At 33.3% G+C, this 72,089-nt stretch overlaps 4 protein-coding genes across 5 annotated transcripts; 2 read left to right on the forward strand and 2 right to left on the reverse strand.

Moving 5' to 3' along the window:
• The first annotated feature begins 3,074 nt into the window (after positions 1–3,074).
• LOC126692306 (uncharacterized) lies at positions 3,075–21,134 on the forward strand. 2 transcript variants are annotated; one of them, XM_050387868.1, is made up of 18 exons: positions 3,075–3,442; positions 3,867–4,064; positions 7,980–8,118; positions 10,014–10,168; positions 10,562–10,645; positions 10,793–10,855; positions 11,507–11,638; positions 11,872–12,078; positions 12,994–13,113; positions 13,552–13,601; positions 15,516–15,678; positions 15,808–15,945; positions 17,196–17,318; positions 17,448–17,546; positions 18,388–18,477; positions 18,570–18,651; positions 20,335–20,465; positions 20,559–21,134. In XM_050387868.1, the coding sequence occupies exons 2-18, from the start codon at positions 3,936–3,938 to the stop codon at positions 20,700–20,702; spliced, it is 2,049 nt and encodes a 682-aa protein (XP_050243825.1). In that variant the 5' UTR covers positions 3,075–3,442; positions 3,867–3,935; the 3' UTR covers positions 20,703–21,134. The 2 variants fall into 2 exon arrangements, with proteins under 2 accessions (XP_050243825.1, XP_050243824.1); XM_050387867.1 differs by having other exon boundaries at positions 3,886–4,064.
• Positions 21,135–24,317: 3,183 nt separating this feature from the next.
• On the forward strand, positions 24,318–34,955 carry LOC126692307 (protein DEFECTIVE IN EXINE FORMATION 1). Its single transcript, XM_050387869.1, has 13 exons — positions 24,318–24,780; positions 24,895–25,005; positions 26,794–26,876; positions 27,167–27,284; positions 27,371–27,525; positions 27,692–28,338; positions 28,452–28,522; positions 30,464–30,720; positions 31,136–31,317; positions 33,498–33,781; positions 33,872–33,989; positions 34,082–34,264; positions 34,375–34,955. Exons 1-13 carry the CDS (start codon positions 24,632–24,634, stop codon positions 34,690–34,692), a joined length of 2,676 nt encoding a protein of 891 aa, XP_050243826.1. The 5' UTR covers positions 24,318–24,631; the 3' UTR covers positions 34,693–34,955.
• A 3,708-nt stretch (positions 34,956–38,663) lies between these two features.
• LOC126692309 (uncharacterized) lies at positions 38,664–40,731 on the reverse strand. The gene is made up of 2 exons (XM_050387870.1): positions 39,941–40,731; positions 38,664–39,024 (listed from the first exon to the last, which is right to left on the reverse strand). Exon 1 carries the CDS (start codon positions 40,279–40,281, stop codon positions 39,943–39,945), a length of 339 nt encoding a protein of 112 aa, XP_050243827.1. The 5' UTR covers positions 40,282–40,731; the 3' UTR covers positions 38,664–39,024; positions 39,941–39,942.
• Positions 40,732–47,099: 6,368 nt separating this feature from the next.
• LOC126692310 (probable anion transporter 3, chloroplastic) lies at positions 47,100–53,405 on the reverse strand. Its single transcript, XM_050387871.1, has 8 exons — positions 52,787–53,405; positions 49,970–50,196; positions 49,234–49,579; positions 49,092–49,136; positions 48,802–48,948; positions 48,146–48,283; positions 47,978–48,011; positions 47,100–47,687 (listed from the first exon to the last, which is right to left on the reverse strand). Exons 1-8 carry the CDS (start codon positions 53,246–53,248, stop codon positions 47,518–47,520), a joined length of 1,569 nt encoding a protein of 522 aa, XP_050243828.1. The 5' UTR covers positions 53,249–53,405; the 3' UTR covers positions 47,100–47,517.
• Between the last annotated feature and the right edge of the window lie 18,684 nt (positions 53,406–72,089).

Here is a 72,089-nt window from a genome sequence, read left to right on the forward strand (position 1 = left end):
ACCTCAAAACCCTAGCAACCTTACCCCTCTCTCAAGTTAAGAAATATAAAGCCACAGTTTCTGCTTCCACGTCAGCACAATATTTAAAAAATATATATATAAAACCGAAGCCTCTGCTGGCACCACAATTTTCCACGTCAACACAATATTTAAAAAATAAAAAATAAAAATAAAAATATTATAACACCTCAAAACCCTAGCAACCTTACCCCTCTCTCAAGTTAAGAAATATAAAGCCACAGTTTCTGCTTCCACGTCAGCACAATATTTAAAAAATAAAAAATAAAAATAAAAACATTATAACACCTAAAAACCCTAGCAACCTTAACCCTCTCTCAAGTTAAGAAATATAAAGTCACAGTTTCTGCAAACTCTCTCTCTCCAAACATAAAAATTCAACCCCTTTAATTTCTCTTTATATTTTTTAGGCTTATATAGAGTAATAATGAGTTATGCTGATTTTGTTTTTTTTTTTTTTGTGTGTGTGTATAGATGGTCATAATACTTCGGTATTCCAAGAGAAATTTGTATTTTCGTTAATTGAAGGCCTTAGAGAGATAAGTGTTGCAATTTGAAATAGCAATACAAAAAACGATTTCATTGGCAGCGGAAAGTAATTACTTTGTCTCATATTTTTGTTTTTTGAATTGATTTTGTGTGCTTTTTAGACCCTTTTGGATCAATTTTGTTAATTGGGTGTTTTTTTTTTTTTTGATAGGGTCCAATTGGGGAAGGTTCTTTCAAAGGGTTACGATGACCGCACTTGGTGTCTGCATACTAATAGTGGGGGGTAAGTGCTATAAATTACTAACCCTTTTAAGTGTATAATCTGTTTCTAAAATTATCTATAATATTTTGTCCTCCAAAAATTTTATCTCTTTAATTTTAGTATATTGTATTTCTTAAGCTATGGACAGATTTTCTTTGTTTCTTATTTTCAATAATAAATCATTTTATTGCAATACCGGTAATTGTTTGAGAAATCCAATATGTTCATATCTCTATAGAATAGAGAATAGTAGAAACTAATTTTATTACAACTACTTAAATTGAGTTGACTTAATTCCGTACAATTACAAAATATAGCATGAAAAATAATGGAATTAATTGTTGTAATTTTTATTTTCTTTCCATGTTTTAAATTTCCATGTTTTTATTGTTGATGAGAAATTAAGAGTTAGTTGCACAATATGTGTAAATTCTTCAGAAGGCTACTTTAAATAGTAAGTTAATGTGTCTTTTACATTTGGGTATTAGTTAGAATTATTTTCAAATGATTGTACCAATAAAAGTGAATGTGTATAAATTTTGTTTAACTATCCCGTGTATCGCACGGGTTAGTGACTAGTTTGACTAATAATAGAGCCAATTCGAGGGCGAAAGGCTTATTGGCAAACTAAAAAATAATAAATATAATTAAGCTTTTGAGAATTAAAAAAAAAAACATGGTGAACCATGAAACCTGCCTTCCATTTAGAAGTCAATCACAATTGACAAAAAGAAAACAGAAAGAGACAAGAAGTAGGGCATGTCATGATCGAATGGCAAATAGCAATGATATACAAAACAAGAATAGTGTTATTATTGTTTTTTTATTTCTTATTTTTATAGAGAATACTGTTATTATTGCTATTATTTTTCACGAAGTGTTATTATTTGTTAAAACAAAAATATTGTTACTCTTCTTTGGAGACTTCTCACTAAAGAGGGCTCTGACTTCTGACCATTGAGGTTGGTTATAGTGCAAACTTCCATAAAACAATAAAATCATAGAGGGTTCTCATCATAAATGCACTTTGAAAGGTATCTACCACTCCTTAATTATTTTTTTCTTTGTTTTTATATATAAAAAAAAAATTCCCCTAAATTGGATGAAAATTTTGAGAGAGGGAGAGAGTCAACTTATATATATAAAAAGTAATGGTCAAATATGCCCTTTTAATGTCAATTCACATTATATATTTTTCTTTAAAATTAGCAAATGAAGGTCATAATTATCAATTATATGGCCACTCTCCTTTCCCCTCCCCCAACTTAATTTATAAAACATTAAAACAAACCCAGTTAAGAAAGAAAAAGAAAATTAAAAAATCCAAATAAATGGGAGGGATATTTATTCTCATTCTCTTACTTTTTTTTTTGAGAATCCTCTCATTCTCTTACTTAATTTTAAAATTTTTCATATAAGGGGAAGAGGTAGCCATACCCTTGCCCATTTCTTTTTTGAACATGACTTGTTAGGAAGGGCAATAAAAAGACGATTTGTCACTCAATCACATAACAACTTTAACATAGTATCAACATCTAATTTTGATATTGGCCAAGCTAGTCATGCACAACCACTAAACCCTTTGTACATTCACTCGAAAAAATTATAACTAGCAGCCACATTCTAAAAATGAGATATATTATTTTATTAAGAAAAAGTTGAGACTTTTAAATAAAAAAAAAATTATTTGAAAAAAGAAGAAGAGAATTAGAGATTAATTATTTGGCTAGGTTTATCTTCACCATATATGGAATATCTAGCACATGATGTCACCACCCCAAGTCAATCTTCCCCACTCAAATAACTTGGAGGTTAATTAAAATAAAAAAAGATTCAACTCCAATTTTTTACACTTCCACTTTTACTTCTTTTTTTTTTGGTCTAACTAATGAATGCCCTCAGTACATAAGTTAAAAATTTAATAAATGTTAAATTATAAATTGTAATGCACACTTTTCAAAAACTAAAAAACATACATATTAACGATTCATTGTACACTCTCAAAAAAGAAAAGAAAAAAAAAAAACGATTCATTGTAGTTGTGTATACTTTTTTTTTTATAGTTGTACACTACACTTTTGACTCTGTTTTTTTTTTTTTTTTTTTAAATATATAAAAATATTATTTAATAATAAAAATGTTAAATGCATCTTACCTGCGTTGCTAACAAAATCGTTTCTTTCCATTTTTAATTTTATGATAAATCTTTTGTTTTTGTCTTTTAATTTTTTTAATCCCATGGTTTATATATATATATAAAGTTAGTAACTCCAAAATTGTGTATTTCCTCTCCCCCTGATTATCAAAAAAATAATATTTCCTCTCCCCCCCCTCTCTCTGTCTCTGTCTGTTTCTCTCTCTCTCTCTCTAGGGATTGATTAGTTATAAAGAACCCTCTCTCTAATTCAACAAACCCTCTCTCGCTCTCTCTCTCAATTTCTCGCTCTCTCTGACTAGCTAGGGTTTCGGCTCTCACTGGCAACGAAGGACACCAAAGGTACTACAATTTCTAGGGTTTTTCCTTCTCTCCACGCCCACAATCAACAACCTTCCTTCATTTTTTTTCTCTGATCGTGGAAACCTCAATTTGAATTTTCTGCAACACCGCAACAAATTTCTGCTTCCGAGCTGGATCGTCGTTCCAGCCAGAATTTTGTCGTCGATTACATTCAGGTTTTTGCTTCTCTACTTTGATTGTTTCAAAGCAAACTTTTAAACTTTTTTCATTTTTTTTGGTTTTGGTTTGAAATTCGCTTAAGCTAGGGTTTAGCTGCATGTCTTTCTTAACTTTCGTGCTGTTTGGGTACTGAGAAAATGCGTGGAATGAAATACGAAAAATTACTTTTGAAATATTTTGGGTTTTTCTTTTTTTGGTTTGCTTGGAGTTTTGGAAAACTATAATTTGCATAGAATTAGTGTTACTGAATTGTGTTTTCCATTTTCGATTAAATAAATACTATTGTAACTATTTCATACTTAGTGCTTCAGCTGAACTTAATGGCTGCTATAAAGATTCCCTTAAGTTTTTTGTTTTTGTTTTTATTTCTCACTCTTAGTTGGTTCTTTTTTATTTTTGGGACGTGGGGTTTATGCAAAGTACAATGCAAATGATGCAGATAATGAGCTTGTAATTCCCGCGAGAGAATTGCGGGCATTTGGATGTTGAATGATTGTTTCCATGGATTTGAATGCCTCACCGGTACCTGAAGAAGATGAAGACACTTTTGGACAGCATATAGAAGAATATACAGCACCAGAAGAACGTATAGAGTCTGCAGTTGATATAGCACGCCGGGTACTGCTCTTTTTTATCTTTTGACTTAACTGCCCTTTTTTCCATAGAAGAATCTGTTTGCTGTCAGTCATGATAATTGGATGAATTTTCTCAGTTTACTTATTTTAGCTATTGATCAAAATCTAGCACTCCAGGAAGGTAGTTTGGTAATCCCATATGTATGAAGTCATTTCATGGAGATTTTGCATGGTTTAGATATGAGCTCTTTTCTAATGGAGTCATGTTGTTTCTAATACAAATATCTAGTACCACCACCCTATGTAGAGTGGTTACGCCATCTTTTGGTATCACCCTACAATATTTACAACATCCATTTTTTCCACTTTTTAAGTAAGGATAAAATTGTTGCCCCTCCCTCCCTTTTTTTTGGTGATAAATAAGTGCAATTCATAAAGGATGTACTCAGTGTACAAAGTCCCTGCTTTTGCGGGGTCTGGGAGAGGTCATGGTAGGCGGCCTTACCATATACAGAAAGTATACAATGAAAAAATGACAACACAAGTGAAAATAAAGAACGTAGAATGAAAAGAGCAAAGTTGTATCAACGGCAGGGGCTTAAAGAATCTTGGAACTTAATCATAGAAAACATGGATAGAGTAAATGACTGTAATTCCCATTTGAATAGTCTTCAAAAAGAGAAACTTGAGATTTGGCAAAGATAGCTCCCCCCCCTCAAATGTACAGTGATTTTGTTCCATCCAAATACACCACATAAGACACGTTGGAGTTGTCCTCCATACTTGTACTTGTCCACGAACTCCCCGAACTCCAGCCGAAGACTCCAACATAGCATCGACAAAAATTGGCATAACCCAAGCCAACCTGACTTGACAAATTAAGAAAGAAAGCACACAAATTAGAAACAAGAGGACAATGCAGCAACAGATGACTAATAAGAAAGCCCCTCTTACTAGGATTATTTTTGTGATCAATAATTTGCCTAGGGCTGCATCAGACTAATGTTGTCCCACCCTTGAAGGTACCTATACTTCGTTTGAGAGTTCATAAAGGAATGGAATGATTAAATCATAAAGGAATGAATGTATTTAAGTAATGGAAAGGAGTGGAGAATAAGTGAAGGGAATGGAATGAAATTAAGTAATCTTGTTTGAATGTTTTCAAATAAAGGAATGGAAGGTAAATAACATTGTTTGGAAGTAGCATAGAGGGAAAGGAATAAAGCATTTTATGACAATATTACTATTAGACCCTTATTTTAAAATAAAGGGCTAAATGTATAGGGGCATTTTGGGTGTTTTAGTGAAAAAATTATTAAACCTAATTTCATTCTGTTCAATTCCTCCCAATCTTGGGGAATAAAATTTGATATTTTGAGGGAATAGAGATGAATGATTGCTCTCTCCTACCATTCCAATCCCTCCATTAAAAATCCAAAACAAGGGAATGAAAGGGATATTCCAAAATAATTCATTTCCTTTCCTTTCCTTTCCCTCCTCCCAAATGGAGTGTCAAAGTGATTCCCTCATTTTAAACTGAGTATTCATTAATATTTTTTTTTTGATAAGTAAGAAAGATGTATATTCAAGAAGCTACCTCATGAAAAAACATAAGGCAGAACAAAGAGTACAGTGAAAGAAACAAACAGATAGAAAAAAACAACAAAACAAACAAAAACCAACAAAGAACTAATTACAAAGGAGAGAACTAAAGAACAAAGGAAGAGAATCACTAGAGGTGAGTTCCCAAGCCCTAGACCAATCAAAAAGAGAACCACTAAAAGAAGCAAGCAACTGGTCATCGGATTTGTCCATGTCCTCAAAAGTTCGCCAATTTTGCTCCCTCCAAATACACCACATTAGGCACAACGGAGCTAAATTCCAAATGCTAGAAGAGTGCTTTCCAAACCAATTCCACCAACCAAAAAGCGTATCTGCAACCGATCTTGGCAAGACCCAAGAAATCCCAAAAGATCTAAAAAACAAGCTCCACAACTGATAAGCTTTTTCGCAATGGAGTAGCAAATGATTCACCGTCTCCCCATTACAACGACACATAATACACCAGTCAACAAAATCAAAGCCTCTACCCTGCAAAATGTCCCCTGTAAGAATCTTCTCCCAAGTTGTAGTCCAAACAAAGAAAGAGACGCGCGGAGGAGTCTTAACCTTCCAAATACCTTTCCAAGGAAAGATAATAGAAAAGGGACTTCGAAACTTATTATAGAATGAGCGGATGTCAAAATCCCCCTTCTTTGACAACTTCCATCTCATACGATCAGATTGAGGTAAATTAGAACCCAAGGTATGAAGGAATTCATCCACATCACCCAACTCCCAATCATTTGGATCCCTAAATAAACGAACTTTCCAGCTTCTCCGAGCCTCAATCCCCAACCGTTCAAGAGACGAGGCCACAGATGCCTCTCTATTAGTAGCAATCCCATACACTGAACACCCCTACCCAGCTTGGAAGACCATCCCCCCACTCTTCCCCAAACTTCAAAGCTACAACCCTCCTCCAAAGACGAGTCTCCTCAACCCCAAACCGCCATAACCATTTTCCTAGTAAGGCTTTATTAAAAGTATTTAATTTCCTTACTCCCAAACCACCATTAGCCTTAGGAGCACACACCTTATCCCACCCCACCAAATGAGCCTTCGAATCCCCCCACAAGAAGTCCCTTTGCATCTTCTCAATCTTATTAGCCACATGCGAAGGGATGGTACTCTGGTGCAAAGTTTAGGATATAATCTCCTGGTTCATTCCATGCTCCTTATCGCAACCCTAAATAAACTCCTTTAAAACCCCCCACTATCTTTTCCGACATGAACATTCAAGTCTCCTCCAATAAAAATATTTTCCTCATTCGGTAACCCTTGAATCAATTCATCCATGTCCTCCCAAAATTTATGCTTAATGGATTCCTCCAATTTTATTTGAGGATTGTATGCACTAATTATGTTAATTGTCTCTTCTCCTAGGGCAAGTTTTATTAACATAATTATACCCCTAATCCTCCTAACCTGAAGAAATAGGCTCTCCTTATATCAAGTTATCAAAAAAAGATTATCTAGTAATGTATACCTTAATTTATATCATGTATGTTTAATTTTTATAGATTTCTCACCTACCCACTTAGTCTCCTGAAGACATAATATGTTTATTCTCCTCCTAATAATTGTATCTATTGCTTCTAGTTAGTTTCCTGGTTAAAGAACCTAAATTCCAAGTGCCTAAACAAATCCTACTCTATTGGACCTACTTTTTTACCCGCACTAGTCCACCAAAGTTATGCCTTTGTGGTGTGCCATTTACAGGGAACACCCTACCTAACCCTTGTCTACTTTTCACTGTATATGAGGTTTGATGCAGCGCATTGTTGACTCGCTAGTAGGGATGCTCCAACAAACATTTTGCTTACAGGGAATGCCCTAGCTAACCCTTGCCAACTTTTCACTGCATCCAGGGACTCATGTAGCGCATTGTTAGTAGGAGCCCAACAAGCATCTATAATGGATCCATCCATAAAATAGTGACTAAATTTTATTGGAATTATACCATTCATGGAATTAAACCCCTGGAAATGCTCAGTTCCAGTGGCTGAACCACAAGTTAAATTATGCACACCATAGGAATGCAGAAGATCCTATTTATGTTTTGGCCCCCTGTACATGGGGACTTAGAATAGGATGGTGGAGGAAATTTTCACTCTTTTTCATATGCATTGATAACAAGTATAAATTTAATATTTTAGTTGTTTTATGTTTTAACCTATCAAACTTTGTTTTTGATGAAATTGGATGCTATAACTCCTGGTTTAAGTAGTATTGTGCTCTCTCTCTCTCTCTCATACACACACACATGCATGCATGCACCAAGAGATAAGCATTGAAGTAGGTATCTGTGTGCCAGACTTTATTTATGATGGCTGATCTAGCGCGCTTCTCATGTTAGGAGCGTGATGAAAGACGCAAGCGATTGAAAAGAGAACGTCCAGATGACAGACCAGCCCATGTACCTCAACCAGTTGCATATGATCAGTTTTATTATACAAAAAACGTTAAAACTTATGACAAAAGCAGGCTTCCCCCTGGTAAGTTCTTCTTTTGTTTTGTTTTGTTTATTTTTTTAGGGTGGGGGGGATTTGCATATAGTTAATTGTCAATAGTGCAATTCTACTGTTTAGTTTGGTGGAATTGTGTTGTGTTCTACAGTAATTTTGCCATACTTTTGGGCAAAAGAGTTCCTTGGCAATTTGTATTCTCTCCCTCTCCCTCTTTATCTCTCTCTGTCTCTGATAGATGATAAAATTTTGAGAAGAGGGGATATGTTATGCACACAGTTCATATGGTTTTGGACCACTCAAACAACAATCTTAAGAATCTAGTTTTAAGTGCCTTAACATTTGACTCCACATTGTTGAATATTCAATTGGTATGAATTTCGTAAACACCCAATTACACCTGAAACTTTCTAATGTGGAATAAAAAATGAAAGTGCCAAGATCCTTGCAATTCAATTGGCATTTCCTTGTATTTTTTATGGAGATGTTTAGGATTGAAATCTCTCTTCTCCCATTATAACTATTGATTATTGAATTATCGAAAAAATAAAGAAGCAATTGATGCGTACGTGGACCAAACTTCAGCTATAATTGAATGAAATTCTAATATTTCCAACATATGATATATGATAATTATATTTTTATTTTTTGATGACAAACGTATATGATCATTATTTATCATGAAGTATGCATGAAATTTGTAATGTGAAATATGGGCACGGCCAGGGGGCAATTGCCCCCTTCTCCCTCCTGCAAAATATTTAGTTAATGGTTTTTGTTTAGATTTCCCCCCCTTCTCCCCAATTATAATTTGATTTTATTTATTTATTTATTTATTTATTTTTGGTTTTCATATTTTTATATGAATTTATTTTATATATTTCTTGTTGATATATATATATATATATATATTTTTTTTTTACCATACTTATAATCAATACATTATTATCTCTTCTATGAGTCAAAATTCATTCAGTAAAGAAAATCTTTCCTATTCTATCAATGTCTTTTATGCCATGATTGGTTGTGGTGGGGAGAGGATGGAAAAATGGGAGAAGGAAAAGGAAGAGGAAAATGTAATTTCCCATTGTTTGGTTGGAGTGAGGAGGAGGAAAGAAATTGGGGCGGATGAAGTTTTCCACCTGGGCCCACCATTTCTCCTTCCAAATTGGGAAGAAAAAAAGGAAAGAAAATGGCATTAAGAAGAAAAGTACAAAATTACCCCCAATTTTTTATCCTACTTTTGATAATAAGGATCCTCTTACTTTTGAATAAGTGTAATTTTGACTTTGAAAAAAACTAAAAAAAGGCTTATTCATGAAGATAATTTGTAACTTATAAACACAATGTAATGAATATGCTATCATTTTATGGGTTTTGACTTTTAACACTAAAATATCACTTAACATACTTGTGTGTGTGCGCGTACACGTGTACATATGTGTATAAATTTTGCCTTCCTAAAAGCCAAATCCTGGCTCCGCCACTGATATGAAAACTATATAGTGATCGCTTAGATTACTTGTATCGGGAGGGAAAAAGCATTGCTATGGGCAGCATCTTGTTTTGGTGGGATGTGTGCCAATTTTTCATTTAGTCATAATGTGAAATATGTATATTGGAAAAAAATTATTCCATTTCTCTTGGGAACTTGAGAGTTTTTGTAGCGTTCATATGATCTAAGTGATTGTTGTTGTTGAAAGTTGGTCTTATTTGGCCATTATCTTGTTTGTTTGTATTTCTCCTGACAATCTTAGGTTAGCCAAGAATCCAAAAAAGAAAAAGAAAAGGGTCCCATATACTAAAAATATATTTTACAGATGCAAGGAATGATTTGATTTTTATCATTTAGTTTATTTTAGAAGTTTTTTTTTTGCCTCCCATCTCCATTGCCTTTTTTAACTGTTTTGTTCTTCATATTGCAGGTTGGTTGGAATGCCCTGCCGCTGGTCAGGAAGTATGTGGTGTCATGATTCCTTCTAAGGTTCCACTTGGTGAATCCTACAATGACAATGTTCCTCCTGGTAAAAGATACTCATTTAAGCAAGTGATTCATCAACAAAGAGTTTTAGGAAGAAAAGTAAGTAATCCTAGGTTTTGAAGGTTTTTTTGCTCCCCCCCCCCCCCCCCCCCCCCCCCAAAAAAAAAGGGCATCTTCTATGAAATTTTCAAAGCTGAGAGAACTCTCTTCATTTAGGAAGGGAAGAATATTGTGTTTAACTTGGAAATAGCTCTTGAATTTGGAACTTCTTGTTGGATTGCTTTATATCTCTGTCAAAACATTTGAGCATATTACATCCAGGCTGTTTTTCTTTTAACAAAAAAGAAAGAGATAAATAAAACATGCACGTTCCTGTTAGAAAATAACATAAAAGAATCGTTTATTTTTTATTTTTTAACTTTTTCTAATAATTTTTTTTGGGTGGAGGGATTTGTTTGCATGGTATCTAAGTTTTGTTCACTTATTTTTCAGCTTGGTTTGGTGATTGATTTGACAAATACTGCACGTTACTATCCAGCAACGGATTTGAAGAAAGAGGGTATCAAGCATGTTAAGGTATCAGTGAATTGCAATATAGTTCCTGTTTTCTGTTTACGACTTCTAATTGAGTGATTGAATTCTTCTTCTTTTTTACCTTTGTTTTGGGTGATTTTATTATTGACTGGTTCTTATTTCTCCCCCTCAAATTGTTTTGTGGTCTAGATTCAATGCAAGGGGCGGGATTCTGTACCTGACAATGCATCTGTAAATAACTTTGTCTATGAGGTATTGTTTCTTCTTCTTCCTCCCTTTTTGTTTTTTTGGGTAATGTACCAAAGTATGAGGTATTGTTTCTTCTTTTAAACATCCCTGTCTGTATCTGACTGCTATGTAGTTTAATGTATCATATATAATTCTATTGGTTTATTTTTTCATAAATATTTTGCTCATGTATCATTTAATGAGTTGAAACACAAGTAGTATATACATATCTGGCATATAGCAGCAATAAGAAACAAAGGTGGTCCTTTGTTTTGCTTTTCAAATTTTATCTCAAGCATTAGTCATCTTTTTTTGGATGGGTGACTTTCTGGGGTGGTCCTTTGGTTTGTTTTTTTTGTGTGCATTTGTGCACCAAATTTTTTCTCAAGCATTAATCATCTTTCTTTGGATGGGTGACTTCATGGGTAGTTCTTGTTTGTTTTTCATGTGCACCCTTTTCTTTAAATACAATAAAAATCATCTTCTCTTGGATTGTCAAATTTTCCCAATTGGAATCACCATGGAAGACTGGCCAATGCCTTTGTCTGGAATTATTATTGTGTCCATATGGCTTAAAAATTAAGCAATTGCTTTTGAAAGCCTTATATGCGCTGTGTGTGTGTATTATATGTGTATGTATGAATTCTTTATCTGTAATGTACCTTTTCTTTTTAGGTCTCACAATTCGTTGCTCGCCAGAAACACTCAAAGAAGTATATTCTTGTCCATTGTACACATGGGCATAATCGCACTGGATATATGATTGTTCATTATATTATGCGCTCACTTCAAGCTTCTGTCACCCAGGTCTGTTGTTTATTGATCTTTGAAAGTTGGATAAGCATGTTAATTGAGTTTTAATATTTTCTAAATGGATTGTTCATTATATTATGTGCTCACTTCAAGCTTCTTTCACCCAGGTCTGTTGTTTATTGATCTTTGAAAGTTGGATAAGCATGTTAATTGCATTTTAGTATTTTCTAAATGTGTTTTCTTTTTTTTTTTGGGGGGGGGGGGGGGGTGCTTTGACTATTCTGCAGGCAATCAAAATGTTTGCTGACGCACGTCCTCCAGGAATTTACAAACCAGACTATATTGATGCACTGTATACATTTTATCATGAAAAGAAGCCTGAGATGGTTGTTTGCCCTTCAACTCCAGAGTGGAAAAGATCTTCTGATCTTGATCTTAATGGTGAAGCAGTGCCAGATGATGATGATGATGGAGTTTCGGCTACTCCCATGCATGTATGCATTGTTTTGAAAGTATAGTTTGGTGATAGTTTCTGAAATTATTTTCACTATATGATTGGTGTGATACCAATGAAAGCTGCTGTTTGTAGTGGTAAATGATAATTTTAGCTTTGAGAGTCATTAGCCTAGTTTTTTGAAAAAAAGCCGGTTTGTGCACATAAAATCAACTGCCCTAGATACACTGACAATTAGATTGTTTTCTCAAGTCAGGTCTATAATCTAGCTATACTTTACAGCTGGGGGTTAATATCCTCCTCCAACATCTTTAATTGGCCTCAGATATGATCAAGTGATCTGATTTAAGATTTGAAGAAAAGTTCAGTTTTGCACTTTGATAAGGTTCAGCATTTTTTTTAGGTCCCCTCTACACAGCATAAAAATCTAATTGTTATTTAGCTACTCCTATCTGGTATAATTTTGTTGGGTTGCTCTAATAGTCCTATGCCTTGAAACTAAACAGACCTCCAGAAATAGCACAATAATATGTATGTTTTGTTGAAGAATGAATTACTACTGACTACTGAGTATAAAGGGAAGTTTGGTTATTCCATGTAAAAATTTCGACAAGAAAATTGTTTCAAGTTAAAATGCTTTATTGATAAAAAAAAAAAAACTATGGCTAGAATTTTGATGTTAAGTGTGTACATGACTGTATAGTTACTGGTTTTCTTATTGCAAGCTGTCTTATTCTTTATTGGTACACCTGTGTGGAACTTTGTTAAGGTACCACCCCCCCCCCTCCCCAAATAGATTGTTATCTGAGATGATATATGTGGTAGCTACTCTTATTGATAATTTGATGGAACCAACAACAGTTTGCTTTTTTTCGTATCGGTTTTTGCATGCTCTTCATTTACCTTACATATGCTTCTTGTTTTTTGGTTTTAACAAACCTTTTATTTGTTTCAGGAGGCCCATGAGATAGATGTAGAGATGACCAATGATGATGTATTAGGAGATGAGATACCTAGGGACCAGCAAGATGCAATGCGTCATTTCTGCTATCAAACACTTAGGTTGGGTGTTGGGGTAGGCTCTTTAAACTCCTCTCTAATTTGTCATGTCTGCAGTATTACACCGTTGTATTTAAGATAGAGAAATCTGAGTTTGCATTGTTTCTCTAATTTTTATTGTAATCTTTAATACATAATTTGATTTGCAAGTCCTATGATATTTATGTTGCTAGAGGTTCTTCCAGCACACTCACTCCAATCTTTTAATAATTCTTTCAGATCACTCAGACATCTCTTATATAATATTTTGCTACTTTTTTTGTTGTCTTTGCTGCTTCGTTCATATTTGTTCGAGCTTCTACAAGCACATTTATTCCATAGTGTTGTTTTAATATTCTTTTCAGTCCATTAAGGTGTTTCTCATGTTCTTGCTTTCTTGTTGTGTTGTGTTTTTCCCAATTCATGTATTTAAATGTTTAATAGCCGTTCTGACTGATTTTTCCTTTAATTTCAGGCAAGAGGAAACTCACAATTTCCAGGGTCACACCCAGTTTCTCTTAACAAGTTCAGTTACCTGAATCTTTAGTAAAAGTTAATTTCTGTTGTTCTGTTCTGTTGTATTAATTAAGCATTTTACGGCTACTTGTTCCTCAATCATTGGTATGCTTTCTGTGTTCAACTGTCACATTTATGAAGTAGGCAGAAGTTTGTCTTGGAAAGAATGGTTTATTGTTATTTGTCTTTTGAGTTACAAGTTTTGGTATGCAAGAGTGTTGATATGTGAAGGAGAAAACTTAGAATTAATGATGTTGGGAACAAAATCTGAGTCCAAACCACTGTAGGACAAAGTATTTGAGGAGAAATTGATAAATTAGGGTGTCTTGGTTAGAATTTTGTGGTGGAAAAGGCTGGAAAAATACTAGGCACTCGGGGTTGGAATTAGGGTAAGGAAGGGATTTGATTTGAAGGCGAAATAAAGGGGAAAATTCAAGTTCACAGGTTGCTGTTCTGGGCTTTGAATAGTAGCTCAAGAAGAGTGTGTTTTTGATAAGTGTAGCTCAAGAACAGTGTGGGTCAGCCACATGTATTTTTTTCCATCTTCTATTCTATCTGAAGTCATATGCTCGGTCACTTAATTCATGTCCTTTATTACTATTACTATAAATGTTATTTTTGGTCTTTCTCCATCCTTTTTTGCCTCAACTTGTTCCTGTTGCATCAATTGCTCTCCTTTGAACTAAGGATCCTTTCATACTAGTGTGACTAAATTTTATGCCGGTTGTCAACCCATCACAACCATCCTTTTTGAGCTTAGGACTGGCTGTGAACAAAATATATGAAATTGATCCTTATTTGGCCAACTGAATCATTAAAAAAAAATGTTGCATCCAAATTCCTCTCCTTAATTCTTGTCTAATGTGTAGGACTGCAGTCATCTTTCCCTTTTTATTGGGGGTAGAGGTGAAGGTATGGGGGAAGGGAATTAACCTTGAAATTAAGTTTAATATGATTCCCTGAATGCAATTATAAAAAAAAATGATTGCCTGAATGTGACTTTGCTATTATCTTTTCATTATCCTTATATATGGTTGTTTTGATTTGCTGCTTTTATTTAAATAGCAAAACGGACAGTTATTGCAATGTTCAAAGAGAATTAGAGAGATAAGAAGAAAGGAATGGAACTTGGAGCTGATCCTTTGATAATGACTAAGCATATTGGGCCTTTATTGAATTACTAGGATTGAGACTCTGGACTCACTGTTTTAGAATAACCTAATAAAAATTTAATAGACTGTCAAAAAAATTTAGAGAATACTCCTAAAACTCATGAAAACTTTGAGTTTAAGCTTATTTTGGAAACACAGTGATAATACTAACATAAAATTTGCACAAATGTTGCAAAAGTTACATTTCTGTCACCAAGTTCAAATTGCTCATCACTACTGTACTATTTAATTAACTGGTTTTACCAAAGACTTCTTGTGGCATGACATTTGAAACCATGTGAACCTCCTCTCTATCAGATATCATGTGTTCCCTATGGATTTAGGATTTCAAATATGGTTAAAATCAGAAGTTACAATTAGCACAGCAGGCATTCCCTTTTTTCATGGCTGCTATCACTTTGCTTCAATAAGTTACTGTGCTAATTGTAATTTCTGATTTTAACCATGTACTAGTCACTGAATATTTGTGAAAAGCTGAACACTAGTCAAACACAAGTGTGCAGTGCATGTACTAGAGTCACTATGGTTGTTGGCATTACAGTGAATGTGGTACTAGAAACTGATTTTTACTGATTATCTGAAAGATTTTAAGAAAATGGTAGCTCTTGTTTTCTTGCATGGCATTGTAGTTTTACAGATCAGCAAGGCAACTTTCTATTGCAGTTGATTGTAGAAGTTCTTTTCCATTCAGTGCTCCCCTTGATTGTGGTTTCATAAAGTGTCTGACTGAGTTCCATTTTATGGCATTCAGGGACAATCTGCAACTGTTAAGGCAACGTTATTATTATGCCACATGGAAAGCTGACGGGACACGATATATGATGCTAATAACTGTGGATGGATGTTACTTAATTGATAGGAATTTTAATTTTCGACGGGTCCAGATGAGGTTTCCTTGCAGAAACACGACTGATGTATGCATGCATATACCTCTGCTGTTTGAATGCTCCTTGTGTTCAATGTTAATATATGTCTTCATTTTATTGATGAGATCCTGTCTGACATTTTCCTTTTTTTTTTCTTTTTTCTTTTTTGTGTTTAAGGGTTTAGCGGACAAGACTCATCACTATACGTTACTTGATGGGGAAATGATAATTGATAAAATTCCCGATACAAATAAGAAAGAGAGAAGATATCTCATCTATGATATGATGGCAATCAATCAAGTTTCTATAATAGAGGTTGGATTTACAGTACTTATATTAAAAAATCATACTAAATGTCTCATTCTCATTGTGCAGGAAAACCTTTATTTCAATATTTAGGTTTTCACTATATATGATATATTGCTTGCATAAATCCCTATGCGAATTACTACTTGGTTACCATGCTTTCTCACCCTTTGACATGATTGTTGTTCTCAAATCCTTTTTCCATAAGCACTGCTGTGTATGCAGTTCATGGCAAAGAAGATTATCAGTACCTTATGTAGTACTGATTTTTTTTTTTTTTTTTTTTTAATTTTTAAAAAGCCTTATCTTGTAACTTCCACCAACAACATGTGGATCAATGATCCCTCTATTTGTTTGGTTCATGTACAATATTCAGCCACCCAACATGGGGCAGCTATTATCTCCAGTACTTGGGTCTGTTATATGAATTCTTCCTTTAGTTTCATGGTGACCAATATTCACTGTAATATGCTTGGGAATCAGGACTTATCTCACAGCCTCTAGTATATCCTTCTTATTGGTTCATCTTGAAATAAATTACTCATACTAATAGATTGTTTTTCTGTTTGCCTACCCCTCATCTTGTCCTCAATTGGTGCCGATTTTGCTTATTTTGAATATATTCATTTTCTCAAATCATTGATTATATTGGCAATCATGCATTTACCCTTCTCCTTTTGCTTATATTCATATATTCCTTTTTCTGGTTCTGGAAAATCATATGTTCTTAAATCTTCCTCTTATAAAATAATTTTCCTTAATCTTGACTTAAGATCTATCTCATTGGCTATTCTTGTAACATGCCTGCTGAAGTTTAGTTTTGAATGGATATTATAGGATTTCTTTCTGGGTCACAAAAAGAAATGATAAGCGGATAATATATATATTTAAACAATTGTGTAAGATATATAAGCTATTCTCCTGGATTTATATCCTCCACTGTTCTCATTATGATATATTTTGTTGTCAAGTTGTTGAAGTTTCCCATTTGGCTTAGATTTTGGAGTAGACAAATGTGCTTTATTAGTAATACAGCTCACAGAATAGTCAACATTGTATTCCTGACAGTGAAATAGCCTAAGCTGTTTTTGATGTCATGTGTCCTTAATTCACTTTACTTATTTCTTTACAAGTAAAATTAAGTGCATACTTCTTCTGGATTTGTTCTCCCCCTTCCCCCCCCCCCCTCCCCCCCCCACCCCCTTCTCCCCCTCTCCCTCTGTTGATGCATTGATTATATGGTATTATGAATGAAGCAGCGGCCTTTCTATGAACGTTGGAAGATGCTTGAGAAAGAAGTGATTGAACCTCGGAATTATGAACGCGTCAATCTTTACCAATGTAGGAATCCTTATTATAGATACGACCTTGAACCTTTTAGGGTATGTATTATTTGACTGTCAACATTCAATTATATTTTCATTTATCTCCTTTCTGCTGTTTTTTTTTTTTTTTTTTTTGTTTGTAAGTACTGCTGGATTGGTTGTTGATTTGGTTTAAATGTTTGTCAGGTGAGGAGGAAAGACTTTTGGTTGCTCTCTACTGTTACCAAGGTGTTAAAGGAGTTCATTCCAAAGCTTTCACATGAATCAGATGGTCTTATTTTTCAGGTTGTTGAGGATTGAAAATAGTGAAAAAATTATGGAATTCAAACATCATTCATAATTGTCTGATTTATGAGGTTTAACTTTCCTAGAAATTTTTTTTTGGGAGAAAATCTATTTGTTCAACATTATGTATTGCTCGGTGACATAAAGATAGTGATGCAAGATAGTCTAGGCTTGACCACCTAGAACAGTCCCACGCTTAACCTTATGCTTTGCCACCTGAGGGTTGTTTGGAATCACCACCAAACATAAAAGTATTTTCATGATGAAATCTTTGATTGATAATAATAGTCTTACTACAAATAAACCATCTGGAGCTTTTATAGAGCTTCCAAGAAACAAAGAGATAAAGATAACAACTAATCCTAGCTGAACCTAAACTACTAAACCAAACTAATGCAAACTACTAATCACCATCTAAGAACATGAAATTTAACTCCTATCATAACTGAAACTAAATAAATAAAGCTTCAAATATGAAATAATCCAATGAAAACCCAAAATAAAATTTTGAAATAATTTCTGTTTGTGCTCCCACATCAGATAAGCTTTCAACTATTACCTTGTATTCAGTGCCATAAAGATGACCTTTCAACTACTACTTAAGCATGTTTCTACTTAAGTATTAGAAGGCCCTGAAGTCACCACCAGTACATCAGAGGTTTACAGAGACCTGAACCCTCTAAGCTAGCAAGACCTGTCTCAGGTGCCTGCAATCTTAATGCTATGTAAAAGGCTTGTCCTTTGTCATTTGGGGGAAGAGCACTGTGGTTTATACAGTCAACAAGCGTTTGTACCTTTTTTTAAGTTTTTACAAAATTGATTACTGATTATTTTTTTCCAGGGTTGGGATGATCCTTATATTCCTCGCACACATGAAGGCCTCTTGAAGTGGAAATTTGCTCACATGAACTCAGTTGACTTTCTCTTCGAGGTTGTACTAACAAATTAATTAGTTTTAGCTATTGATTTGGTTATCTCTCTCTTTTCTCTCTATGCTGACTCTGAAGCCACTTTTGTGTACAGGTGGATGATGATCGTGAGCTTCTTTTTGTGCATGAACGAGGGAAGAAGAGACTGATGGAAGGGAGTCGGGTTGCATTCAAAGGTTAATGCATTCCACACACACCTCTCTTTTTCATTAACTCATCTTGCAAAACTATCTATTTCTGAAACGGATGTGGATTGCTCCTAAAATATTGGCACAAATCAGTACTCAGATTTCACTTATGAGATTTATATAAATATTGACTAAATTGCACTTTACACCCTTTAAATTTGGGGTTGATTTAATTTGGGTCTCTCTAAGTTACAAAATTTTCAGTTTCACCCTCTAACTTCTGAAACATGTTCAATGTGGTCCTTCCGTCCATACCCATTATCTGGGATGCCATTGACCACCATAAATGATGTAGTTTAGTATTTTTCCAACATTTAATACTAAAAAGTGGCTAATAAAAGTTGTTTCATTTTTTTTATTTATAACTTTTCTGCCTTTTCATTTCCCTCTCCTCCCTCACCTCTCCTTCAAACACAACAGCATACACACAAACACTCTAGATCCACACATCTCAGCCCCACCTTCCTCCATATCTAGCTAACAGCGACCCAACTAAATCTGTGTAGCTCTCTAGCACCATATCTCCCCTTTCCTCTTTTAAATTGTGTTCTCTTTTGTCTCTTTGGTCAAACCTATCAAAATGGAAAGAAATTTTGGCACAAGAAGTGGCTGAACATTACGATGCGAGAACGAATCAGACTGGCAACTGAGAAGCACATCCAAAGCCCCATCCAATCCATCAGGCAGCTTTGTAATACCAAATCACTGTCTCTCCCAAACTAAAGAGATAGGAAAAAAATATGGGAGAAGAGAGAGAACATTGGCTGCAGTGAAGGAGAATATGGCAGCCAAATGGGTTTTGTTCAATGTTATCCTTCCCTCCAAAATGACAGTACCCCAAACTTTGATAAGTGTAGTTTGGCCTAAAAGATTTTTGAGAACAGATGGGATTTTTTTTTTTCTTGTTTACTTAAGCACCTAGATAAATTATATAAAAATATAACTGTGATTGGATAATACTACCCTACCTTCAAAGAGGCTAAGAATTGGCATTGATGCATTTTATTGACCTGCAGGTTGAGATTTCTGTCAAATTCTTAATATCTTTGACAGCCTGTTTATTTTTCCTGTAGGTTTTGGTTGTGCTTAGTTGATCTCTCCATGTACCTTGATATGTCTCAAAAAACTTTAATCTAGCTTAATATATTGAAAACTGCAAAAGCTATGAAATTCACATGGAAATTCACATGATCTTACCTCTTGCTTGGTGTTAGTGATTGAAACTTCCAAGTCGTGTGGCATGATTTATATCATCTCTTACCTGTTTCTGTTTTTTCTTCTTTTAATTTTCCTATTTTTTGGATGATTAGTTAGTATTCATGATCTATTGTTTTGATTGTCTGTTTTGAATATACAGTTATGCAATTTTTAGCACCAAAAACGTAAAAAGAAGTAAAAACAACAAAGGGCTGTGATTTAACTAGAGCGATCTCATTTTTTGGATGCTTTTGTGCTGTGTCTCTTATTTCCATCTGAATTTTGTGGATTTCTAATCCAATTTTGAGAGTTATCTAGTAATTTTTAAGCCTGGTTATGATTTTACTATTAGGCATATTGTTGAATATGCTTTAATTTTCTGTTTAATTTCTTTATGCTTATCTAGATATAAATATAGGTAATATATTCTCTTTGTTATAATTTCTTACATTCCCAAGGTTAAAAATCTTGCAGATGGTTCAGATCCTTCATTATATTCAGGAAAGATTATTGAGTGTTCGTGGGATTCTGAAACTGAGGAATGGATCTTTATGCGAATCAGAACAGATAAATCAACTCCGAATGATTTCAATACTTACAGGAAGGTTGTGCTTGTCACTAAATTTTGTACAATTTCTCGTTCGTATCAATTTTAGCCAACTGAACTTACTAAAGTTGCTTGCTTGTTTTAAAAACAGGTACTTCGGAGCATAAGAGACAATATCACAGAGGAAATTTTGTTGAATGAGATTCAAGAGATCCTTCGCCTTCCCATGTATGCTGATAGGATACGGAATGATAGCAAAGCCCACCATCAAACAAATCCAGCGCGAAGGAGGTGATTGGGAATTGATGTTCACAATGCCTTCAAGGTTTACTGGTAATAGGAGAAGCAGATACTGAAGTATGGCTTCGATGCCTACATGCACAAGTCATTGCAAGTTTTATTGGAGTTCGGTATGTACTTGGGCATCAGCAAATTGGTTCTTGAGATATGTATAATTAGCTACACTTCACGATTATCTTTTATTGTGTGCTGGGCTGGTGAGTTGTATGATCCAGTTGGTACACTTGATAGTCTTCAACATCAGGCCTGGAATTATTTCTTTCAGTTGTCCGGATCAGGAGAGTTAGGGATAGATTCACCTTGTATATTATTATCATATTCTTGTTATATGTAGTGATTGCTAAGTTTTCACAAGGTAGCCATTTTTAATAACCTCATTTCCTTGAAAAAGAAGAAATCACTATATGTGAATATCTCTTTGGGTTAACTGTAATGGAGTGCACCCTTCTCACTCTTTTTATTGAGTAGTATCTAAGAGAGTCAGTCACTGTATGCAGTGGTTCCTTCATAGCAAGTGGGCTCCACGGAAGCTTGGGGCCAAGTGCTGTGACGGAGCTGATGCATACTGCAGCTCCATAAGATAAATTTCCCTTTTCATATATAACGGGTTTAGAGTTGGAGCAATTTTTACAAAATATTTTACAATTGTCAATTGTCGAGGTGACAAAGTTAGGGGGGAAAAAAAAGGGCAAAAACAATGAGCTTGGATTATTGGGCTTCCATTTGTTATACATTTTGAAAGTATTTTTATTTGTTTCAGTCCTGAAAGTATTTCTATTTGTTTCGAGTCCGTGAAGTTTTAATTTTAACCGTGTATTGTAGTTTCTATACGAATGCAGCTGGTTTTTGTTTTTATATTTTTGTAATACTAAGATGACACGAGACCAAGAGTTTTGTAGATCGATCAGGGTTCAAATCCAACATTCTATTTCTATTACTAAAGCTTCAAATGATTTGCATTAGTAAGATAGTTTATTTCATTTTAAAAATTATTCCATTGGAAAAAAAACGTGTTCAACCTTCTATATCTATTACTAAGTTCCAAATAATTTATCAATAATTAAGATAAAAATTTATTACTTAATTCAAGAAATTTAAATATTACTCAAATTAAAATTTTAGATTTCAAAAGTTTTTTGAATTTTAAAGTAGGTTAAATAATGGGTACAATTTCTTAGGTTCGTTAGGCTCTCTAATTAAATATGCGATGCTTAATGGAGTACAAATGGTGTCAATTTTTTTTTTTTTTTTTTTTTGAGCCAACAAATGGTGTCAATTTTATTCAAGGAGAATTAAATTAAATTAGTTGTGTTTTAATATAACTAGTCGCTAACCCGTGCGATGCACGGGATAGTTAAACAAAATTTATACACATTCACCTTTATTGGTACAATCATTTGAAAACAATTATAACTAATACCAAAATGTAAGAGACACATTGACTTACTATTTAAAGTAGCATTCTGAAAAATTTACACATACTGTGTAACTAAGCCTTAAAATTTAATTTCTGAATACCGCAACTCCATAAAATTCATACTAATAATAATATTTTATGATTGCACATACTATTTTTTTAGAGTGGTTGATCTCAACATTGGCGTGCATTTAATCTTTCACTAAAAGCAAAGGGAAGTAGATCATGTGCATACATCTTTATGAGCAATTTTTGGTAGTCAGGCGTAACAAATGTGTAACCATTTTGTCCTATTCCTACCATCTAAGAACATATCCTCTCTTATAAGTTGATGATGCCAAGTTTTAACATATCCTCTCCTTTTTTTTTTCTTTTTTTTTTCCCCAAAGAAATAAAAGGACTTTAAAGACATGTCCAATTTGTTAAAATGCAAGTGCTTCAAACCATAGAACGATTTAATGAAAATTGCAACTCCATGAATTGAATTTGCAAATGGTATTAACTATTGGCTATTAATGCGATTATTAAGCTGTACCACATTGAATATGTTTCTCTACCAAAATATATAAACAAACTAACCTTACAAAAGCTGAACTTTATAAGCTAAAATCTATACCGTGAGTTGTAGATCTTGAATGCTATACTGTGCATTTAGGGCTTCCTACATCTGGAGAGAGAGAGTTTGCAGAAACCAAAGAAAATCTCTCTATAGTTTTAGAAACACAATATACTAAAATCAAAGAGAGAAAATTTTCGGAGGACAAAATATTATAGATAATTTAAAAGAATTTTGGTTTAATTCCTGAATACCGCAACTCCATAAAATTCATACTAATAATAATATTTTATGATAGCGCAGTTAGAATTTTGGTTTAATTCTTGAACACTAAATTGGAAATTGATTATATGAGTATTCAATGGTGAACAAAGAACTATGTATTAATTAATATATAAACAAAACTAACCTTACAAAAGCTGAACTTTATAAGTTAAAATCTATACCGTGCGTTGTAGATCTTGAATGTTATACTGTGCTTTTAGGGCTTCCTACGTTTGGAGAGAGAGAGTTTGTAGAAACTGTGGCTTTATATTTCTTAACTTGAGAGAGGGGTAAGATTGCTAGGGTTTTGAGGAGTTCTAATGTTTTTATTTTTATTTTTTATTTTTTAAATATTGTGCTGACACGGAAAATTGTGGTGCCAGCAAAGGTTTCGGTTTTATATATATATATATATATATAGATGATAATATAGGGCACCAAAATAATGAATGTATCTACGTTTTATGGTTTTACCCTTTAAAAAAATAGTGCAATTAAATTTTCAGTTTCCGAAAGTTAGACAATTTTAAAATAAATTTTATGATTTTTTTTTAGAATTTTAAAGTACTAATTCAATTATAATATCATATTTCAAAAGCGTTGTAAACTTGTAATTTTACATAAAATTTATTATTTAGTTGAATTATTTTAATCATCTATCATTATATTAGTATTATAATATAAGTTATGCTCAACAAATCTGTTTGTTCCAACTGGCTTAACATATGTATTACACATATTGCTTAATTTATGTGTTTCTTGACACGTAGCTTTTTAATTATTAAGGTAGTTAGTCTATTCCAAATTTAAAATTTCAAGTTGCATGTGAATTATCAAGATGATTCTGAAAAAAAAAGATAGCTTATTCTACGTGGATTTAAGAAATTTAAAATAAGTCCATTATATAGTTAGATTATTTAAATTATCTACCACATTTTGTTAATAAAAACTTGGTCTTTTTTGGCGTCATGGTATGTCCTTTCATCGTATAATTTCTAGATATTCTTTTTATCTTTACAATCTTTTTTATAATTTAATTTTAATGATTTTAATAAATTTTTAATTGATCAAGCATAATTACTTGTTTCAAACTGTTAATTTCTTTCACTAATTAATCTAATAGTTTCAATCAAAATTAAAGCACTTGGTAGTATAAATTATAGAGTAAATCGTGCTTTAAAAAGTTTAAATTTATAAAGTATAAATCAAAACTTTTTTTTTTAAAGCTCTACACAACAACCATAGAGTCATTAGTACATCTCCAAATTTATTTTTTAAATTTTACCCAAAAAAAAGAAAATGAAAAAAGAAAGCAATAGTTGGTCTTGGCAGTCTCAAAGAGAGAGTTACAAAAATAGAGTATTTATCTATTAAATTCTATTGTATAGTTTGGACTTGCATTGCATTTCTCTTCCTTCATTGTACCCGTCACCGGAGCTACTTTCTCTGACCGATCACCAAACCCAAATTCGTAATTCCACCAAAACTCCAAGGTCCATTTCCGATTTCGCATTAGCTAACCGTTTATACACATTAAAAAAAAAAAAAAACGTTTCGAAACATTTCCGTTTTTCTCTTCAGCTCACAACTCTCTCTCTCTGTCTCACATCGCAGAGAGAGATCGCTTAGAACCCTAGCTAGGGTTTTGGAAATTTCACAGTTTTGAGTACCTGAAAATTGTGTATATATGAGATCCTCGGCGACGAAGTCGTATTTCTTGATTTACTTAATTCTCTGCTCGTCTTTGAGCTCCATTCATGGCGCGGAAGAAGCAGCGAAGAAGAACAAGTTTCGTGAACGAGAGGCCACCGACGATGCACTTGCTTACCCCGATATGTAAATCTCTTTCATTTTTCATTTTTCTCAATTTATACTTTTGATTTCAATTTCGATTCCAATTTCTGATTTAGTCACTGAGATTTGTTTGAAATTGAAATTTGTGATTATTAGAGATGAGGATGCTTTGTTGAATACACAGTGCCCTAGGAATTTGGAACTAAGGTGGCAAACTGAAGTCAGCTCTAGTATATATGCGACCCCTTTGATCGCCGATATCAACAGGTAATAGATGTTTCTCTATTTGTATGTTATTTGCTCAATTCGTGTTTTGGCACATAATTCTTTTCAACTTTTCCATGTTTTAAGAACTTGTAATTGATTTGAATTAGTGGGCTCTAGCTCAAATGGTGTACTCGGGGATTATAGGTTCAAAACCAATTGGTGCATTTGTCTCAATAACAACAATAATAAAGCCTTGGTCTTAAAATTTTGGTGTCTGCTATAGATCCTCAAATGACTTATCAATGTTGGGTAAATGTTTTTTTTCCCTACCATTATATAATGCTGTCTGAAATTATACTCCCCATAGTTGAGGGTTCGGCTGTGGAGCTAAAATTGCGTATTTTACGCACCATGTTGGATTGGGTGGCTGCCCTTAGTGGCCATTCCTTTTCTTCCTTAGAGGAATTTCTAAATCTATGTAATTTTGATTGACTTTTGTTTTATTTTATGACTTTTATCATTAGTACACTGCCTGTGTACTTGGGGTTCCTGTACTTTTCCTTTTTTGTTAAATGAAGCATTATTACTATATATATATGCCCCGTCACCTCCTTAACCAGCACATGCTTTTTTTTACTACTTTATCAAGGGTACCCTAAGTCTTCCTCTAAATTGGTGTATTATTCTCTCTTTTCTGCACAAAACCAAACTATCTGAATAATTCTCCTTCATATTTTCAACAATAGGAGCCACCTCTGCCTTTTTTCTCTATCTTTGAACAAATTTCTTCATTACTTATCTATGTTTCCTTGTATTTCTAGTTATTTATCTTAACATTCTCATTTTATTTACGCTAATTTTATAAACATGTTTCTTAGTTAATAGCCAACATTCATCATCGGAGCCTTGTAGCTCAATTGGTTGGCACCTCTTGGTGTTTCCAACAAAGACATCCAGGATTCACATCTCCCAAACCCCAACTATTGAATTATCCAAAAAATTAAGCACCGGAGTGTAGCCAATCTTATTGCAGTCTTGTAAAAATATCTATTTAACTTAATAGGTATTGTGCAATCACACAATATTCCTAATGCACTTCTCCGCTTTATCAACCCTTCTATTATTCTATAACTCATCCTCTTGGATCTCTTCATCCTTGTGAATTATTTATTAAAAAAAATTAAAAAAAAAAAAATCCAATATATAGGAAACACTCATGTTTTGGTATTTCTTGACCATCAAATTCTTTTTTCTTTTTCTTTTTTTGTGTTTTTTTTTATTGATGTACATCTTTGTCTCTACTTTTACTATACTTACACAGTTACACTCCATGTACTTTATTTTAGTACATCTTAACCTAAAGCTTTTATCTTTTAAAGCATTTTTCCAATTTCATGTTAACTTTATGTTTAGCTTAATCAACTAAAAGTGTGCTATCTGCAAAAACCATACAATGAGATATTTTGTCTTGAATCAATCTAGTAAGCTTATCCATAGCCAATACAAAGAGACTTATGCTAATCTTTGATGCAACCTACTATGATAGGAAACTTACTTGTGATGCCTCTCCTTGTTCTCATACTAGTTACAGCTATATCATACATATTTTGAACAGCTTAATAAACTTGAACCCCATTATTTCTAAAACACACTATATAACCTTTCTACGTACCCTATCATACATTCTCTCTTGGTCAATAAAAGCTATTTAAATATCTTTACGGGTTCAAAAATATATATTTCATATTAAAAAAAGAGGTGGGGAGGTCCTCGGTGAAAAAGATCTGAAGTGTCTCGGTTTCTATCTGTTTGTTTCGTTGACTGCAATGTCTTTGTTTTGCTCTGCAGTGATGGAAAGCTTGATATAGTGGTTCCATCTTTTGTTCATTACCTTGAAGTTCTAGAAGGTTCTGATGGAGACAAAATGCCAGGTACTAAATGTTCTCTTTTTAGTTGGAGAGATGATTGTAGAATTTCTGCTAGCCATTCTATTACTTTAAACTCGGTGTAAATGATAAATGGTTCTTTTACCTTCCTGGGAAATGTTTAGAGGAGGTAATTGGAGGATAGTATTTGTATGAATCTCACCTATCAAAAAAAAAAAGAATTTGTATGAATCTCAGGAGTGCATGAAAAATATGTAAAAATTAACAAGCTTTACTAATCCTGGATTGGGTTTGGTTTAGTAAATATGTAACATAGTTGCTAAATGATTTGTCAGGTTGGCCTGCTTTCCATCAGTCTACTGTGCATGCCAGTCCTCTCCTGTATGATATTGACAAGGATGGTGTAAGAGAGATAGCTTTGGCAACCTACAATGGTGAAGTGCTCTTTTTCAGGTAATTGTTCTCAGTTATGATTGTATCTTTTGTGGTCGTATGCCTAAATACCTGCTCTGACATCAATTTATGTATATTATATTTAGAGTGTCAGGGTACATGATGGCAGATAAAATAGAGATACCTCGTAGAAGAGTTCGTAAAAATTGGCATGTGGGTTTGAATTCTGAAACAGTGGACAGATCACATCCAGATGTTAAAGATGACCTGCTTGTCATGGAGGCAGCTGCTAAGATTTCCCGTTATTTATTCTTACATTCATAATTTTATATCTGCTCAATTACTTCTTTATTTATTTTTTTTTTAGGGGGGTTGGGGAGGGGGATAATGCCTGACTTAATAAAATACTGTATTCGTTTCTTTCTTCTAACAAGAACTGACTATATTTCTAAATGGTAAATGTGTAGAAACAAATGGGAGTAAACCTGAGTTGAAAGTTCCAGTAACTAAATCAACAGAAAGTCATCCTGGCATGGTGAACACATCCAATCCAGAGAATGAAAGAAAAATGAATGGAAGTCAGATCAGTACACCTCCATTGAACACTTCAGATACAACGTTGACAGAAAGTCACGTTGGCATGATGAATGTGTCGAATTTAGAGAATGAGCAGAAATTAAATGAAAGTAAAATAGAATCCAACATCAAGCTGCCTACGAGTGTAGATAATTCTTCTACAAACACTGGGTCAGGAGAAACTGCACAGAATGGGACGAACACTGGGTCAGGAGAAACTGCACAGAATGGGACAAACACTGGGAGACGGCTTCTGGAAGATAACTCAAAAGGATCACATGACAGTGACTCTAAATCAACAGATAATAGTAATGAGGATCCTCATGTTGCAACTGTGAAAAATGATGAAGGTTTGGAAGCAGATGCTGATTCATCCTTCGAATTATTCCGTGAGAGTGAAGAGCTAGGTGATGAGTACAGTTATGATTATGATGATTATGTTGATGATTCTATGTGGGGAGAGGAGGAATGGACTGAAAGGGTACATGAGACAGTGGAGGATTATGTGCACATTGACTCACACATCTTGTGCACTCCAGTGAGTCTAAAATTGAAAATTTGATTATTATTGTTTTAAATTTTATTGATGAGCCTTGTTGGTAGGTTTAGGTAAACTTATTAAATTTTTTTTCTTCTTTTTATTCCTGTCAGGTCATAGCAGACATTGATAATGATGGGATATCAGAGATGATAGTTGCTGTTTCTTATTTCTTTGATCAAGAGTGAGTTCTCTTTCATCTTCTCTTTTTTATTGAAACTATTGTCTACCACCAATTTAGATGAAATTAAGCAATATAATCAACTGCCACCAGTTTGTAGTTTGCAGTTTGCCATTAACATTAACATTTCTGCTTCAATCATTAAAGGGCCTGTCTGCTTGTTGTGTAAAATTTATTATGTCTAAACTTGGTGTGGACATCAGATTAATGCTGATTGGTTTGGTCCAGACTATGTAATTTTAATTCATTTGATTGTTATTTTCTTTTGAGGTTCTGGAGGGATTTGATTGCCATTTTAATTGTACTTATTTTCCTTCCTTCTTTTGATGTAATTTGAAACTGTATTTATAGGTCACAGAGACAACATTTGTGGTTTGTTGATTTTGACGAATGAATTGATTTGGAAATTTTTAATAGCTTGGTGGTGATGCTAGGAAACCTTAGGTGGTGAAACCTAGGGTTCAGACTGCTCTAGGTGGTGAAGCCTAGGGTTGTTCTGTTATTCCTTTGTTTTTCACTTAGATGCAGGAGCATAACCAGAAACTATTTCAATATTTCATTTTTGGATTTTTATTGGATAATTTTAGATTTTAACATTTTTATTTGTTTAGTTTGAGTTGTGATAGAGATTGAATTCCATCTCCTTAGATAATGATTAGTTTAGCATTTGGATTAGTATTTGAGTTCGATTAGGATTCGTTTTAGGGATGCTTACCTTTATCTCTTGTAATTCCCAGAAACTGTATATAAAGCTCCAAATGGATTATTTAGTATTAGACGATTATTAATATTATTCTGAGATTATTCAAGCAAAATTTGCATTGTATTTGGTGGTGAAACCTAAGGTTTATTGTGGGACTAATCTAGGTGGGATGACTAATAAGGGGTTCATGGTTAATGATTATTATAGAATTTTATTTGGCCCTACTATCTATGGTTTTCCTTGGAGAAGTATTTGGAAGTAGAAGATTCCCTCTCGAGTAGCTTTCTTTGTTTGGACTGTTGCCTTAGGGAAATGCTTGATGATTGATTATTTACGAAAAAGGAAGGTGTGGATTTTGGATTGGTGCTACATGTGCAAGAGTAATGGTGAATCAGTTGACCATCTCTTCCTTCACTATCCTGTTGCTATGGATTTATGGTCTATGGTTTTGGGTTTATTTGGAGTAACTTGGGTTATGCTGCATACTGTTTTGGGGCTGTTAGGGTGTTGGCAAGGCAAGTTTGGTCGTCATCGAAATGGTTATATATGGTCCATTGTTCCTCATTGCTTAATGTGGTGTCTTTGGAGGGAGAGAAATAGTAGATGTTTTGAAGATATTGAGAGATCTATTCCAGACCTCAAGCTATTCTTTTTTAAAACTTTATTGGATTGGTTTTTGCTTTGCAAAAACAATCATTCCCTTCTTTTATTGATTTCCTAGATTCTTGCAATTTTTGTATTTGATTTGTTGACCCCTTGTACACTCCCTGTGTACTAGGGTTTTCCTTTTTGATATCAACTAGGTTGTCCTGCATCACACTCTTGCAACGCCTCTATACCAATTCAAAACTCTACTAAGCATTTTTATTATTGGAATAATGGCTAAAGAGCATTTTTTAAACCAAGTGTCCAACTTGTCTCGAAAATATTATGTATCCACTACCAATTATTTGAACAAAGATTGTGAAGCTGACCCCAATTAGTTAGGGTTCCTGTTTAGTTAGTCATTTTCTGTTACATGTTTGTAGTTGTGGTCTGTGTAGGCTTGAGGTTCTCATATTTTCATACACATGAATAGAGCTTTATTACTAGTAAGTTATTACTAGTCCAAGTGATCAACAGAGGGTTTTTTATTTATTGATTTAAATGATGTCTTGCTTTGTAGTGCTTTTGGTAGTGACTTTTGGACTGCTTATTAACTGATTGATGTGAAAGTGATTAGCCACCTTGTAAGTTGGCAGGTATTATGCTGACTCAGAACATTTGAAGGAATTGGGTGGTATTGATATTGGAAAATATGTGGCTGCTGATATTGTTGCTATCAATCTTGATACGAAGCAAGTTAAGTGGACTACAGAGCTAGATCTAAGTACAGATACTGGAGACTTCCGTGCCTATATATACTCTTCTCCAACTGTTGCTGATTTAGATGGTGATGGGTATATGGACATTCTTGTTGGAACCTCCTTTGGCTTGTTCTATGTCTTGGATCATCATGGTAATATTCCTATGCTGACTTTCTATCTTGTGATATGTGTTCAGGATTAGAGCACATGCTTTTCTATTTAAATTTGTAGTTTGCTCTTGATTTTTAACTCAGATGTTATGACTTGCTGTTAGCTATAGAGCGGCGGTAAAAGATGTTGCGTCATTTTTCAGATATTTGGCTATTGTTTCTCTCTATGTTCTGACCATATTTTCCTTAAATGCATGCGTCTATTTAGATAGTTAATTTGGAGTCAAGTCCCTTTCATAATAAAAAATGTTGAGTACATGAACTGAGCTGTGCTAAGTGTGCTTCTTTAAGTTTTATTTTAGAGTTCTCACATGTCCAATTAAGCATTTTGTTAAATGTGGTTTGATTTTTCATTTTTATGGTTTTCTCTTGATACTCAATTGTTTCCTTTATTTAGGCAAAGTGAGAGAAAAGTTTCCTCTTGAAATGGCTGAGATTCAAGGAGCTGTTGTTGCCGCTGATATCAATGACGATGGCAAAATTGAACTAGTGACTGCTGATACACATGGAAACGTTGCTGCTTGGACTACAAAAGGAGAGGAAATTTGGGAAGCACACCTTAAGAGTCTGGTTCCCCAGGTAAGATTCATGTTTTTTTCTTCTTAAAATTAAGCTGTTTTTAAATTCACTAGAATCTTATTGATTATTAATGAGATATGTTATTTTAGCTTTTGAGATTGTGTTTTTTTTTCCTTGAATCCCACTTATTTATGTGAATTGAGTTAAAATTACTGATTGAATGTATGTTGATAATTTTAGTCAGATTTATTGAATTCAGCTTCCTTGTATGTATAAACCTTCATGTGTTTCTATTTCACCATTGCCTATCGCTATGAATGTTGCTTTTCATATTGAAACTACAGCAGGATTCTTATGGGGAGGACTAGGTGACAATTTTAAATTTCTTTTGGTTAAATGGAACAAAATTTGTGAACCACTTAAACATGGGGGATTGGGCATTGAGAATTTGATCTTATTTAATCAAGCATTATTGGAGGAGTAGTTGCAGCGTTATGGTGGAGGGTGGTGGATGTTAAAAATGGTAGTGTGGAGGCTGGTTTTCAAATTTAGTGAAGAGGTCATATCTGGAAATATAAGGAAAGATTGGGGTAATTTCTCTAGTTTTATTAGCTATGAGGTGGGAGCGGGAACTCAAGTTAAATTTTATCATGATTTGTGGTGTGTTGATCAATCATTGAAGGGAGGCTTTCCAGAACTACTTCGGCTTGCACGCAATAGGAAAGCTTCAGTAGCAGATTACTATCAATTCTGTGATGGTAATATCCACAGTGATGTTACTTTTTTAGAACAGTGCAAGATTGGGAGTTGGAGTCCCTTGTATCCTTTATGGAGTTAATTAACTCTGCTAAAGTGGGCAGGAGGGATGAGCTGGAATTCGTCTAAATGTAGTGTGTTTGAAGTCAAATCTACAAAATGTTTAATCCTATAGGAGGTCCGCCTTAACCTTGGAAAAGCATATGGAAGGCTAGAGTTCCTACTAGAATGGCATTCTTTCTATGGACGACAGCATTGGGGAGAATTCTAACTGTGGATAATCAAACAAAACACTATATCATTATTGTAGATTGGTTTTGCATGTGTAACTTGAGTGGGGACCTATTGATCATTTGCTTCTTCATTTTGATGTTATGAGAGAGCTTTGTTCTACGGTTTTTAATCTCTTTTGGTTCATTGGGTTATACCTGGTGGGATGATTGAACTGTTAGCACGTTGGCAAGGTCAGTTCGGTTGAAATCATCGTATAAACATTTGGAAGGTGATGTGTTATTGTCTCATGTGGAGCATTTGGAGAGAGAGAAATGGTAGGTGCTTTTGGAGGGTATGAACGTTCAGTGTTAGACCTGAAAATTTCATTCCTCAAATCTTTATTTGAGTGCATGGCTTCAGGGAAATTTTGCTTCAATTTAATTGAGATGCTTCATCTTTGTTTTTTTCATTATTAGTTGCTGTTTTTATCTCTTTTATACATCTTGGGTACATGAGTTGCTATGTGCTTTATAGTGAATTATATTTTATTAATCAAAATGGATGTCAAGTTTTTTTTTTTAATTGATCAAAATGTATGTTAGTTTTTCCCCCATTTCCTGTAACTTAAATGATAAATTTTGATGAAGTGGACTTTTTGGCTTGGTAAACTTTTGAATCAGGTAAGTTTGAGCTAAAACTGGTTAAATTATGTAAATTGTGCCAATACCAACAAGTCTGCTCATGGGATTCACTGCTTACAGAAATGGAAAAAACAATGAGGAGGTGAAACGGAAGGATTCTTTCCGTTTGTTTCCTGAAAAGTTGTGTGTTTAATGTTCCCTCATGTACTGACCGTATTTGTAATTGATCAAATTAATGCCATTTGGGAATTGTGCTCACATGAAATTTGACAACTTCACAATGGTCTGGTATTTGATATTGAATTTTATTAATTTATGTGTAATCAAGATTTCTGGGTTCTCTTTAAAGATATGGAACAGGAAAAAATATTTTCTTTCATTTATTTAAAAATCAACTTACCTCTATATCGAGTAGTTCATCAATTGTTATACTTCTAAATTTTGGGCTGTCATATACCTGTGAACTGTGTTGCTCTGTTATACTATAGAGTTTGATATAATAATGGTTTGAAGGTTACTGTTGAGCTAACATCTGTTTCTAATTGTCAGTAGAGTGACTTGATCTATGTTTCCAAGTAATATGAAAAATTCATAGCATAGTGGTCTGATACACATTGTCATATTCCTCAGGGGCCCACTGTTGGCGATGTTGATGGTGATGGCCATACTGATGTTGTGATTCCAACACTGTCAGGGAACATATACGTTCTGAGTGGCAAGGATGGGTCATTTGTTCGTCCTTATCCGTATAGAACTCATGGCAGAGTGATGAATCAAGTTCTTCTCGTTGATCTAAATAAACGTGGTGAGAAAAAGAAGGGGCTGACTCTTGTTACAACATCATTTGATGGTTATTTGTACCTTATAGATGGGCCTACTTCATGTGCTGATGTAGTTGACATTGGTGAAACCTCGTAAGATATGCATAATCTTTTGTTCCATTGTTTTTGGTTTTTTGATTTCCTTTTCCTCAACTTATCTAAATGTGCTTCTCTTCATGACAGATATAGCATGGTCTTGGCAGAAAATGTTGATGGTGGAGATGATCTTGATCTTATTGTGACAACCATGAATGGCAATGTCTTTTGCTTCTCTACTCCTTCTCCTCATCATCCTCTCAAGGTAGGATAATATCTAAAGCTGATTTGCAATTGATTTCTTCTTTGTTCTCTCCATGGTCGTATTGATATTCCTCTAATGATATTCTTTTTCAGGCATGGAGATCAACTAATCAAGGCAGAAACAATGTGGCTAATCGGCATAACCGCGAAGGTATCTATGTTCCGCATCCATCAAGAGCTTTCCGTGATGAGGAAGGTAGGAGTTTCTGGGTGGATATTGAGATTGTTGATAAATACAGATTCCCATCTGGGTCTCAAGCACCTTACAATGTCACAGTAAGTGCTTCCCACCAACCCATTTACACTATTAAAGGTGGCAACTCAAATTTCTCTCTCATTGACTCTCTGTTTGTACTCAAATCATTGAATTTGTCAAAACTATGCAGACAACCTTGTTGGTTCCTGGTAATTATCAAGGTGAGAGAAGGATAAAGCAAAATCAGATCTTTGACCGTCCTGGGAAGCATCGAATAAAGCTTCCAACAGTTGGGGTAAGGACTACGGGGACTGTTTTGGTGGAGATGGTTGACAAGAACGGACTGTATTTCTCAGATGATTTCTCCCTCACATTCCATATGTATTACTATAAACTGCTGAAGTGGCTGCTCGTCCTCCCAATGCTTGGGATGTTTGGTGTGCTCCTCATCCTTCGTCCACAGGAGGCCATGCCTTTACCATCGTTTTCGCGGAACACTGACCTGTGATGATTCCCTTGTATGAAAACCCCATCCCTGCATAAAGATAATGTGCGATAGTTTTCCTGAACAGAAGGCCAGAAACTTAGGTGATTAAAAATTAGACACACAGGCAACAAGTTTTGATGTTGAGCTTAGATCTGGCTAAAAATGCAGTGGGCCTGAATTCAATTTAATTTGAGTTTTGAACTATAGAAAGCCGGAAATGTAAAATAGTCAGATTTTGGGTAATGGGCGATTGAATTTAATCCCAAATGATATCTTAGCTCCCATTTCCCACTTCTCTCCTTTTATTTATTTATTTTTCATTTTTTTGACAAGTCAATGGCCCCAGGGGGAGGTCACTCTTAAGTCTTAACTAATTATGGGGCCTTTTATGAGGAAATTGACTTTTATTCGCAGAATAATTTATATACCGTGTGTGCGTGCTCACTGTATGCGCTCTTGCATGTACTTGTGCTCTAAATGATAAGCATTCATGTTTGGAATTTTTTGTTTTTGGGGCCGGGGTTGTGGGGTAGGTCAGAGGAAATTTTATTCATAAACTTAATAGGAATGTTCAGCATAACTACTAACAGCGACAAAACAATGGGGTAGGTCCTCTAACCAAAACATTAACATTACAACCAAACCTGTGAGGTCATCAGCTTAACCATTCGAAGTCCATTTGTATGCACAAAATTAAGGGTCCGATTGGATTGAGGGAGAAGGGAGGGGAAATGGAGGGGAGTAGGGTAAAGTTGGCTAAGAATAGGTTAATTTTAGACCAATTTTACTCTTCTACTTTTACTCCACTCCACATTCCTCTCCTTCAATCCAAATGGATTATAAATTCCCAAGAATGATTTGCTTGTTAGAAACAACTGAATATCTTCCCAAGTGTCCGTATGGAGTTGTTTGGCAGTGGAATATTACAAGACTCGGATAAATTCAACACTATCACACTTAAAGACACAACCTAAAATACTAATCTCTTGGGAGAAGTTGATAGTCTCAATGGCTCCAAATTATAAGAACTAGTTGCATATGCGGAAAGTTTTGACAATTTTTTCTAAAATGAAAAAAAGTAGATGAGACTAATTAGTGTTAGTTCCAAATCCTATTTAAGATTATGTAATTATTTTCTAGTAAAGTATACTCGATACAATATATTATATTTTCTAAATTAAGCTACCTATATATGTTATTTAAAAGTGTTTCAAATTTTGTATTTTTTATAAATGAAACATAATGCATTTTTAATGTAGGGGAATACCTATGAGAAATAGAACACGTCTATTTCAAGCCTGTAAGAAATAAAACACATTTGCTTTTGTAAGATAACCTCAAATCCACAAGGTGTTTTTTGAATCCACAAGGTAAATAGATTTGAAACCAGTCAGAGAACAATAGAAAAATCCATCAAAGAACAATAGAGAAAAACTTTGTATTTTTATTAATATGAATAATCAACTGTCAAAAATGTTTACAGACTTGGACTGAAATGAACCGAATGGACCAAATACTATGCTAATGTGATTCAACTGGAACATAGCAACCATAAATACTAAACTTCAACTTTTAGATATTAATTAATGGGAAATGTTAATGAATTCCTTAAGGACATTTGTTAGTAAATCATTTTTGGAAAGTTTTTATAGAGAAAAAAATAATAATAAATGTTTTGACAACTTTTTCAGTTTTCCATAAAAGTGGTATAAACATTTTCCTAAAATTGTTTATTAATAATTGGGTACCCATTAGCATAATCTTTAATTAAGGGTTTGACTTACCTCTAGTACATTTTTAATTGGATATGTTCTTTTGTTTTAAATATACAATAGTAAGTGGTAGTGAGGTTTTTTTTTTTTTTTTTTTTTTTTTTTTTTTTTTTTTTAATATAAGATAGATTTTCTACTCTAGCCTAATTTAAATGTATGTGTGTGAAGTACCCTCCTAAAAACTTGAACCCCGGCTCTTGCCCCCCACACCCTACAAACACTTATACTTGTGGAATTATTACCTCTCCAAGGGTGTGTGGTGGAAGTAGTAGTGAATTTTAGTCCCCACATTTTATTTAGTTAATGGGTGATGTGACAGTCTCTCATTAAAAAAAAATTTTAAAAAGTTATAAAGGTAAGTCAAACCCCTTAATTAATAGAGATTAAAAGTCATTCAATTACCAATAATTCTCATGAACACATAACGTATTTATTAGGGAAGATGCTGCAGGATCCCAAAAAATAAAGTATAGGGAGAAATAAAAGCTAGATTTCATCTGGCATAAAATCATACATAAAGAAAAGCATGAAAAGGATATACGAGTGTAAAATTACCTAGAGAATAAACATGAACTGACACCAACGAATATAAGAAGATGTAGACACATGGTAATTCTTATATGCTCCAGAAGTAATGCTCCCTCCTCTCACATGAGAGGTGGGCCCTATGGTGGGACCCACCCAACAGCTATAAGAAGATGTAGACACAGGGTAATTCTTATATGCTCTGGGAGCAATGCTCCCTCCTCACATGAGGGGTGGGCCCCATGGTGGGACCCACCCAACAGCTATAAGAAGTAGACACAGAGTAATTTTTATATGCTCCAGGAGCAATGCTCCCTCTTCTCATATGAGGGGTGGGCCCCATGGTGGGACCCACACATGGGGCCCACCCTTCATGTGAGAGGAGGGAGCATTGCTCCCGGAGCACTTAATTTTTTTCTATAGACACATAGATTCCTTAAGACAACATTGAAAAGATAAAACAAAAACGATGTTAACAAAAACTAGAAGAAAAACGTATCTAACGGAAAAAGAATCTTATGTATTTATAAAACTCAAATTTATCAATATATTCTCAAGAACCTTATAACTCACTTGACAGTTTTTAGTATTTTTGACAAAGGCATTCAAGATTTCAATCCTCTCACTCTATTTTAACTATTAAATTATTAAAAAAAATCCATCTATATATTTCATCAATAGAAATTACTATTATTTTTTTGATATTTCATACTCTATTAAAGTATTTTAAACTAAAAATTATAATTTAAATTCTATATAAATTTCTCTATTCAAACGAACCATACCTTGCTTTTTTATCTCTGTATTTTTTTTTTAGCAGTACAATGGTAAAAGGGTTGCACACAACATAAAGAGCCCAAAAAGAAACTTTCCCTCATCGAAGAAGGTAATGATCCAATGTATTCCAACAGAAATTACTCTAGAAACTTGAACATCTAATAAATTTTGATTTATCTCTTTTGTCTTGTTGATAATTTTACATCCCTTCAGTCCTTCTCAAAAGTGGTATTGACATAGACTGAATATTTTCAAATAATTTCACTGGTAGACTGCAAAATTCCCCGTCATATAAAGTTATAAACCTTGAAACTCACAAATTTCCCATCATATATAGCCTTATGATTCACAAATTCAAGGTTATACCTAGAATATTTTCAGAATTCAGACTGACCGCAAAAGTTCCCTTCACTATGAGGTTTGTTTTTCATAATTCAATAGTTTTGATGGGGAGATCTGAACCTTGGATACTTCCATTGGAGACACCAGGAGGTGCCAACCAATTGAGCTTCAAGGTTCTTAGCCACCATGATGTTTATTATCCACAAATTCAATATCACACTACAGCAGAGTGTGGAATATGTTTCGTGTAAGTCATCCACTCTTTACAAATTAAACCAAGAACACAACTTGATCTAAAAGCTATTAATCTCAGTCCACTAAACACTTACTGATTGTAACAGGTGAATGACTTTCAATATGAATTTTTATTTGAGCAGAAATTTCATTGAAGCAAAATACCAACTACTTGATTTACCACATGCGTGCACTCATGCACACACACAATTCAACTGGTAAGTCTTGCAAAGAAATTTCAATATCATGACGTACCTCAGAACTTTGGCTGCAATGACTGATTCAAACTTTTGATTACAAGTGAAACAATTGCTAAAGAACTTTAATTCCAGGATTCCATACTTTAAGAAACAATCACCCAAGAAACTTTTGTGAAATATATTCAGCTAGATGGTGCAACCAAATGCACTTTATGGTCAATTTAAATACATGTGCAATATGGTGGGAGCTCATAGATGTCTTGTGTTTAGACTTTAGCCAGTAACTCTTTCACATAATCAATTTTATCCTATACCTCTAAGACCAACAGAGCATGGTGGCAGTACTTCACCATCAGATACATCCCTCGACATCCTGCTCTGGATCAAATCCAACTCATCCAGAGGAGGAAACTGCAATGCATCCTGCCCTCTATTATTGATGCATTCAAGCCTCACATTTACTCAGCGAATTCCCAGCTTAGCAAAAGGGTCGCCAACAAAACCTGAAACCAGTAAAAGCCTCATGAACTTAAACCCTCAATGCCTAACCATTGCTGAAGGCATGATTTACATAATTGGGATTTGAGTGTCTAACCCATAATTTGAATAATGCTTGTTTAAGTTGAGATAAACTGAAGGTATGCTTGATTATATCATTGGTACAAATCTTTTTAAGGATGTTCAAGTTTATTTTTATTTTTCTTTATTCATTAAAGCGGGAACAATGGTAAATCATGTATTTTTTTTTTATAATTCACTGGTAAATCATGTTATCATAATCTCATGTGCCTGTATTTGATTATTGACCATATTAGTAGTTAGATCAACCATCCACAGTTTAGCTTAATGAAATTTCAGTGTTGACATTAGAGAAAATGGACAGCTTGGTTCAATTCAAGATAAAGTGCATAACATGCTAAAAAACTTTAGAGCAAAAGAAAATAGAGAGTAAAGTGGCCATCAGTTCCAAAATTTTCATACCAAAACCACATAATGTGCAAATTGACATTATCATCATATCAGAATATCCATGTATTTATAGTTGTAATAATTTTTAACATAACATATCCATGTACTCACAAACTCATGTTTTAACCAAACAATCCAGCCATATTTACATCAAAAAGCCCCAACCAAAGGTTATGGACTTCCCTTATCAATTTGTTGTATCCAAGAATCCAACATACAACAACCAATCTTTGGTTACAAAAATTTGGGGTCGGATATGGATCCTCAACAGCCTAGTCAGGTTTGGCCACAAGTATTCTTTTCTGCCATTCTAATCAAAGTCATACTATTTGTTATTTCCTCAATTGAAATATCATTTTTAAATAAACAATCAGCCAATTACATACCTGGGAACAAAATACAGATTGAAAGCAATACCAGTATATTTCTGAACAGCATAGAAAAACTTACAGTTAAAAGCCCTGCAATACAGGCCTCTTTCCAAGCCTCTTGATCTCCTTATCCATTTTCCCAGTAAGCATCAATCCAAACATCTTGTAATCACAGAAAAGAGACCAAAATGGATGCCCAAACGTGGCCGGAACATTCCCTTCTACAAAGAAATGGCTGTACCACGCAAATCCATACCCAGAGACTGGCACAAAGAACAGAAACCACCAGCTAAAAACCACCGAACAAAGCATGAAGAAGATAGAAATAAGTGTGCCTATGAAATGCCAGCGCCTTGTGGATGGTTTTGAGTGCTGATTCACATAAAAGGCCCAGAACTCTTCTAAGCTCCTGAAATTCATATCTTCCAAAGATAAGCAAAATGAAACCCAAATTCAGAAATCTTATTGATTTTTCTTCAAAAACCCTTCTTGCAATTCCTTATCAAGACTAAACCCAAATCAAAATCTTGACTTTTGGGTCCTCTTGAAATCAGTGATTAACCCAAAAACAGAATCTGGGTTTGGCTTAACTTTCATAGAAATTACACAGAATTGAGCCTAGGTAGGTGGTACTGGGTATGACTCAAAAAAAAAAATTATTCAAAGCAAGATTCCTTGATATGAAAACCTATTCACTATGTGAGGTAGAGATGTTAGTTCGAACACGTGCCTAAGAATATCAACGAGGTATTTAGGAAAGAGGGTAAGTTGTGTTGGGTTTGAAGGTTGAACTATTGCTCTCTCATCAGTTCCTGAAAAATTCGAAGTAGGTTTTGTGTCTTGTTCGAAACAATCAGTTGAAATATTTTATTTTATTTGGAAAAAATAGAAAAAAATTTCTAATAACTAAATGGAATTTTTTTTTTTTCCCTCTTAATAACAAGTGGAAGATTGGTTGTGTGTCTAGTGTCGCTGTATATAATTTCAGTCTATAACTACAAATGTTAGATTTTTTTGTAATTGTACTCTAAATAAATAATGTATTATAAACTCGGTTTAAAATATTAATATTACTATTTTTGTGCGTGTTCTAATAAGTATTACTGTTTACTAAAAAAAAATGTTTATCTCATATTAGTTGTGTGTGTCTAGTATCCGCTGTTTATAATCTCAGTCTACAATTACAAAGATTAGGCCCTTTTGTAGTTGTACTCTCGTTAAATAATTTATTATAAACCCGGTTTAAAACACTAATATTACTATTTTCATGTATATTTTAATAAGTATTATTGTTTACTCAAAAAAGAAAAAATAAAAGAGAATGGGCTGAATGGGGGTATGCCTATTAAGCAACAAGACTATGAGAAATGTTAAGGGACCATAACATTTTAAAAATATTTTTACAATAAATCTTAAGTGACAAGTTATTAATTGTTCTTAGTTGTTATTGGTAGACAAAAAAGTAATTTCAATAGTGAGTTCAAATTAAAACCAATATAACTTATTAACTAAGATTTGTTGTGAAATTGTTTAAAAATGTTGCAGACATAACACTTCTACAAGATTAGTAATAAATTTTTTAATATATATATATATATATATATGTAATTAAAAGATATTTATACTTCACTTTGAAGAATGAGATTCAGAGTCTAGATTTTTCTCAAAAAAAAAAAAAAAAAAAAAGATTCAGAGTCTAGATTCTTTAATTAGATAAATAATACTACAAATTAGTCTTTCAAAACATTGACGAGTCAAAATACTATTGGTTATGAGGCGCAGACCCCTTTTTATCAGTCGGCAGAACCAATCAACTGGGATATTTTTCTCTCTTTCTTTCTTTTTTCTGCCTAGACCAACCAAATGGGATAAATGCAATAGACAAGGCAAACGCATTGGTATTAGGCTATTAGCCAATCACATAACTTTCAGACAATCTCTGAAAAAAAAAAAAATATCATTGCATGAGTAGTTAAAGAATCTCCTATTCACAAACAAGAATGTCCTTTTCTATATTCTTTCTTTTTTCTCCCTTTTTTTCCCTTGTAGGTACACATCACCAAATGGCAAATCGATATATACTAAGGTAGCATTTGGATTGCATTTTTGGGCTGAAACGCTTGTGTTTTACTCACCGTGGGACCCACAGCTATAGTACCACGAAATAAATGCGCAAAAGTTCCAGCTGAAAGGCATGGATGAAAGCCTGATCGCACCGTTTCATTAACGCTGTGCGTGTGCGTGTGCGTGTACTGTTCATGGACACAACCTTGAAAGGAAACGCGTTGCTACAACCTTCTCACTGTGTATTGTGTATTGTTCACTCATCTGACCCACAAAGCAGAGGAAACACAAAATGGTGCGTTCAGGCCAACGGCTAATTTTTGCATTCTCAGGTTTCTTCTTTCTCTCAACTACTGTGGCAGAGATGTTTTCAATGTGCTTCAATGCTCCATCCTCTTTCTCTTCAATGAATTGCATCTACCCACCAACCAATAAACCATCAAAACAGAGGAAACACGGTAATTGCAAACCCATTATGTGAAACAAACAAACCCGATCCTCTTTGTTCTTCTTTCACTCGATCTCACATTCTCTTCGCTTAGGACGTCGTTGCCGCCACTGTAGGTCTCTGCATTCACGGCTAAGTTGTGTCTAACTTTTCATACTCTCTGATTTGTTGGTGTGTGGTTATATTATTTTCCATGAGGCTTCAATCTGTGCTTTTGTGTTCAACGTTTGTGTGTGATTTTTGTGTTTTCCATGAAACTACAAGTTACAAATTTCTTAATCACTCAACCAATTGCAAAAATAAATAAATAAATACACATCAGTACAAGACCAAAGCACTATTAATTCGACTCTAAATCAAAAACGTTGTGCCCCTTATACAAAGGGAAAGTAAAGGGAAGAAAGGAGTATCAAACACCATCACAATTCACAAACTCAAAAACCCATTGGCCCAGAAATTAAAAAACCCTCTACACTGTATCCTAATTTCTAATCATATATGCATAAAACAAGCTTAACAGATTAGGCTCTTAACCTCAATAGGCCATTTTAGAACAGAAATTAAAAGCAAAGCAGAACAAGTGGGGTTAGATTCCAACAATTCAAAAGAAAAGAAAGCCACAAAATAACAAAAGTTAACCTGAATTAAACAAATGGGTCAGCAAGTGAAATTTGAAGAGGCGTGAAATGGGTTTATGGGAAGAGAGGTGTTAGGCTAGGAGAGGAGTGAAAGTGGAAGAGGGTGAAATGGGTTTATGGGAATTGGGAAGAGAGGTGTTACGGTGGGAGAGGAGTGAAATTGGGGAAGAGGGTGAACCCAGGTTTATGGAAGGAAGAGTACACCAGAGGGAACCTGATCTTCGCCGGAATCGGACTAGGTTGTCTTCCTCGTGGGTTTCTCTTTTGAGATCTTCGCCGGAGTTGAATCGATGTAGGTCTTCCTCGTGGATTTCTCTGGTGGGCGTGGACCTCTCTTCTCGAAGACACAAGCGTTAGGGTAGGTGAGGAGTGAATAGAAGCAAAAAAAAAAAAAAAAAAAAAAAAAAAAGAAGAGTAAATGCAGGTAAATACTTTTAGCTGAGCTACAGTACTCGGACCCCAAAATAATCAGCTAGTGTTTTTCACTTATTTGCTACAATGTTTTCAGTTTTTAGCAATATCAGCGGTATCCAAACGGACCCTAAGTATCAAAAAATTTTATAAGAAGACATAAAATAACACAATTTATACTATAACTGTTCGCATGGTAGATTATGAGTAGTAGATAAAAAATGATGGGTCTATACAAAAAAGACAGTCAATCAATCATAATTTAACACATAAGTAACTGTGACAAAAATTGTGGTGGTTTATACTATACTAGTATCATTAAAAAATTAAAAAAAAAACCACTAAAGTATCATTAAAAAAAAATAAAAAATAAAAACCCATAAGAAAAAGGTATTATAATAAAATAAAGGACGTTGTTAACGTTAGGTTAACCGCTCTTCACTTAAAATGGGTCATGTGCATTGCACATGCCTCCAAGCTTAGGTGTCTTTTTATTTATCTGACAGCTGTCCCTATTTGCAGCATTTCCTCCAAACATGTTTGGAGGAAATCCATGTCCTTTTTTTAAAAAAACTTTTGAATTCTCCTCTCTCAAAAAAAATTGAATTCTCCTCGTCTTTTTTGTTGTTGTTGTTGTAAGAATTCATTGTTCATGTGAGCTGTGCAATCAATTGGATCTTGTTAACAGTGCCCTTAAAGCATTTATTAACGGGTCATTTTAAGAAAGTTTTAATACCAATTTAATGGAAAATATAAAAAGTTATTAAAAAAAAAGTCAACTGCTTTTTTCTTTTCTCATAAAATTTTTTAGAGCACCAATTAACTTATTCTTTAGTTTAAGCTATTGTATTAGATAAATTAATGTCCTTTTATATGTAAAGAATCAATGAAGCAACTAATCACATTCGGCTGTTTGTCATCTCCTAAATCACAAGAGTACATTTAATCCCAAAAAATAAATCGCCTAAATCTTTCTGGTAATGTCCTAGTTGCCACCTCATTACCATAGACTAATGAAGTTGCATTAACAGCTATGGCTCACTTGTTAAAGAGTCTTATAAGATATTCCTTCATGTTTTTTTTTTTTTTGGTTTTGTTTTCATGAAAAGAATTAAGATTAAAATCTCTCTATTTACCATATGCTGTGAGAATTAAATTATATATATATATATATATATATGTGTGTGTGTGTGCGCGCGCGCGAGCGCATGTGTAAGCAGGTGCGATACTAAAAATCATTGATTAGGTACATTTATTGTATTCTTAAGTTCTCAACGACATGTGTTTCTATTAGGGTTGTAAATAAACCAAGTCGATCGTAAGCAACTCGGGCTCAACTCGATAAAAAGTTTGTTCATGTTTGTTTATTTATAAATAAGCCAAGTTTGAGCCTTAGTTTTAGATTTGTTTAATAAACAAGCTGAGTCCAAGTAAGAAAACTTGTTCACGAACAAGCTTGTGAGCTATTAGGCTTGATACAAAACAATTCAAGCATAGATTCATTTATAGGTTTATATATGTTAGCTAAATATACTCATTACACATATCCTAATAATGACATAGCCAACATGAGACCACTACCCATTATCTTAATTTTTTTTCTTCTCTCTAAACTGACCAAGAACTACTTTGGACTATTGTTACATTTAAAAATTAATTAATTAATTAAGTTGGCCACATATGATCCTTCCCTATCAATTATCTAAAATAAAATTACGAAACATATTAGTATTTTCTTATTCATAATAGTTACAAACAAGTATTTTTGTGGTTATTCACCATCTAATGTGAATGTAAAATTTGTATTTTAAATAATTGTTGAAACTGTAGACAGGGAATGATGAATGAGTGAATTTAATTATATAAAATTTTAATTTGAATAATGCCTAATTATAAGTTGGACTAAATGCATGATAAAATGAGTATACTTTTTTTTTTTCCTCTTAATTTTAGAGATTTAAGCATTTGATAATGTAATTTTTAGATCTCAAGCTCAAAAGCTTGAACTGAGTTTGAGTTTGAGCTTGGTTTGACTAATTAATTAAGCCAAGCTCAAACTTTTTGGCTTTCCCATGAGCTCAATCTCAAACATTATTTTTAGGCTTGTCACGAGCTCGAGTTAAGCTTGAGCTTTTGACTTTTCCTAACAAGTCAAACTTGAACATGCACCACTCGACAAAATTCGGCTTGTTTACAAACTTAATTTCTATGTAGAGTAATTCTAGTCACTAGAGCCACAAACCTTTTTATTGTAGCTCTAGCATTTTTCTTTTATGTTTTGAGTCTTTTTGATGAGTGGTTTTTCTGTTTATACTTAACAAGTTGTCTAATTAATAGTTGAAAAATGCTAAAGATATTACAAATTTTACTCAGGGCTAGCTCAAGGCCTAGGCAAGTTAGGCCTAGGCCTAAGGCCCCACCAAAAAACAGAAATTTTCTTAGGAAAAAAGGCCCCACTTTCCATAGTAAATGCCCAAATTTTTATAAAATTATATATATTTTTTCTAAAGGTTGTACATTTTTTTTATTAGTGATGTTAAGGATACTACAAATTTTACTATTGGCTTACAAATTGTCATGTTATTAATCACAAAAAAGTGGTATAAACATTTATTAGTTAAATTGATGAAGTTCATCAATGAGAGACAATGTCACATTATATTTTGAACATTTTATAGTGCTTTTAATTAGTGCATTTTTCTTTTACATTTCTATTAAGACTCTCAAATTATGAGACCAATAAAACCTTAACTCAATTGAAACCCTAAAATATTTCAAAAAGATGTTGCAAATGTGTTAAATCATCAATTATAGATTAATCTCGCCTGATAGTTTGAGACTTTGATTTTTGTAAACTAATATCTTACAAAGCCACACACTAAATAATATCTATCTCTCTCTCTTAAAATCAAAATATAAAATTAAAAATTAGATTACAACTTTATTTGACTATGCATCGTTTTATATCCAAAATAAAGTATTTTTTTCAATCGCAATATATTTTTATTTCTTTTTTATTAATATTTATAATTCAACTATGATATTCAATTCTCTATATGAAATTAACATTAGTTTAATTGGTATTATTTATGTATGTAATGTATCAAATTAACCTTAATTTTATTAGTATTAAATAATTTTGTTTAATTAATATTTACATATTAAAGGCTCCGCATAAATTTTTCGCCTTAGGCCCCAAATTATGTTGGGCCGCCCCTGATTTTATTATATTGAATTTACAAACTGATGTGATAATGAATGTAATTGGCAGACTTTAACACCTCATAAATGAATATTTGAATTGTTTATTTAAGATTTATGACTAATCAATTTGTAAGCTCAATGTAGTCAAATTTTTGTATTGCCCGTAACATTACTCTTAATAATAATAATGTGTTTTTACAAACGAAATACTAAATGTACTAAAAATTTTATTACATCAAGATTACAAACTAGTGTGACAATGAATATAATGAGTAGATTTTAGTTATCTCATAAATGAATATATAAATTGCCTCTTTATGACGAGTGACACACTGACACGTCAGTTTCTTAGCTCAATGTAAGATTTGTAGCACACGTAGTACTACCCTTTTACAGATATCACATGGCAGGCCATTTGTTGCTTAATTAACATCGAAACCATGTCAATTCTTTTTTGAACTACACAAAATAAATAAATAAACAATTGAGCGTCGATGTTGATAACTATAATATACTATTTTCTCACATTGTTTCAATTTCTTTCTGTACTGCAACTGAATCCAACATCTACAAATGGAAAGGAACCAAAAAAACAAAAAAATAAATGGCATGTAATTTGATGTTTTCTTGCAGAGAGACCATCAAATTACTCATCACTTCTAGCTAATGACCTTTAGGTTAGATAACATTTCTTGACGCTTCCAACAAAGATATTCACGATTCAAATTCTCCCTCCCCGCTTAACATGTGCCAAACCCAAAAAAAATTAAAAAATACTCATCATTTTCAAACCATTCATGCACAATTTTTCATTCTAAATTTCCCAATAGAATTTCCTAGTATTAGGAGAAAATGGTAGGATGCTAAATTGTATGAAATTTCATTCTAGTGCTAGAATACTCGCTCTCCAGTAGCAAACAGGTTCCAGAATACAGTTGACATGAAATAGAGTCCAGCTGTGACAGTCAAGAATGCCTGGAAAGATCCCAACCACTGTACAAAATAACCAGTTCCAATTGTGCTGACTATTGCTGCTAGTGTCCCGAAAGAATTTGAAATCCCTGTTAATGGAGAAAGTTATTGCTTTTAGAAACAAATTTTATTTTTTTGAGGAAAAAAAAGTAATACAAAACTACAAATATCATTTTCTAATAATAATGCTAAAATTACTACCAATTTTTACCGCAAAATACTTACAAACTGACATGGCAGTGAATACAATTGGTGTCACTTCAACAACCTTTTGTGACTTGCTACACATCAGTCTGTAAGACTTATATGGTAAAATTTGTAGTATCTCTAACCTCACTCTTTTCTACTAGCTGAATATGAAACATGGGCAAGAACATACCATGAAGAAGTCCAGCACACTGAGGAGCTATATCCTGATCAAGGAAACCACAGAAGTTTATTAAATTTGAGATAGAATTACTGACATTCAATTGCTATACTGGATTATCCGGAGAATTATCAACATTTAAGTTTTACTGTTTATTATGACTGATAAAATGAAACTTACTTGTATGTTGAGGAGAAAGCCAGCTTGGCTGAAAGAGCTCAAGCTCAAGGCTATTGTGATGAGGACTGACGCTTGTACAGGTGTATTAACAAAATTCAAGCAAAGCAATGACACCCCAGGTCCAATGAAACCAATAGACTGTTGTTCAAAATCATACATCAGCATAGTGATCGTTAGATCAGAGAATATCATGTAGACTTCTATATTTAGAAGGTACTTGTAAGCATATCTTGATCACATAAAAGTTCAAGTAAGCTGAGATAAAAACTGATTATCAAAAAAAAAAAGAAAAAAAAAAGCTGAGTTAAAAAACTGAACAATGGAATAAAGAAAGAATGGCACTTCTTATAACCCATTAGAGATGCAATATGTTTGTGCTTTCTGCATCTCCTTTTATAACAAATCTAGATCACTGGGGATGTTTCCAAAGCCTCAAATGTGCTATATAATCAAATGCTAAAGTTCAAATTTTACTTTTTAATTGGAGATTTTCCACTTTCTCATGATTTTTTCTTCTACTTTATGTTCTTTGCCTCATCCATAATGATAAACCCTTTAATTCTATTAACAGATTAAAAGCAAAATATCATTTTACAGAAGATTCCCAAGTATTAGAATTACAATGTGCTACTACAAGACAGAAACAGAAGAGGTACCTGCATTATCTTGCGTACTAATGTCAAATTGACGCCTGCCTTGATTAAATAATCTGAAGTTGCACCTGCAACATAGCCAGAAAGTGCCATTGTTCCCCATGGAACGGCACTAAACCATGCTGCTTGCTTCAGGTTCACATTAAATACCTAAATTCATCAGGGAAAACAAAGAATATTATTAAGCACCAACAATAATTTATAATGCATTGTCAACACAGGAAAACAATTTGACATCTTTCGTGTATTCAATAGCAAGACAAGGTCTAGAAATTGCAGATATGAGTACTTACAGTCTTGAAATAAACAGGCATCCATGAGAGAAGAACAAAGTATCCCTGTAATGACAAGCGCTTTTAGATTTTCATGCAAATTCATAAGAATTTAACCAAGTGAATAAGTCTTTTCAGTTGTTTAAAAAAGAAGAAGACTCACCCAATTGTTAGTTATATTAGCCAATATGATAGCCCATGTTGGTAATTTTGATAATAAGAGCCGTATAGGTGGGAACTTGCCATCGCTTACTGGAGAGTCATTTTTTCCAGCCTGGATTAGTCGCAGCTCTGATTTACTAATAAATTGGCTTTCTTGTGGATCATTTGTGACTTGTGTCCATGTTGACAACCAGATTAACCCAAGTGATGCGAAGAGAATGAAAGGACCAGTAATTCCAATTGATGACAACATAATTGGAGTTAGTAGTAAGCCTGCTACATTGCCAAGATGAAATCCAGCCATGGAGATACCCACTGCACTTGCTCGTTCATGGTTTGGAAACCACCTAGACACATTGGAATAGCTAGAGTTATATTATAGTTTTTATAAGAAAGAATAAGTTGAATCAACATTTTAATTAAGATGGCTAAACCAATTCTTGAACCTAACCTATCAACTGGCTATGCAAAGAAGTTTATAGATATGCATGTTTAAGTTAATAAACCCATCAATAGGAAAAACAATAATAATAGTAACTTGAACACATTGTTCAACATTGATTAGAAAATTATTTTGATGACCACTGCACATAACTTTCAAGCTTGTCAATTAATTCAACTCGCCTATCTCTACAATATACTCAAGCTGAACACAGATTAAGCTTGACAAATTTTTGATTGGCTCAGTTCATCCTTAAGATCTCTACCATTACTTGTCCGGATTCAAGAGGCATTACCTTGACAAAATGATGCCCATGGCAGGTAGAGCTACGCCTTCAGCCAATCCGAAGAAAGCACGAATGGCCAAGAGGCTGGTTGTGGAGTGGTTGGCAGCCCAAGGGGTGAGCAGGGTGGCCAATGACCACAAGGCCACACCAGTTGCCAACACTCTCTTTCCCCCATACTTGTCAATTAAGGCTCCTCCAACCACAGATGAAAATATATATCCCCATAAAAAGGACGACTTCACATGTAACATTCACATCAAATTAGTCAGAATGTCAAATCTAACAACATGTTCAGGAAAGAAAAACACAAACAGAAACCAAAAAAAAGAGAGAAGGAAACAGGATGTAGAAAACAAGCACTAGAAAATAAGTTTGCAATTTAGAGTGATGCTAGGGATACTACAAATTTTACTATACATAAATCTTACAAACTGATGTGTCCCCAATCACCAAAAAAATAAATAAATAAAACATTGGTTTATTCTACTTTTTTAATCAGTTCAAATCCAGATTTTAGACTCAGACATCAACAACTACTGATGAGGTCTAGGTACCTTTTCTACACTGTTTTAAATTTTGCATTACACACAAGTACCATAAGAACTACCTCGTTTAGTACCTATTCTTTTTAAATTTATTTGTAAAGAATTCAAGATACCTTGGATTTACAAGCATCCAAATAAGCACCTCATAGATAATACACATATATGACTCTTGGAAACAGTACACAATTAGATAAAAAGTTTCTTATTGGGTTGCCAAATTTATATATTATGAATGGTTGCTTCTACGAAACACCCTCTCTCACAAGGTGAGTTCTATAGTAGATTTCACTCTATAATAAGAGGTGGTGTGAACATCACATGGAAAAAAAAAAAAAAATTCTTTGTTATTTCAAGTTGTTCCCCAATCAAAATTTCTATAGAACAGCTTGAACCCAAAACAGTTTTGGTTTGGGCTACGGATTATAGGTAAATAGTCCTTTTACAGATGAAGACCCATAATGTCACAAAGTTCTAATATGTAAGCATGTAACCTTTCCCTTGTGTGTATGTGTTTATTATCATTTTTCAGCTCACTACTCACTACCAAAGGGAAATAAACTGTCCCCTCCTACAAAAAGCCAACGGTCCCACTAATTTCTTCCAAAGGAATAGTGGTTGGTAACCATTTATTAAATAATACAGAAAAGTTTAGTGATATGAAAAATTTATTACAATCCTTCTCATAATTATCAAGGCAATTTGTCTTGATTAACGGAAAATAAAAATAGCATAGTAAAAATAGTAGAAGTAGTACCACTTCTACAATACTTTCATAACATATCATAGATGGTAAGTTATTATTGGTTCTAATTTAAACTTACTATTGAAATCATTTTTTTATCTATTAATAATAGTTTGTAACAATTTATTACTTATAATTTATTGTAAAAGTGTCGTGTACATCATATTTCTTTAATTTAGTAGGTAAACAAGTGGCGTAAAGTTTGACCATTTTTTACGGTAAATATTTTATTAATAAAAAAAAAGAAAAAACTTTATTGAGAAATATTCTTGTTTGTTTGTTTGTTTAAGCTGAAAGGACCAGGAATGGTCCTTTTCAGTTCTAGGTGGAGTATCTAAGGTCCTTGCTACGATTATTGTTCAATTTTTGGTAAGGTGGCGGCGAACCAACAAATGCCACATTCTCAACAACCAAGATTTTTGTTTTTTTTCTCCTTTTGATTTTTCCATGTCAAAAAGCACGACTGTACGAGTCAAGAAACGAAAATAAAAACCTTACTTGCAAGAAGAGAGAGTTCTTTCTCCTACTTATATTGTCTCAACTTTTGTGGGACATGTCCAATTTATTTATTTAATTTTTAAATTTTTTAACATTTTTTACAGTTTTTTCTCTATTAACAAGACCCCCTCAAAAAAAAGAAAAAAAAGACATGCGATAGTTAGTACATAATAAAGTCATAGCATAGTATGATAATTAATGATATCAGTACATAATAAAGTCATATCATAGTATGATTCAGGGATATCAACCAATGATAATCAACGATATCAATAGTAGGTTCAGGTCAAAATGAAGGTAGATGAAAAAAAAAAAAAATAGTAGTATTGGGTAGAAAAATAAGCTTGAGAAAATGGGAGAAAATAAAAATTCCAACGCCCACAAAAGAAAGGAAAGTAAAGCGATGAAGAGATGAGTGGAGGAAAGGGAAGAGAAAGGGAGAAAAAAATTATCATTAACTTATTTGGTTCCTAAGAGAGAAATGGAGGGAAATATAGTATATTAGTGGTCCTAACATCAAAACTCTCTTCCCTCTCCTTTCTTTCTTCCAATTTGGGAAGAAAAATTTGGTGGACCATTTTCTTTCCTTCACCCTAATCCATTCTAACCAAACAAAGGATATTATTTCCTTTCCTTTTTCTTCCCTTCTTTTCTTTTCATCCCCATTTCCTAACCAAATATAGCCTTACAAGAGAGAGAAAGTCAATAGATAAAATTTTTAACAACTAATGATGTGTCAGATTGTTGTAATTGATATGTACAAAAATATATCATGATCTGACGATCAACCTAAAAGAGAGGAAGTATACCATGTTTCTTGTGTGTATTTTCTCCTCCTTAAATTTAGTGAGACCCAGCAACTATAGTTTTCACCAACTGTGAAAGAAGAGAAGTATATACCCGAAACACCGAAACATGGAGTATTTCCTCCCGATGAAAACCAATAACATAATGTGATCTCAATTATTGTGTTTGCGAAATTTGTGGAGTTACAGAGGCCAAACAAAACAACATACATACATGTTAAGTTTAGTATAGTACCTGCACAATACCCAAGAAAGAATTGGACCACCCAAATTTTGTCGCTAGCGGGACAACAGCAACTGACATGACGACCCTGTCAGCATTACACAGGCACATAACACAGGCCATCAAAGCCACCACCTTAAACCTCTCTGGCACCAATTCTTTGACAGTAGCCACCGCTTCTTCTCTTCCTCTCCTCCCCATCAACACCCCTCTCTCTATTCCCTCCGCCGTACACTTCACCTCCCATCTCTTCTTTCTCTCTTCCACCACCACTCTTTTTCCACTCGTGTAACTCAATGATAAGGTCTCAACATTTATTGGCTTTGTGTATTGGGTGAGTCCTCTTGGTTCAAACCCCACCTGGGTTTTCCTCGACTTTATCAAATTTGATTGTTTTGAAGTCCCAAAACAAGGACATGATGAAGAAGATGATGATAAATGTAGCAGGCTTTTGGCTGAAGTTTGAGCAGCCATTAGAGAGGCTTATTGGAACCAAGAGAGAGAGAGAGAGAGAGAGAGAGAGAATGTTGTTAAAGACCTATCAAACAAATAGACATTGATGGAGAAACTGTCAAAAGGATTTCTTTAAATGATGCATTATAAAATTGGAGAATTCTTATAGGTGAGTTCTATTAGGGGTTTGGGTTATAGAAGTGGAATTAAAGATAAGTTTAAGGGGGAAATGAAATAAAAAATGTTGGCTTTGGGGTAGGTGAGAAAAGGAAGGGTTTTAGTGCAATTTGGTCTTTTTAATCAAAATGAAAAAAAGGGTATTTTGGTCAGTGAGTGAAATTTGCATGGTGTGGCTTAAGGTTAGTTGTACACACGGGACGGGAGTAGATTTAGAATACATCTACGTGGCAACACGTGTAGTCGTTGCATATGCCTTTGTGTTCACCAACCTCGACTTATTGAGTTATTGTCTTGTAAAATCCAAGATCACATGCTTCCCACCAAACCCCGGATACCGGTTACCTGATTTGCCAGTCACGTTGCCATTTTCAACTTCTTCTTTTTTTTTGCCATGTTTAGGGCCCATTTAGTATGTGTATTTAAATAATAGTTTTCAGTTTTTTTAAAAATACATGTCGGTGAAAAAATGTGTAAAAATATGTGTAATGTTGTTTAAAAATTGAAAACATGTGTTTAAAATAGTGTACCAAACAGGGTCTTAATGTTTCTAATTTAGTAAATTGTCAATTAATCCAACCTACCAAGATAAAATTATCTAGTCAAAATCTAAATTAATTTAGGAAATGCTAACGAGTGCCCTAAGGGCACTGATTAAGAATCCAATTAAAGAAAATTTTTATGGGAAAAAAAAAAAGAAACAATTAATGTTTTGATAACTTTTTTCATTTTCTATAAAAGTGATGTAAAAAATTTCCTAAAATGGATTCTTAACTAGTGCCCTTAGGACACTTGTTAGCATGACCCATTAATTTAACTTTGGTTTTGAATTGTCGTTTTTATCCTTAAAATTTTTTATTTTATTTTTGGTATTTTAATCCTCGTATATTATTATTTTTCTCAAATTCATCTTTATGTTCATGAATATTCATTCTTAAGGAAACCTCCCTCTTCATAGGATAGACTCTATATTTGGGAGGTCCACACTCATGTAAGAGGAGAAAGACTTATCTTATAGGGTTGAATAATTTATTTTTTGGCATTTTAATTTCCCATCCCATTAGATTTAATTGAAAAAGTGACTTATTAGGGGAATCTAATCATTTCTAAATATATAAAATAAAATCGGTTGGTTTTAAAGATAAGAATGGAAAATGTTTTTTTCTCCCATAAAAAAGCAATTATCAGTTAATAATATATATATATATATATATTTATTTATTTATTGTTTCTACATAGTAATGAATTACTCATAGTCTCGTACACTTGAGAGTAGACCTTTGGATTGTAACCAATTAGTTACCCGATGAGGCGATGACTATACAAAATTGCATAATATTAAGTACAATAACTATAAAAATAAGTGGCATTTTTTTTTTGAGGAAAAAAAATAATTGGCATGTCTTTTCCCATACCAAGGTCGGTTGAAGCATAGAAGCAAGCAATGCAATTGCTTAAGGCCCTCAAATAAAATAAGTCCCCTACTTGTATTAAAATATATATATATATATATAATATTTATCTATATATTTTAATTAAAAAAAATTAAGGCATTTTATTAGTCAATAGAATGAATTAAAAAGGTCCTATTGTATTCTAAAATACAAAAAATTTAAAAAGGAAAAGAAACAAAAGTTGTACTAGCACACTGCCTATAGCATACTAGCACACACAGCCCATTGCATAGTTGATAGCAAAGGCACACTGCCCATAGCATACTAGCACACACAGCCACATGACCCACGACCCCGCACGCTAAAACTAACTTCCCTAAGACACTAACCCGCCCACTGGAGCATGAATAGTATTTTTTTTACTTGATTATACCAATTAATAAAATCTTATTTAAGGTATATTAAAATGAAGTGAATTAACCATATTATTAATTGAAAAAAAAATGTTAGGTGAACTTAAAAATAAAAACTTAATTAGTAATTTTACATTTCAAAAAGCAAGAAAAATATATTTTAAATAAAATAAAAAAGTTTAATAAATATTTAATTATAAAAAAAAAACCCACTTAAAATTTTCATCTAAAGCTCCTAAAATTGTTGAGCTCGCCTGTCCCATACTTAGAAATACTTTTAGTTACATTTTTCACAAACTAATCATTATCCTTTAAACCTATATATATTAGTAGCTAATAACTATTTATACTTTCAGTTACCGTTTTCTATTGTATATGTTGAACACATTTATCTCTTTGTAGATAATTTGTATACTTTAATGTTTTTGGTCTTCGAAACTTTCGATTGGTTCTCTCTCTCTCTCTCTCTCTCTCTCTCTCTCTCTCAAATCCTATAAAATAGGATGGTCAGGTCTAGACCTAGGAGTCTGTTTGAGATTCGCTTATTTTGCTAAAACTGAAAACTTTTAGTTGAAAGTACTATAAATAAATGTAAAAGTTAGCTAAAATAGTACAGTGAGACTTATGAATAGTACCAAAAAGTGTAATAAAACTCATAAATAGTAGCAAAAATAAACTGAATAGTAAAATAAGTTGACAAAATTAATTATGCCAAACGGACACCTAATCCAAAGAGATTACCTAAAAACATAAACTATAAAGAAATTAAAAGAAAGAATATTGATGTGTGCATAATATATAAAATCATATAACAATATTACTTGTTATACGCATGGGAAGTGATGGGATATCAAAGTAAGTGGTCCATTTCAAGTGCCTTTACATGGACTCTAAGCTATATTTTAGAACACATCACTAGTTAACAAGCATTACGGTGCGCACTAAATAAGATGAGAATAACATCCCGTGTTGCAAATTATTAACATTTTTAGTTTTTCTAGACTACTTTTTGTTGGTCACTTTTTGTTTGTATTATTTTTTAGCCCATCTCCCAAATTCACATGGGAATATCAGTTAGATGCTTCATTTTTCTTTTTTCTTTTTAAAAGAATTATACTTTTTTTTTTCTCTAAAAAAAAAAAAAGTAAAACCGGGCAAGTCACGAACCCCGCAACTAATAATATATAAATTGTCTAGGAAAAGAAAAGCTTGCTCTCAACTCTCACTTGAAAGTTCTTTTGCTGACCAAAAAAAAAAAAAAAAAACTCTCACTTGCAAGTTGCAAGTGTATATATTTAGGGACTTGGATATAAATAGATACACGTGGATGGGAAAACAGACTGAATGATAGATAGATTTTTTTTTTGAGAATCGATAGATAGATGAGTCTGAGGACACAGAAAAAAAAAGAAAAAAAGATAGTAAGTTTGAGGAGCCGTGGTCAAGTGATGCAAGTATGTTGTATACTCGTATTAAGCCAAACCAAAGGAGGTCGTCATTCACTCATTTGCTAGTGCTTATCTAGTATGCATTAGATTTCTTGTCCACCGTCCACATGCTTGCTAATAAAAACGGAGTGCTACTTGAAGAAAAATTCAAATTTGTATGGAAATATTAATGCATTGCACTTCACTGCCTAATAACATGTCGTTGCATGCGTGGAGCAGCCAAGTTTCACAGAATACACATACCAAAACACTGGTCCCAAAAAAATATCCGAGACTTTCCCACTTTTTTTTTTTTTTTTTTTCTCTTTTTTTAGGTTGCATTTGGAAACTTAAATTTAAATTTGGATTTGAATTTTAAATCGATAGAACTGAAATACCTTAATTTTAGATATTATTTTCTTGGTGGATTTGGTCAAATCCAAATCTTTGATTTTTTAAAACTATCTAAATAAGGTAATTAGATTTTAATCAGTCAAATCTAAATCTATATATCCAAATCCTACTATTCAAACGTAACATTAAAGGTTTGTGGCCCATCCTAAATTAATTATGTCGTGTTGTATAAAATTAGTGGTTTATTTTTATCTACTCACCTCAAATTTAAACTAACTCATAAAATGTAAAATAAATCAAACCAATAAATTTAAAATGTATAGTTTTTTACATTTTTTAAAATATTAATAATATTTGTTGGGTCAAGTTTCTTCGGTTGAACACATTGCCAACTCGAACCTGACACAATTCAAATTTTCCAAAAAAATAAAAAAAATAAAAATTGCAACCCAACTCATCACCCAATGAAAATCAACCTACCAACTTAAAGCGTCGGGTTAAATTGGATTGAATCTCATTCATTAGTTTGGTAGGAATTGTACGCAAACACTACAGAGAATTCTTTTTCTGTTAAAATGATACTATAAAATTGGAACATTTTGTCAAATGAATTCTTGATCAAAATTTAATTTATTTCTCTGTTTCCTTTAAAGCTGAAAGCTTTCTAATTCGTGTGCATGTAACTTTGAATATTTGTGTTTAATTGGATTTTATAGAAAACTAATAAATATATCGTTGACAATGATATTACATAGTAATTCATTAGCTAATTAGTAATTCATTAGCTAATTAGACTCTTAGGCCTTGGGTTGACCACATCTTTAGCAGAAATCGTACGAAAGTTCAGCCATTCAAAAAAGGTGGATAGAACCGATCGAACTTCGTAGAAATTCCTAGACAAAGTCATCTCCTATGTTGAAAAAGATTTATCAATTGTTAAAGATTCAATGTATGTTTAAATATAGTTTATATTGTTAAAATTAAAAAATTATTGTTAAAAGTATTGTAAATAAAAGTAAAAGTTAGTTAAAATAATACAGTGAGACTTATAAATAATGCTAAAAAATATAATAAGACTCATAAATAATAACAAAAATAAACTAAATAATGAAATTATTTTATTTTTTCATTCTTATCCAAACTCATGCTCAAAAACAATGTTATTGAAAGGATTGTTGGTGTTGGAAGTGGTAGGTGGGGAAAATAGCTATGATGATTAGGATCCAAGCAACCGACATAGATGATGTAACCCTGTAAGACTTCAATGTCCATAAACTATATTATGCTAAGATTTCAATTAATTGTTGCATCTGACAAAAGCATGATCTAAGCCGGAAAAGGAAACTCAAATATGAGATTTGAGATTGAACTATTAAATAAAATAATTGAGAGGTTTGAGATTGATAAATTTTCTTCTGCCTCGTACACGTGAGTTTGAGAAATATTCTTGTGCCTTATACAAAATTGTATTTGATGGTTTATGTGGATATATTTAAAAAAATTCTTATGGAATTTGTTTTTTATATAAACCCACCAAAAAAAGAGTGCTTCTATTTTGGGAAAACCCCAAGTGCCTTTAAATTTTTTAGGTTGAAAATTGATAGTTTGGCACATTTTCATTTAAAATTTTTCTCAATTAGTGAGTATATATTGAAAATTAAGAAATGAAATTGAATGTGCGTGCGCACGCACGACCTGTGTGTGATTTGAGAAATAATTAATACAACTCAAAAAAAAAGATGGTGACAAATTTTAATTTTAAGAATTCTCATGAGAATTAAGATAAATATTTATTTTTTTGGCCTAAGTGTGAGAAAAATTGTAACTTAATTTATGGTAAAAAGGGCAATTCCTATTGTTAAGTGAGAACAATGATTATATATCAAGTTGGTATTCCTAAAAGATGCGTACAATGATGCTCGCATAAAATAGACACTTGTATTTATGCTTTGTGCCTAAAAGAAAATGAGAATGAGTAGACATTTCTATTATACGATTGCGGTATAATGATACCAAATTTTATAAAATATTGAGTCATTTATTGTGAAGTTATGAAACTTATAGTTCCTAAAAGAGGTTCCTAGTAGTTAGAAGCTAGATATTAATCAATTTACATCTCTTGCCAGTCCCCCCCACACCCACACCACCCCCCCCCCCCCCCCCCCCCCAACCCCCACACATATATAAAAAATGAGAAATTGTGGAAAATAATTAAAAGTTTGGAAAATAATTTATTCAACTGAGATTTTGAACTACCACTAAGGACAAGGGTGATGTATTTATTATTGGCTATATGTGTTGTTTTGAGATAGTGAATGATTTATTGTGAATTTGACATTTAATGGATTCTTGTGATTTGTGAAACCCACCACTTGATTCAATGAGAGAAAAAAAAAGTTGGCAGTACAAAAATTATATATATATATATATATATATATTTTTTTTAGCAATTGTTAACACCACCAAAACTAGAACTTTTTATATTTTTTTGGAATAGTTGGAAAATATAAAGTTTATGGTCATAGTTAAAACTCAAAAATGTTTAGTACTAGTAGATCATGAGTCACGTATGAGAATACTCAACGTCCTATGAACCAGAAATTCTGAAAATTATGTTCAATGAGAAGAACGAATCATAAGGTGATTGGCTCCACTTCATATGCTTTGCTAGAGACTTGGTATCTTGGACTTGGATGACTAGCAAGATTATAGAAAAGAGGGACGCACGTATGCAAGTATGCAACACTGAACATTAGATACATCAAAATGAAACCAGCAATGCAATGGCAAATTAGTAAAGTTAGGACCCACTTTTTAGGTTGGTGAGTTAATTGGACAAAGTCTAAGCTATTTATTTCATTATCTGGAACAGTTAGGTCCCCGTCGATTAGTGCCGACTGCCAATTGGTAATTATAGGTCTCTATTAAATTATGTTTCTCATCTTGGTTCAGCGTGTTTCTAAGAATATTCGTTAGCATTTTCTTTAAATATAGGGTTTTGCTAAGTTGTTAACGAATGTTTTTAGAGTAATAGTTAATAATTTATTTAGGAAAATTTTGACACAACTTTTATGAGAAATGAAAAAAAAACTGTCAAAACATCAATTATTTTTTTTCCCCATAAAAACTTTATTTAAATAGATTGTTAACTACTGTTTTAAGGGCATCGGTTAACTTTTCCCTTAAATATATATCCTTCCTATAGATCTTTCTTGAAATTTTTAGATATGAGACTTAGTTTGTGCATGGATCTTATATATTTATATCACATGTGTCGCCGTGTTTCTTCTCATTATTGTGTTCATTTTGGTTTAGTTTTATTTTAGTCTATTAATTTTTCCTCATTTTTAGGTTTTTGGATTTGTCATGCTTAAGCTTTTATAGCTATTAGTGATTGTTGGACATTTGGGCACAATATTGGTACCTAATCAATGTTTACTCTTCTTTTTAATCAAGGCAGTGGCTTACTTAACAAACTACGAGACCTCCTGACGTAATTCTTTAAGCTTCTTATTGTGAGGGTCCTTTTTGGACAGTACCAAGGCCCAAGTAGAAACAAGGATCCTGGACCCTTTACTTGTTGTTTGGTGGACTGGGTTTGGTTCACCGCAGCTAAATAAGGGCTGATTACAAACTAAGTTGTGCGCAAATCACAAAAAGCTCCTCAAGGCAAAATGCGATTCCTCCTAAGCAATAAAGTATCATTATAAGTGTTTTAGTGTCATAAAATGACCCTTTACTTTTACGAAACAAGTAAAAAATTATTCATAATATTCACAATAAGAAAGAGATTGAAATAGAGTATTTAAAGCTTATCTTTTATTGTGTAAACATTTAAAAAGTTTCTTCACTTGGTACCTCGGGCGTACTGTCGTGGTACCCTGGGCGTATTGTCATAGTACCCCGGGCGTACTGTCGTGGTTCCCAGGGGTACTAGGCCTGTAAGAACCCAGAATTGCTGATTCTCTGAACTATACAATCTTTCTCCATGCTTATTATGCAAGATGTTTTGTCCTTTCCCTTGCCTCTATGGGTCCAACATAAGAACACACTATACAATACACATATCTTCAAATAATTGTTAGTTTCTTAGATTAGGATATACATTTTAATACATATACATATATGTAAATGAATTTCATGAGAATGATTCAGCCACGAGGATCTTGGCCCCAATTCTCATAGACTTAGTGCTTTTGTACAAGACTTGTGGGATTTGGAACTCAAGTCCAAGTGGCTTTGCTTGGGCATTGCCTTCCAAGATAGTTAAGTGAGAATGATTTTTGTGGGAGAGAGTGATATCTGATGTGTAAATGTTTTGGCATATGTTTCTTTGGAGGCAAAGTGTGTCCAAGGCCCAAGTCGAAGTGAGAACTCCGATAAAAAGACTCAGCTTTTGGCTGAGTAAAAGGAAAACTAGTAAGCAAGAATATATTTATTGAGCAACAAGAAACAGTAAAGGAAGACAATGTAATAAAGAAATATGCAAAATAATTATTAGAGATCCTCAAATCAATATGAGATATTTCATTATTTTTTTTAATTATAAATTACAATGTGCTCATTAAGATGTGTTACAAGGCCCAAATAAGCTCAAAAATTATAGACTTAGATGGCTATCTAAGCCTTTAAGACTTGCAAAATTTGAATCCCTTTGAATCCAAGTACGTTCTATAGTGGCTGTTCTGGGATACCGGGCGCTGTTTTCTACTTTCTTTGAGTTTTTGACAGAGTTTTCTCAACGATTCTTATTTTGATTCCCTCTTGCTAAATCCTCTTTCAATGTTGGCTACCTCCTCCTTTTATAGTGTCATTTTAGGGTTTAGGGTACCACTGATTCCCCCCCCCCCCCCTTTTTGACTCCCTAGGTATTAGAGCCCCTATTATGCCAGCCATTCTGATAGCTAATTCTTTCTTTGTTTCTCATAGTTTTCCTCTTTTAATCATGTTTTCCTAAAAGCCACTTGCTAAATTTCCATTTCGGGGTGTCCTTGGAGAGCTAACTTTCACCTTCACTTCTTTCAAGGCTTTTTACCTTTTAGACTCAGATTTTTGGCTGTCTTTCTTGCTATCATTTTTCCCATGTGAGTGGAATCTATTCCTGTTGGGTTGAAGGTTTTCCTAGCCACTTCCCCTTATAGTTCTTCATTCTGGGTTTCCCGAGGTACCAGCCTTTTGTTCATGAATTGTCACTCTCCAAGTTTTCTGGTTCTTTGCTGCACCACTGGGTACTTGAGAATGACATATCTGTTCTTCGTTTTTTGTATTTTGTGGTACCTCTTTTGAGCTGTCTCAATCCCACTTTAGTTGTGCTGCACATCCCAAGGATCCCGAGCCTCTGAGTATCTCGACTCAGTTCTTTCACTGGATTTTGCTGGATTTTTAATGTCCTTTTTTTTGCTGGAAATCTGAACATACATAAGGCCTTGATGTTGATTCTTCTTGCTGCATAAATTGGGCCTTCTTTTGTTAAGACCCATAGTCTTTCTTTACCTTTCATGGAATGAGCTTTCTTGTGAAATTTTGGTCCTCAATACTTATCTCCTCTAATTGTTCTATTTTGACTATGTCTTCTCTCACCATCAGATTGCTCATCTGTCTTTAGTAAAAACAAATCATCTGGTTCTCTCTAATTAATTAATTAATTAATTATTGTCACCATAACATGCATTTATAAACACATTGCATGTGAAACAAAAATATACAAAACTTTTATCACTGAACACTCTTAGTGAGATAGTTACTTTATATGTATTAGTGTTTGTGGGGTGTGGGGGTAAGAGTCAAGATTTAAGTCTTTATAAAAGAGATTCACACATATATACACTTAAATTAGATTATAGTAGAATTTATATCTATGAAACTTTTATATCTTTCATTGCTTTTAATGTAAAAAGGCTAACTATTTCCTTTTTCCTTTTATTTTACTTGTTAACCTTTCAAAATTTTATTGCGTCACTTGGAGATGATGGCTAGTGAATCACTGGTGATGTGTTATATTTGTCCTCCCATTCAACCGGTGGTTTTTTTTTTTTTTTTTTTTTATAACTTTAATTAAGCGTCTTGTGCAAACGGCACATGCATGTCACTGTACACAGTGAAACGATGAAACACGTTCTTTCCTTTTTGCAAACCCAATGCGGAATCACGTGGAAGCCGATGTTTTTTTTTATTATTATTTCGGGTGTGTTGGTGTGTATAGGGAAGACGATGACTAATGTTATGCCCAATCCACTATTATTTTTCCATGCATATGTTAATGTTTTCTGGTCGGGAACATAATACTGAGGGGCGTAGTCAGAAATTTTTAATTGGGAGGTCGAGGTAATATTATCATATTGATTTGCAATTCAAGAAAAATATAAAGTATGACATATATAAATATATACATGTCTTCCTACATTAGTTTTAGAAGAAAAAAAAACATTAAATCTAACCAAAATTAGACTATATTTACAAGAAATAATATTTATAGAAATTAAATATAACAAAGTCACTATAAGCTACTATAAAATAAATAGCAGTTTACCACCGCACACTCTTAGTGCGATGGTCACTCTATAGGTATAAGTGCTTGTGGGGTGTGGAGGGCGTAGTCAGAAATTTTTAATTGGGAGGTCGAGGTAATATTATCATATTGATTTGCAATTCAAGAAAAATATAAAGTATGACATATATAAATATATACATGTCTTCCTACATTAGTTTTAGAAGAAAAAAAAAACATTAAATCTAACCAAAATTAGACTACATTTACAAGAAATAATATTTATAGAAATTAAATATAACAAAGTCACTATAAGCTACTATAAAATAAATAGCAGTTTACCACCGCACACTCTTAGTGCGATGGTCACTCTATAGGTATAAGTGCTTGTGGGGTGTGGAGGGTAAGGGCCGGGATTCAAGTCTCCAAGCGAGAGTTTCACACATATATACACTTAGATTAAACTAGAATAGAATTCTATATTGTATAAAAATAATAATAAATAGTAGTTCAATTCAACCAAATTAGACTACTATGGTCAAAAATAAATTCAAAACCAATTTCATTCATCTCAACTAAATTCAAAATCAAATTCATTCATACTAATAGTCTAATACTATACCCTCACAGTACAACATAGGTCTTTGTCTTAGAGAATGAAAGGAAAAGTCAAAAAGATGAAAAGTAGGAATTTGGGGTGGAGCATTTTTATGGCTACATATTGGAGGAGGGGCCAAGTTTTTCTCATAGGGGCCAGCTCTTAAATGAGAAAGTGTGAGACCTATTTCTTCCTACTATTATAGAGATTTTAAAAAGACCCCCCCCCCCCCCCCCAAAACAAAAAATGCATAACGTGCCTCCGCCCCTAACAACGCTTGAGGGGGATTGGTAACCGATCATAAGCTAGTTTTTTGCTTAAATTATTCACTGTTTTTAATTTTTATACTATTTTTTGTCTCAGTTTTATTTTAAATAATAAAGTATAAGAATAAGTTTTTTTTAAAAAAATTATAAACTCATTTTTAGCTTTTTGTTTCACATTATACAAATAAACTACAAAAAAATAAGCAATTATCAAAACATTTCATTTCACTTCCCTCTTTAAGAAAAAAAAATCCATGTCACGTTTTACAACTTGCATGAACAAATCAAGAGAAGAAAGAAAAGTTCTAACACGACAACACCACAACTTTTATCACACATTTTTCCATGACTATTTTATGTGGTAGACAGCAGTTTACTACTTATCACTTTCATATTAATCCACCATTTTTTTTTTTATTGTTTACAATCAGCTACATTAGATAATTGTGGGAAATGGTGTGATCTTAGAATTATTAGGGAAGAAATAAAAATATTAAAGTCCATTAAAAATCATACACACACATTGTATAATAATTAATAAAAATAATTGTCACCATCACATGCATTTACTGTAAAATAAACACATCTTTCATATATATATTTCATACCAAACTCATAAACATAACTTTCACTGCTTTGATGTGAGAGGCTAACTATTTCCTTTTATTTTATTTTATTTATTGCATAACCTTTAAAATTTTATTGCTTCACGAGGAAATGTGTTAGGCAAGGTTGTAAACTAGCTGGGTTTTGTCGAATAATTAATGTTAGGTCTCGTCTTGACAACAAAAGTAAATTATCTAAGCTTGGCTTAGGCTCAAACCAAACTTACAAGTAAACGATCAAGCTTGAACTCATCAAAAAGTCAAAAAGTTTGAACTTAGCTTCACTTGGCATGATATATTAATCAAGCGGAGTTCGAGCTCAAGTTCAAGTTTGAGATTTTGAGCTTAAGATCTAATATATGTACATTATCAAGCTTATTTCAAGCATATTCATGATCTTTTTTTTTTTGGCTTGGGCTTAGCTTGTTTATTAATTAAACAAGTCTAAAACTAAAACTTAAGTTTGGCTTGTTTATAAACAAACAATTATACATGAATAATTTTTTTATCGAGCCAAATCAAGTTATTTATATATAACTTAATTCATTTACAGCCCTAGTCAATCATATCACATATGTGTTGGTTAAAAATATTTCATGTGTCCACCCAAGACACAAACTAAATTAAGCAGGGTCAAAATACCTTTAATAACATTGAGATTAGATCAAAATGTTTCACGTGTCTGCCCAAGACACAACACATCTGCTAGTTCCTAAACTTTGGTTTTAAGTTTTTGTCGTTATTGTTGGTCCTTTTGGATTAAACTTGTTTCATTATCTTTATGTATTCTCTTAAAATATTTCAAAATAATTAACGTGCCTATTAACAAAGCAAATTATTAAAAGGTGCATCTCTAGTAAATGCAGTGTGCACTTTATTCTTTCACAAATTTGACAAGGTCATGAGGGAATTGGAATATAATTACGCCAATCAACATGCCATTTATCTTTCTTTATTACTGTATTTATTTTTATAGTAGATGGTTGATGGTGATTAAAATCCAAACCTTTTTCTTTGAAGAATCAGGCCTAATAAGTAATAATATCTAATCTCTTAGAGCACTCACAGCAGTAGTGCTATATAGGTATAATGATATTTTTTAGCTCTCAAACACTAAAAAACCATGATGCAGCAGTGGAGCTAAATCTAAAAGATTTAGCTCCTCAGCTACAGTGCACATCTATCTTTAGATGTGTATTGTAGCTCAAAGGTAAAAAAAAAAAAAAAAAAAAAAAAAAAAATTATTATTATTACACTTCTCTCTCCTCTCTTATTAAAATAAACATTTCCTTTTTTCTCTCTCTCTCTCTGGCTTCTCTTCTTTCTTCTTCCTTCCGTTAAATTTTTTTTTTTTCCTCTCTAGCTCGCCAGTCAGCTCCCTCATCCCCGACCCGTTCCACCAACCCAGCTCGTCGACCTACGCCAAGCCCCATCGCCGATCTCCCCAAGCCCTATCGCCCAATCTGTACCCCTCCGCCGGCCTCAACGTCACCGGCCCAAGCCGACCTAACCTCCAAGCCGCCGATCCACGCCTCCGCCAGTCCTCCGATCAGACCCATGCCGCCTAGTCCTCCCCACTCTGCCGATCCACGCCTTCGCCCAGTCCTCCGATCAGACCCACGCCATCTCTCTATTCTCTTTGCTGTGATTGAGTTCGTTTTTTTTTTTTAATGTATTTTCATATGGGTTTGGTGGCTGTGGTGGTGGTAGTTGATTTTGGCTATGATAGTGGTGGTGGATGATTTTGACAGTGGGTTTGTGGATTTTGGTTGTGGTGACTGGTGGCGATGGGATTGTGATTGTGGTTGTGGTTGTGGTTTTGTTTTTTTTTTTTTTTTTTCTATGTTGTGTTGTGGTTGCCAAAGTAGAGTGGTGGTTGTGGCTAGTGGTGGTGGTGGGGGTGGCTATGGCTGATGATAGAGGTGGTTGGTGCTGTGTATGTATTTTTTGGGTAGTGAAATATATTATTTTATTGTAGTGGTTATATTATTTTATTGTGATGTTTATATTATTTTATTGTGTTGAAAGCTAAAATAGATCCACTACTGTAGCATGTATGTAGGTAAAATAAATAAAATAACTTTTATTGGTGCTAAATAGCTAAAATTATAGATCCACTGCTATGTGCACTTTATTCACTCACAAATTTGTCGTGGGCATCAAAAATATAATTACGCCAATCAACATTTTTTTTTTTTTAATAATTAGTTGAGGGTGATTAAAATCCAAACATTTTCTGTTGGAAGAATAGAGTCATTTATTCTAATCTAATATTTAATTACCTAAGTCAATCTTAGGTTTTGTCATTTGTTTCGATTGGAGCATCCTCATGACTCGTGACGATTTTCTTTTGTAATTTGGTATTACATGGAAAAAAATCAAGGGATAATTACACTTTACCTACTTGTGGTTTGCCTCTAATTCGATGTTCCTACTCGTGGTTTCAATTTTGACACTTTACCCACCTGTGATTCTCACTGTTACTGTGTCGTAACCCACCTCTCCCTTAGCCGTTAGTCTAACACAGAATATGTAAAAAAAAAAACCCCAAACGGATCAAAACACTTTCACTCAAATCTTGAACATGAAGAACATACCCAAAAATCTGAAAAATTACAGGAAGTTGAACCCAAAAACAATATACAACACAAGCCCAAACCCTGAGCTGACCGACCAACCCAAAGCTTTTCCAAGAGAAAAATTCCTCTGCAAATGCAAAAGTGGTTTTGGGAAGTAAAAATAGTCAAAACCCCAAACACATTTCCAGCAAATCCCAGAGCACAGTCTCATCATCGCTCCAGTTAAGAATTCTCCATGACATATGTGTATGGCTCCTTGACGATAACATCTTAGGCTTCTTCATACTAATTGGTGCAAGTGAACCATGACACTGTCCCTTATCTGTTTTAGCTTGAATCAAAGGTAAAGCACTGTTCTTCGAAGATATTAACTTTGGGTACTCTTTGATCACATCTGCACAATTTGATTTGAATGCTTTCCACCAATTCAATTACCTGAGTGATACACTTGGCACAAAAGACCTTGGTGGAACATAGAACCTAACATTTTCCAAGTTAAATTCTAAACCAGAAAAATCACCTGGAGGATCTTGATCCATTCCAAACTGCATTGCCACTCGCTAGGGCGAATACTTCTCTGTACAATCCATTAATCCAACCAATTCAGCTGCGTGCAGCATTTACGTTAAAGCGCCGAGCTCCAATTCCCAGACGACGTCGATGTCGTCGTCCGTGACAATGCCGATGTCGTTTGACTGGTTCGATAGTAGGGATCATAAGAACATTCTCAAATCTCAAGCCTATGAATTCAAACAAAACTATTAAGAGGATAGAAAAGATTGAAAAAGAAATTTGTGGTGTGTTTGATTTGGTTTTAATCTTTGGTTGCAGTGGTTGTGGGTTATGTTCAAAATTTATGGGTTTAATTTTTGGTTAATCTTCAAGATTTCTGGGTTTAGTTTTTGGTTTGGGTTTATGTTCAAAAATTCTGGGTTTTTTTTTTTTTTTTTTCTTCTTCCTGAGATAATAGATAGAACTATATTAATGTAAAAGAGTAACCGCATACAAATATACAAATATAAAGAAAAGAACAGACGCCTGGGCTTGCTCTAGTGAGCCAACTCCAGAGACAAATAGGAAAAGATTTGAGTATTTTGTTCTTCAGATTTTTGGGTATGTTCTTCATGTTCAAGATTTGAGTGAGAGTGTTTTGATCCATTTGGGGTTTTATTTTTTACATATTCTGTGTTAGACTAACGGTTGAGGGAGAGGTGGGTTACAACACAGTAACATTGAGAATCATAGGTGGGTAAAGTGCTAAAATTGAAACCACGGGTAGGCATATCGAATTAGAAGTAAACCACAGGTGGGTAAAGTGTAATTATCCCAAAAATCAAAGACATGACTTTTAGTATCCGAGGAAATTCTACCCTTCCCTTATTTGGAGTACGGTACCTACTAATAGGCAACCTGCCATATCAGGTTATCATTTTCTCACATTTGATGGTACCCTCCTTACATTGTGTAGTACTAACATCACATGTGACTATACTTTTGTCACATTCAGCAGTTCCCTTATTTTTTTTTTGACATTTGATTGTACCATTGTGCAGTACCAATATCACATGTTACTATACTTTTTTCACATTTGGTGATTCCCTTATTTTTTTTTCTTACATTTGAATATACCATCCTTACATTGTGCAGTACCAACATCATATGTGACTGTACTTTTGTCACATTCGGTGGTTTTTTTTTTTCCTCACATCTAATTGTACCGTCCTCACATTATGTAGTACGAACATCACATGTGACTGTACTTTTGTCACATTTGGTAGTTCTCTTATTTTTTCTCACATTTGATGGTTCCCTTATTTGATTGTATCATTTTACCCCTGAAACCTAAAAAATGATCGAAATACCTTTAGAACCTAAAAAGGACTATAGAATAGCCCTAAAACTTTAAAAAAAAAATGACCAAAATGACCAAAATAAGCACGAAGCCTAAAAATGACCAAAATACCCTTAAAACCAAATAACAAAAATTGACCAAATGACCCTGAAACTAAAAAAAAAAAGACCTAAATTACCATAAAACCTAAAAAATGACCAAAATAATAATGAAACCTTAAAAATGACCAAAATACCCCTAGGACAAAAAAATGACCACACGACCTTGAAACTTAAAAAATGACCGAAATTACCATAAAACCTAAAATTGACCAAAATACCCCTTGAAACCTCTATTTGCAAGACCAAAATGACAATAAAAATGTTATACAACCACTTTATTTGCTTGATTTGAAATCTGTAGAGAGGTAGTTTCCAAAGAGAATGAATAGAGGAAAAGGATCACAGAAGTGTGTAAAGGGAGCACTGAAAGGACAACATCTGGCCTTGAAACTTGAGAAGAGGAAAAAGTCATGGGGTCGGACAGTATCTACTTCGAAAATTTAAAGAGAAAGCAGGACATTGGGATAGGAGGAGAAAAAGTTGACACAAGGGGGGAGCTCCCTACTCCAAAACACCTCATCATTGCATTAAATGCCTTTTACTTGCTGCTCTGGCCACATTAATGAGGATAAGACTCCTGAACAATGTTTCTCCAGCTAGCAAGATCACTGTTACCTTTTGACAAGCAAGATGTACAGAAATATCTAATTAGTCTGCCTAACCACTCCACACGTGGAAGTTTAGGATGTATTAAGAAACCCTATTTAAGCTGTAACCTCCCTCATTAATGTGGATGAGAAAATTTGGTAGAAACAAGCCTGTCTTTAATGCCCGAAGTGTACACAGATAAGAGATATGAACTTTGTCCTCGGAAGCTTACCCAAGGATCAAACTTGTTAAAATTACCAACATTGTATAATTTATCTCACTAGTTAAAATTCCCATCTATGCTTGGTTATTTGGACTAAAGTTCCCATCTCTACAAATTCATTGTAAAATCTGATACAAAAGGACTACAGAACTTACAAAATCCATTAATTTTTAAATTCCTTGTTTGAGCCTTTTTGTACAATGAAGGATTTGAAATTCCGTTGTTTGGATATCTAAAATTGGATTTGGATTTAAGATCAATAAAATAATTTTCCCAATTATCATTTTTCTTAAACTTTCTACATTTTCATTTTAGTAACATTTTTGAACTAAATATTGAATTACTTTCATTTCTAATTAACTATAACATTGAAAATATTTAATCGCTAACTATTGAATGCATCACATTCAGTGCATCACATGAGTTAGTGATTAGTAATCTGAAAAAACTAAAGACGTTTGATTATTAGTTGACCTTATAATACTTTGTCACGTCACTTTTGAGGTCTAACAATTTTCCACATTATAATGATTTTATTTATTTATTAAATCACGAAATACCCTTAAACCCTCTCAATCCCTCTAAAAGATGCAAATGATGCAAATTAACATATTGTCACTCACACACTTGATCATAACTTGCATATCATCATAGCATCCATGAGATTAGTCTAGGTATATCAATTAACATTTATCTACAAATTGCATCCATTGTAATCACTATCAATGGAGAGGAAAAATTATATCTGTATTACATTGAATATTAACATTATTTGTATTATATTGATCAATGTAATCATGTGTTAGAAATTAATTAAAGAACCAAAGGTACAACATATTTTGCTACATTTACATATTTACACATCAATCTGACGAAATCAAAACATACAAAGTAAGGTATTCAATCCCTAAGAAAGAGTTACAATTCTCAAATCTCCATGTACAACACACTTCTGATGGACCGATGGTTGATGCTAAGATATTCATGGCACTCTAATAACCTGAAGCCATGATAATTCCCATGCTTGTCATTTCCAGCACCTATGACATAGTAGAGGTGTATGTGTATCTGATAAACATGACAATAGGAATAAGGGCACAAATTAAAAATAAAAACACAAACTTAAGCAAGTAAACTAAGTTTAACCACACTCAGTTCCTCTTATTTGACTTAAGAAAAAATCCAAAGTATAATAATTCTTGCACTATTGTTTATATATATATATATATATATATATATGAGTATGATTTGTAATGTTATATAATTAAGGGTGAGTGTGGTTCAGCTTTTTGTAAAAGTGCATAATGAAAAAGTGGAGTTTTCAAAAAGTGTATAATGAAAAAGTGTATTTTCAAAAAGCTGAGTGTTTGGTAAAAGCTGTTAAAAAGTGTTTTTTGAAAAAGCTGAGTGTTTGACTAGCACTTATAAAAGTGGCAGTTTGAGGGATAAATTACTAAAAAGGACAATGTATATATAAGGGAGTTTATTTCATTCATTTTTTTTTTTTTTTTGGATGTGAGTTTGTTTCATACTTAAATCAACTACTTCATCATACTTAAATCAATTTTTCTCTTTCTAATTTTTTTTTTCTTACCAATATTAGCTAATAATAACCTACCACTTAAAATTTATTGTGAAAATATTGTGATAAAAATTGATACTGATTTTAATTTTAACATACTATTAAAATTATTTTTTTCTCACCAATATTAGCTAATAATAACCTACCTCTTAAAATTTATTATGAAAGAATTGTGAAAATATTGTGATAACATTTCCTTCTTCTTTTTTCCTTTTT

The sequence above is a fragment of the Quercus robur genome, chromosome 7 (genome assembly GCF_932294415.1).
Source record: "Quercus robur chromosome 7, dhQueRobu3.1, whole genome shotgun sequence".
Lineage (NCBI taxonomy): Eukaryota > Viridiplantae > Streptophyta > Magnoliopsida > Fagales > Fagaceae > Quercus > Quercus robur.

Coding starts and splice junctions, on each gene's coding strand:
- LOC126692306 (XM_050387868.1), top strand. CDS start 3,936: ATGATTGTTTCCATGGATTTGAATGCCTCACCGGTACCTGAAGAAGAT. Junction 10,169..10,561: donor AAAGAGTTTTAGGAAGAAAA/GTAAGTAATCCT, acceptor CTTATTTTTCAG/CTTGGTTTGGTGATTGATTT. Junction 12,079..12,993: donor TTTCGGCTACTCCCATGCAT/GTATGCATTGTT, acceptor TATTTGTTTCAG/GAGGCCCATGAGATAGATGT.
- LOC126692307 (XM_050387869.1), top strand. CDS start 24,632: ATGAGATCCTCGGCGACGAAGTCGTATTTCTTGATTTACTTAATTCTC. Junction 25,006..26,793: donor TTGATCGCCGATATCAACAG/GTAATAGATGTT, acceptor TTTGCTCTGCAG/TGATGGAAAGCTTGATATAG. Junction 31,318..33,497: donor TTAAGAGTCTGGTTCCCCAG/GTAAGATTCATG, acceptor CATATTCCTCAG/GGGCCCACTGTTGGCGATGT.
- LOC126692309 (XM_050387870.1), bottom strand. CDS start 40,281: ATGAATTTCAGGAGCTTAGAAGAGTTCTGGGCCTTTTATGTGAATCAG.
- LOC126692310 (XM_050387871.1), bottom strand. CDS start 53,248: ATGGCTGCTCAAACTTCAGCCAAAAGCCTGCTACATTTATCATCATCT. Junction 48,949..49,091: donor TGCCTGTTTATTTCAAGACT/GTAAGTACTCAT, acceptor TGATGAATTTAG/GTATTTAATGTGAACCTGAA. Junction 48,012..48,145: donor GCTTTCTCCTCAACATACAA/GTAAGTTTCATT, acceptor TTCCTTGATCAG/GATATAGCTCCTCAGTGTGC.